This window comes from Sturnira hondurensis, unplaced genomic scaffold (assembly GCF_014824575.4).
Source record: "Sturnira hondurensis isolate 20B ecotype Veracruz unplaced genomic scaffold, ASM1482457v3 Scaffold0018097, whole genome shotgun sequence".
In the NCBI taxonomy this organism is placed as follows: domain Eukaryota; kingdom Metazoa; phylum Chordata; class Mammalia; order Chiroptera; family Phyllostomidae; genus Sturnira; species Sturnira hondurensis.
The window spans coordinates 4,165,642-4,237,730 of record NW_028090728.1 but is presented as its reverse complement, the minus strand read 5'-3'; the positions used below and the strand labels follow the sequence as shown (position 1 = coordinate 4,237,730).

The following is a 72,089-nucleotide window of genomic DNA, read 5'->3' as shown; positions in this document are numbered from 1 at the left end:
CCTGCTCTTGTAAGTGTTTCATATATGCTTGGAAAGGGCTATGAAGTTTTTTTCATGATTATTCTTTAAAATTGAAACTTTTAAAATCTTCCCTCATTGATTGTGGCATAGAGTGCTGTGCTAGTTACCTTTCAATATCCACTTCTTCCTTCTGCCCTAGTTACTCAGTTATAGGATTACATTTTTGAGCCTCTCTTGCAGCTTGGTGTGGCCATGTAACTAAGCTTTAATTCAGTAACATGTAAGCACTGTGCTATGTGCATCTTCGGAAAAATCTCTTTTTTCTTTTTCCATCTTACTGTCTGGAATAAAGATAAAACAGCTAAAGGTCAATAGCCATCTTGGGCGATGAGTTTGAGGTACGATGGGCAACACTGTCTGTTGACACTCCTACTAGAAAAAAATATCAAGAGAATAGACACCCTGCTTTTTTCTTGTTATTATGAATTTTCTTTGTCCTTATTAGGGGATTCACATGAAATGACTAGTTTGGCTTCAAAATTATGAAATGTAATATACTTTTGTGGATATGGATTTCTTTTTAAAATGTATTTTTTATTTTTTAAACTTTATTTTTATTGTTGACACTATCACAGATGTTCCCATTTCCATTTCCATTGCTCACCTACACCTAGCCCCTGCCTCCATTTTCCTCTGGATAGCACCACACAGTTGTCTATCTCTATGTGTTATGTATATGTTCTTTGGATAATCTCTTTTCATTCTTTCATCCAGTCCCTTCCTTTACTCTCCTCTCCAACAGCTGTTAGTGTGTTCCATGTATCCATGCCTCTGTTTATATTTTGTTCATCAATTTGTTTTTTTTCCATTAGATTCCACATATAAGTGAGATTATGTGATATTTCTCCTTTACTGACTGCCTTATTTCACTTAGCATGATTATCTTCAGATCCATCCATGCTGTTGCAAAATGTTAGATTTCCTCCTTTTTAAGTCTGTGTAGAGTTTCATTGTGTAAATGTACCAGAGATCTTTTATCCACTCATCTACTGATGGGCACTGAGGTTGTTTCTGGATCTTGTCTACTGTAAATAAAGCTACTATGAACATAGGGGTGCATGTAGTGTATTGAATTGGTGTTTGGGGGTTATTAGGATACATTCCCAGAAGGAGAATTATTGGGTCATAAGGTAGTTCCATTTTTAATTTTTTGAGGCATCTCTATACTGTTTTCCACAGTGGCTGCACCAGTCTGAATTCCCACCAATCATGAGGTAGGGTTCCCTTTCTCCTCACCTTCTCCAGCACTTTTTGTTGGTTTATTGATGGTAGTAGCCATTCTACCAGGTGTGAGATGATATCTCAATGTGGTTTTAATTTGCATCTCTCTGATGATTAGTGACATTGAGCACTTTTTCACATGTCTTGGCCATCTGTATGTCTCATTACAGAAGTATTTATTCAGGTTCTTTGCCCATTTTTTAAACATTGGATTGTTTGTCTTCCTGGTGTTGAGTTGTATAAATTTTTTATGTATTTTGAAAATTAACCCCTTATCAGATGTATCATTGGCAAAAATGGAACCCATACAGTGGGTTCCATTTTCATTTTGTGTTGGGTTCTTTTGCTGTGTAAAAGCTTTTTAATTTGATGTAGTCCCATTTTTTTCTTTTATTTCCTTGCCATAGGCAATATATCAGCAAAAATATTGATTTGTGGGATGTTTGAGATTTTACTGCCTATGTTTTCTTCTAAGATTTTTATTGTTTTGTGACTTATATTTAAGTCTTTCATTCATTTTGAGTTTATTCTTTTGTATGGTATAAATTGGTGGTCTAGTTTTATTTTTTTTGTGCATGTACCTACCTGTCCAATTTTCCCAACATCATTTACTGAGGAAACTGTGTTCATTGTATGCCCTTACATCCTTTGTTAAGTGTTAATTGACTGTAAAGGCATGGGTTTATTTCTGGGCTTCTTATCATGTTCATTTATCTATGAGGGGAGAGCCCAAAAAGAATTTATTTATAGATATTGTGTATTTAGTCTTACATGTTTAAATTTGGGTCACCTTCAAAGTATTCTCCATTTGATGTAATAAACTTATCAAAACATTTTTCCACTGCTGAAAACAGAATTTTGACTTCATTAATGTTGATGCTCTTTTAGTGCTTCTGCCAGTTTTTGTTTTACCTTTTCCACATCAGCAAAACATTTCCATTTGAGGCCTTTTTTCATCTGGGGAAACAAATGTAAGTTGTTTGGGGCAAGATAGGGTTAATAGAAAGGGTGGCACGTGGAGGTCAGGATGTTTCTGGTCTAAAACTCCTGAATATTCAGTGCAGTGTGGACAGGTGCACTCATGAATTACCCATCATGAAATGGGCAAATGTGCTGAAAGAGTCTTCAAAAAAATTCACAGAAGCCAAATGCAGCCTTGTACAACAATGCTAACTCATGCATTGATGTGGATGGGTTCCTAGAATACTCATCTAGAGGGAGAAACCTGTACTACAAGGGGCCTACCCTCCCGGAGATAATTCTGGTTTTTGGGAGGTTCCCCCTTATATATACCTGTTTTTATGCCAGTACCATGCTGTTTTGATTACAATGGCCTTATAGTCGTTTGATATCAGGTAGCGTGAATCCTCCAACTTTGTTCTTTTCTCAAGATTGCTGAGGCTATTTGGGGTCTGTTTTGGTTCGATATTAATTTTTGTAATATTTGTTCTGGATTTGTGAAATATGCCATTAGTAATTTGATAGGAATTGCACTGAATATATAGATTGCTTTGGGTAGTATGAGCATATTAATGTTAGTTATTCTAATCTGTTATTCTAATCGGTGTATGCTTCCACTTATATCTTCCTAAATTTCTTTCTTTAGTGCCCTATAGTTTTTCAAGTACAGGTCTTTTACGTCCTTGGTTATATTTATTCCTAGGTACCTTATTTATTTTATTGCAATAGTAAATGGGATTATTTTATTGGTTCATCTTTCTCATAGTTTATTATTGGTGAATAGAAAAGCCAGCAAATCATTTTAAAGATTTTATTTATCTATTTTTAGAGAGAGGGGAGAGGGGGAGGAGAGAGAGGGAGAAAAACATTGGTCAGTTGCCTCTCACATGCCTTCGCTGGGGACCTGACCCACAACCCAGGCATATGCCCTGGCCAGGAGTCAAACAGTGAGCTTCTGGTTAGTGAGATGAGGACCAACCCACCAAGCCACACCAGTCGAGGCGCCACCAATTTCTGAATATTAATTTTGTATCATGCTACTCTGCCAAATGCATTTACTCGATCTAGTAGGTTTTTGTTGAGTTTTTAAGGTTTTTCATGTATAACATCATACCACCTGTAAATAATGACAGCTTTGTTTCCTCCTCTGCAATTTGAATGCATTTTATTTCTTATCATCTGATCATTGTGGCTCAGATGTTTGGTAACATGTTGAATGAGAGTGGTGAAAGTGGACATCCCTGTCTTGTTGATCTTAAGGGAAACACTGTTAGTTTTTGCACACTGAGTGTGATGTTGCCTATATGGTCTTTATTACCTTGAGGTAATTTCTCTTTATTTCCACTTTACTGAGCATTTTTTTTTCATAAATGGGTGCTAGATTTTATTAAAGTTTTTCTGCATCTATTCATATGGTTATGTGATTTTTATCTTTAATTTTGTTTATGTGATGTACCACATTTATTGATTTGTGAATCTTGTACCAACCTTGCATTTAGGTATAAATTTCAGTTGATCGTGGTGTATAATCTTTTTCATGTATTGCTGGATTCAGTTTGCTAATATTGAGTTGAGGATTTTTAGCATCAAGATTCCCCAAGATATTGGCCTATAATTTTCTTCTTTGTAGTGTCTTCATCTGGTTTTGGAATTAAGATAATGCTGGAATTGTCAAGAAAGCTTGGAAATCTTTCCTTCTCTTAAATTATTTGCAACAGTTTGAGAAGGAGAGGTGTTAGTTCTCCTTTGAATAATTGGTAAAATTTGCCTGTGAAGCCTTTTGGTTCAGGACTTTTGTTTGCTGGAGAGTTTTTTGATTACTACTTCAATTTCATTAGTTGTAATTGTTTTATTCAGTTTCTGATTCTTTCTCAGTAAGTTTTGGAAGATTGTACATTTTTCTAGGAATTTACCCATTTATCCTAGGTTGTCCAATTTGTTTATATATTAATATAATTGTTCATAGTATTTTCTTGCAATCCTTTGTATTTCTGTGATGTCAGTTGTTACTTCTACTCTTTCATTTTCAGTGTATGTGCTGCCAAAGTGAGCACTCTCCTGTTTCATTTTTGATCTTATTTATTTGGGTCTTCTCTCTTTTTATCATGATGAATCTGGTTAAAGTTTTGTCTATCTTGGTTATCTTGTCAAAGAACCAGCTCTTGATTTAATAAATTGTGTGTGTGTGTGTTTTTTTAGTCTCTATGGCATTTATTTTCACTTAGATCTTCATTATTTCCCTCCTCCTACTCACTCTGGGCTTTTTTTTTCCTGGTTGTTTTAGTTGTAGGGTTAGATTGTTTATTTGAGATTTTTCTTTTTCCTTGTGTTGGTCTGTAATGCTATGAACTTGCCTCACAGAGCTGCTTTCAGTGTATCCAATAGGTTTTGGGTTCTTCTATGTTCGTTATCATTTGTTTCCAGGTAATTTTTATTTTCTTCCTTGATCTCATTGTTAACCCATTCATTGTTTAATAACATGCTATTTAATCTTAATGTGTTTGAATGTTTTTGAGTTTTTTCAAAAATTTTATTTATTTTTGGACAGAGGGAAAGGGAGGAAGAGAAACATTGCTGTGAGACACATTTATTGGTTGCCTCTTGCACAACCCCATCTGAGAACCTGGTTTACAACCCAAGCATGTGACCTGACTGAAAATTGAACTGGTGATCTTTGTATTTGCAGGACAGTACTCAATACACTGAGCCACACCAGCCAGGGTAACTTTTTTAAAAATTGTAGTTGATTTGTAGTTCATGCCATTGTGATCCAAGAAGATGCTTGATATGAGTTCAATATTCTTGAATTTGTTAAGACTTATTTTGTGTCCTAACATGTGGTCTGTCTTTCAGATGTTTCATGTGGAATGGAGAAGAATGTATATTTTGCTGCTTTTGGATGAAATATTCTATAAGTATCAATTAAGTCTGTCTGATCTAGTATGTTATTTAAAGTCACTGTTGTCTTGTTGAATTTTTGTCTGAAATGTCTATCCATTGATGACAATGGGTGGTAAAATCCCCGATTAAAACTGTATTGTGTTTAATCTCTCCCTTAAAGTCCATCAATAATTTTTAAAAACATATTTAGGTGCTTTTATATTGTGTGCTTATATGTTTACAAGGGTTATATACTCTTGTTGGATCTATCCCTTTAGTGTTATATAGTGATTTTCTTTGTCTCTTGTTATGGCTTTTGTTTTGAAGTCTGTTTTGTCAGATAGAAGTATTGGTACCTCAGCTATTATTTTGTTTCCATTTGCATGGAATATATTTTCCCATTTTATCACTTTCCATCTGTGTGGATCTCTTATTCTGAGGTGGGTCTCTTCTAGACAACATACATGTGGGTCATGTTTTTTTAAAAAATTCATACAGATACCCTATGTCATTTGATTGGAGCATTTAATCCATTTACATTTAAGGTTATTGTTGACAGGCATTTATTTATTGTCATTTTATCTTTTTATACATATGTTCTCTCCTTCTTCTCCTTCTTCTCCTTCTTCTCCTCCCCCTCCCCTCCCCTCCCCCCTCCTCCTCCTCTTCCTCTTCCTCCTCCTCCTCTTCCTCTTCCTCCTCCTCCTCTTCCTCTTCCTCCTCCTCCTCTTCCTCTTCCTCCTCTTCCTCTTCCTCCTCTTCCTCTTCCTCCTCTTCCTCCTCTTCCTCTTCCTCCTCCTCTTCTTCCTCCTCTTCCTCTTCCTCTTCTTCTTCTTCTTTCTTCTTTCTTCTTCTTTCTTCTTTCTTCTTCTTTCTTCTTTCTTCTTTCTTCTTCTCCCTTCAAAATTTCTCGCAATACTGGTTTGGCAGTAATGGTCTCATTTAGCCTTTTTATTTTTCATTTGGGAAGCTCTTAATTTCACCTTCAATTTTAAATGATAGTCGTGCTGTATACAGTAGTCTTGATTGTAGGTCCTTGCTTTTAATCAGTCTGAATAGTTAATGCCAATCTCTTTTGACATGTCATATTTCCATTGAGAAATCAGATAGTGGTCTTATGGGAACTTCATTGTAAGTAACTGCTTTCTTCCTGCCTCTAAGATTCTCTCTTTGTCTTTAACCTTTGCCATTTTAATTATGATGTGTCTTGGTGTGGGCTTTTTGGGATTCATCTAGATTGGGACTCTCTGAGCTTCCTGAAGTTGTGTGATTTTTCTTTCACCAGGTTAGGGGAGTTTTCTGCCATTATTTCTTCAAAGAGGTTCTTGATCCCTTGCCCACTCTCTTCTCCTTCTTGTGCTCCTAGAATGTAGATGTTGTTACACTTGATGTTCTTCCAGAGGTTTCTTAAACTTTATCGCTTTTTAAAATTCTCTTTTCCTTTAGATTCTCTGCTTAGGTGCTTAATGTTACCCTGTCCTCTAAGTTGCTGATTTGATCGTCTGCTTCATCTAACCTGCTGTTGATTTCTTCTTGTGTATTCTATGTTCTTTTTATTTATTTATTTATTTTTAAGATTTTATTTATTTATCTTTAGAGGGGAAGGGAAGGAGAGAAAGAGAAATATCAATGTATGGTTGCTTCTTGTGAGTCCCCTGCTGGGAACTGGCCTGCAACCCAGGCATGTGCCCTGACTGGGAATCAAACTGCGATCGTGTGGTTCGCAGGCCTGCGCTCAATCCAGTGAGCTACACTCTATGTTCTTTTTAATACTTACTCTCTTTTTGTTTATGTTCTCACTGAGATCATCCATTTTTCACCTAAGGTTCTTGAGTATGCTTATAACCATTGTTTTAAACTCTGCATCTGGTATTTTGGTTGCTTCCTTTTAATCTAGTTCTTTTTCTGGGGATTTCTCTTGTTTGTTTGTTTTTCATTTGGACCGTACTTTTCTATCTCCTCATTTTGTATCTGTGTATTATGTAGATCTGCTAGGACTCTCAAACTTGTTATGATGGTTTTATGGTGAATGTGTCTTGGGTCAGTGGCACAATCTTCCTGCTCACATGAGCTCCATACTGCAGGAATGTTTATTGTGGGTTATGTGCACTCCGTATTGTAACTGAGTCTTGAATGCTGTTGGCCATTTCATGGGTGGAGTTAATGTTCAGGCTGGGTGACCATACAGGTAAATTTTGACAACCATGTATGAGACGATGTGCAGAGACTGCCTTTGAAGGTGGGGTTGTTCCCAGCAGGGTATGGTGCTTGCCAGAATAGCTGGGATGAGCTCTGCTGTGGTCTGAAGCCATCCACTTGTTGTGTTGGTTCTGGGTTCACTTGGGTTAAGTTCAGGTACAAGCTCTTTCAGACATTTTGTGTAACTGGCCTTGGGCTACCTGTCTGGAGTTACAACACTGTTCACTGGTTGTGCCTGCACCTTCTGGACCTACTGGACCCTGTGCATGTGAGGGTCCAATCTGTGTAAAACAGGTTACTTCTCTTAGCTTAGAGGTGGGAGCAGTACTATAAAAGAATCAAGGCTTACTGGGGCCTGTCTGCACCTGTTGGCTACTCTGTCTTCCCCCGAGGTTGCCTGGTATTCCTCTAGAGGCTTTTGAAGAATATCTGTAAGATGAGTCCAGATTAGCTTTGCTCTACATCCCCTTCCACAGGTTGGGGGATTAGTGGGGAGGGGCAACCAAAGTTGAGAGGGTCTCTTACTTGAGAATCACACACTCAGGCACTCAATAAGGGAAAAATGGCCTCTGCTTCAAAGCCAAACCAGTCATTCTCTGCCAGAGTTTTCAACACTAGTTGCCCCTGGAGGTTGGTTGCAGCCAGCTGTCCCCTCTGCAGGAGCAATGTCAGCTCTCTGGGCTCAGATCAAAAGAGTGTTCTGTTGGGGATGATGCTGACCCAGCTTACAGGAGGATCCTAAGCACTTTGTCCCAGTACCAGACTATAGTTTGTGAAGGTCCCATTCCTTGAATGTTCTAGCTCTGGTTGACTCTCCCTTTCCCCCATGGAACTGTGCCCAGCAGGGCATGGTATTCAGGATACTGCAGGGCTAATCCAACCTATCATCCATTGAAGGTGGTACAAGCCTGTAGGAGGAGGTGGCCATTTTTTCCCTTTCCTAGGGTAGTGTGGCCTGAACTTGCAGGGAAGACTGTATTTGCCTCCCTACAATGTAGCCACACAGCCTAGAAGTCACCCTTCTGGTTCCTGGACCAAAGCTTCCCCAGGGTACACCATGTAAAAATCCCTGTCCTACTTGGCTTTATGGTGTCCCTCCCTCCCCACACACACACTGCTGAACTCTTCAGGATGGGGCCAAAACTCCCAATTCAGCATGGCTGTCTGGTCTCCCCATGCCATTGCCAAAGTCCATAGGATGGGGCTGAAATCCCTGCTCTGTGCCCCACACTCTAATTTCCCTGTGTGGTTGGACTCACTAGGACCAGGCAGCCAAATGATTTGACAGGGAGAGTCACCAGCTGTGAGCTCAAGTGGTGGAGATCAGACCTCTTTCCCAAGCCACACTCCATGCTTTAGCCACTTCCGGGTCTCTCATGCTTTAGCCACGTTCAGGGTTTCCACCAAAAGCCTCTCCCCTCAAAAGAGGGCCCCAACAGCAGTCACTGGGGAACATAGCTAGCAAACCTCTCTGCAGGAGCCAAGGATGGCAGTGTGGCCTCACCAGCAGCTCGACTCCAGACTGTGAGCTCCCTAGACTGGTGCTCATGAGGCTGCTGTCTGAGCCTCCCAGATGGACCAGATCCCCATCGATCTCCACCACCAGATGCTATACAGGCTCCTCTTCCCATCTCCATTACTCTGGCTTGAGGATCCCTGTATGGGGTTGGGACCCTACGCTCCCGGGGTGAGGGTTTTGCAGCTACTATATCCCTTTAACCTCTCAGCCACTGCTGCACCTGAATGTGGGATTATCCCTTTCCATGTCTCCATCTGTTTTGTTAGTCTCTATGTAGCTTCTTCTCTAATCCTTGGTCATGATATTTCATATCAACTAGCTTTCACTGGGTTGCTCTGTAATTTAGTTGCAAATCTGATTTGGCACTAGGAGCAGGTGGGAGTTGCTTTTACCTACTCTGCAGCCACCTTGGAATCTGCTGACCATTCTTAAGCATGTATTCAGTTGGATTCACAGTGCTTTTTGTTTTGAATTACCTGAGCTAACCTTCACAATTCCTCTCCTTTAATCTATAAATATGAAACACAAGGCCTAGAAAGTAAGTGATTTGCTCAGTCACCAAGCTCAAGGTCACTATAGCACCATCCATGACTTCCTCTCAGAAGTCTGGATATGGAAGCCATATCTGTATATATAATTCTTTCCTACTTCTCTAGGTACAAAGAGAATACATTTACTTACAACTTAACAAAGAAGGGAGTTGTTTAAGGTGACAGAGGTCTCACAGTGTGCATATGGACTAACCCCTCTATCTCAGCTGATCTGGAGCACACTGCTTTCACTTTTGAGAGCTGTGATTTAGAAACTCTTAGATAAGTGGCATGTGCTCATGGGAGAATATCATGAGCTTTTAGAATTATAACAAGAGAAAGGCAATAAAGAGGAAGTGGAGGTATTTAATCTGATTGGGAGAAGATAAACATGGTTTAAGTTCAGGAGGAATTAGATAACTTTTACAAGAGGAATTAAAATTGTTTTGTGTCACCATAGACCCCACTCATATATTAGACATGAGAAATTCAGGTTGTGAGCAAATTTAGGGATGTCTAATCTTAAGTTCTAAGCCTGTGTTTAGTGATGTTCCTGGTGTGCAGACCAGTGCAGGCAGGGGGTTCCTCCTCTAACAGACAGTTTCTGGAGCCAGGCACTAGGTATTGGGCTCAAGTGGTAAGCTGTTGAAATTTCACAAGACATAAGTATTTACTCATTTCCTTTGGTGATTCTTAGAGCCTGATTCCGTGACTATAGCACCTGCAACTCTCAGAATCACCACGAAAGAGTGCACTCTGGTGAAGGTTGTGGATTTGAAGCTGTCATAGACCTGCATTCAAACACTGGTGCTATGATGCACCATGTGGGACCCAGGGGGGAGAAATGGGCCTTCTATAAAGATTATATGGAATATCATGCATGGAGGTGCTAGCGTCTAATATGTATTCAGCAAATTCTTGCCCAAACCCCTTACTCCCCTATCACATAATGAGCCTGAGAGAAAGAAAGTGAAAACCTTTGGGGATGTGTTCTGTTCCCCATGTGTGGGGTTGGTCATTCTGGAGTTTTCATACCTCCATTCCGTGTTCCATGTCTTCTTTCCTAATTATGTGCCAGAAGGTTTATGAAGATAATAACAAATTATCTGCCAACTTCAAGATACTACAAAAGATCTTCAAGATGCTTGAAGGTCTGCCATCTTCAAGATGTCTTTTTTAAATATATATTTTATTGATTATACCATGACAGTTGTTCTATTCCCCCCCTTCATTCCCCTCCACCCTGCACACCCCCTCCCCCACCATTCTCTCCCCCTTAGTTTATAACCACGTGTCTCAAGTTCTTTAGATTCTATATTTCCCGTACTATTCTTGCCCTCCCCCCTATCTATTTTCTACCTACTGTCTATGCTATTTTCTGTACCTTCTCCCCCCTTCTCCTCCTCCCACCCCCCTGTTGCTAACCCTCCATGTGTTCTTCATTTCTATGGTTCCACTCCTGATCTAGCTGTCCTCTTGGTTTGCTTTTGTTTTAGGTGTGGTTGTTAATAACTGCGAGTTTGCTGTCCTTTCACTGTTCATATTTTTCATCTTCTTTTTCTTAGATAAGTCCCTTTAGCATTTCATATAATAAGGGCTTGGTGATGATGAACTCCTTGAACTTGACCTTATCTGAGAAGCACTTTATCTGTCCTTCCATTCTAAATGAAAGCTTTGCTGAATAAAGCAATCTTGGCTGTAGGTCTTTGGATTTCATGACTAGGAATACTTTCCAGCCCCTTCTTGCCTGGAAGGTCTCTTTGGAGAAATCCGCTGACAGTCTGATGGGTACTCCTTTGTAGGTGACTGTCCCTTTATCTCTTGCTGCTTCTAGGATTCTCTCCTTCATTTCAATCTTGGCTAATGTAATTATGATGTGCCTTGGTGTGTTCCTTCTTGGGTCCAACGTCTTTGGAACTCTCTGAGCTTCCTGGATTTCCTGGAAGTCTATTTCCTTTGCCAGACTGGGGAAGTTCTCCTTTATTATTTGTTCAAATATGTTTTCCACTCATGGCTGTTTCTTTCCCCCTTCTGGTACCCCTATAATCCGGATGTTGGAATGTTTAAAGATGTCCTGGAGGTTCCTAAGCCTCTCCTCATTTTTGGAATTCTCATTTCTTCATTCCTTTCTGGTTGGATGTTTTATTCTTCCTTCTGGTCCATTCCATTGATTTGAGTCCCAGTTTCCTTTCCATCGCTATTGGTTTCCTGGACATCTCCCTTCATTTCAATTAGTTTAGCTTTCATATGTTCCTCTAATTTGTGACTATAATCAACCAGTTCTGTGAGCATCCTGATAAACAGCGTCTTGAATTGTGCTTCTGAGAGGCTGGCAATTTCTTGGTCGCTGAGAGTTACCGGCTCTGGGACTTTGAGTTCTTCTTGCACCATCTTTTGGGCTGTTCGTGCCTGTTCCGTAGCAGGATCGGAGCCCTAAAGTGTTCACCAGAGCAGGGCAACTCAGTGGCTGGGTTGTGACGTTGTATGTGGGGGCGGGGTCAAAGAGGAGCAATGGCATTTTATCCACCGCCTCCCGCCGCTGCCACCGTCACCGAGGTCCACGTGTTTCGTCCCACTGCATGAGAATGTGCAACTGCAGTGAGCCCTCGCCACTGGGTTCACCCTCTGGGGCCTGCGTGGTCCGTCTCACTGTGCGTGAATGTGCGACCGCGGTCAGTCTGCCCCACACCCTGACTGTGTCGGGGCAACCTGCGCGCCTAAGTCGGGGAATCTTTCCTGCTGCTGGCTCCGCCCCTCTTACCATCCTGGTTGAACGGTTCGTTGTAGTCGGACTTCTGTATAATTCAATTTTCTGTTCTTTGCCTGTGTCTTTGTTCACCAAACCTTTGTTGTATTCAAACTTGGTTGTGGGAGAAGGCACAGTGTTTCCATCTATGCCTCCATCTTGGCGGAAGTCCCAAGATGTCTTGAAAAGAGTAGTTTGATTTCTAGATTGGTCACTTATCTTCTGTGGCTAGTCATCTCAATTACTTCATCAGCTTTATTCGGTTCCTTGATTGTAGAGAGGGGTTTCAAACTATAAACAACCATCTCACCCAAGTTTGCCCTTTGGCAGAAAGGAATTCTAAAAAAATACAGTATCATTCATCATAAAAGACATCACATTTGTTAATTTATTCCAGAACCTATACCACCCTCTTACTCTGTGCAGGCCCGGAGTGAAGTGACTTTAGAATAAAACTGTGAACAGGATATATTCTTCTCATTGAATCTGTTATATTAAAAGAAAAATTTCATGTAAATCACTCTTTACCTATAGCATTACTACACAAATGTCTTTTTTTTAAAAAGATTTTATTTATTTATCATTAGAGAGGAAAGGAAGGAGAGAAGGAGAGAAACATCAATGTATGATTGCCTCTCGTGAGTCCCCTGCTGGGAACTGTTCCGCAACCCAGGCATGCGCCCTGACTAGGAATTGAACCGCGATCATGTGGTTCGCAGGCCCAAGCTCAATCCACTGAGCTATACCAGCCAGGGCACAAATGTCTTTTTTGACATGTACGTGTGCTGATTAAAGTTCCTGTGCATGGGAAAGGGGCTGGCATTTCTCTGGTTGCCTCATCAATGTCTTAGAGGCCCTGGGCTCTCCCTTAGTGAGGAGGCTTCTCTGCTTCACGTGTGCTCTCTGAATTCCTTCCACAGAAGCACAGAGGTGCCTGGATGGCCTCAGCCAGCCAGAGGAATCTGAAGCTGTGTGAACAGAAGACGTTAGGCAACCTTAGCTCAATGAATCATCAACAGAGCCTCTGGGAAAAAGAAACAGTAAAAATCCAGAGCACAGCTGCTGAAATGAAAAGCAGCACAGATCCTTTTATTCTTTTTAAAGATTTTATTTATTTATTTATTTTTAGACAGAGGGGAAAGGAAGGAGAGAGGGGGAGAAGCATCAGTGTGTGGTTGCCTCTTGCGCTCCCCCTACTGGGGACCTGGCCCACAACCCAGGCACTGGGAAGTCCTTTAATTCCCCTGACTGGGAATTGAACCAGCATCCCTTTCGTTCACCGGTGGTGCTCAATCTGCTGAGTCACACCAGCCAGGCAGCACAGATCCTTTTAAAGACCAGAAGCAGGAAGGAAAGCCTGCATTATTGGCTGTTGCTTTTGAGGATTTTTTGAGGTTTGTGCTTGGCTGTTCTTCTGCACCCCCCTCCCCCCCCCAGCCGTGGAGTGGGCTGAGTTTGGGGCTAGGAGAGTGCAAATCCCTAAAGTAGGAGTGTCAAACTCCTTTTCACTAAGGGCCACACCAGCCTGGTGGTTGCCTTCAAAGGGCTAAATATAGAGCTCCTTGCCCCTAGTTAAGGAGTAGTTACATTTATACAGTCCTAAAAGTACATTCGGCCCTTTGAAGGCAACTGTGAGGCTGATGTGGCCCCCAGTGAAAATGAGTTTGACACCCCTGCTCTAAAGCTAAGATGGTGGTGAAAAGGACCCAGGCTAGGGAAGGAAGCATGGATGCCCCAGGGAGATGGTTTCAGGAGCCCAAAGCCACCGTGACAAAGACATTAGCAAGGGATAGCATGAGGTCAGGTCAGAGGATGGAGGACCCCATGTTGCCAGAGAAGGCAAAACACCAATGGAGAAGGGGATGGCATTAGGAGTGGGGGTAGGGTAGCTTAATGGACTGGAACTATGCACGCACTCAGTGAGTCAGGGTTGGGAGGGGCACCAAATGGGGTTGTACCAGCACAAATGCAGAGGTGTTTTATTCACTCCAAAAAAAAAATGATCATCAGAAAATACAAGTTTAAATTAGATTAACCATACTAAACAAGAAAGTGCCCTGGAGGCCCTTTACAGAGCATTGTAAGTAAGCGACATCAAGTTAATAACCTAGCCCACTGTTTGCCTGAAGACAGAACAGAGCCTTAGTGACTCTAGAACCAGTCAGGGAAGGCATGCCATCTGGCATTGGCTCTCCCCTCCCCTCCACTGTGTCCTCCTGAAGACCAGTGTGACTCTCCTCAGCAGAAGCCAGTCATCTCCTCTTATCTCGTAGACACCAGGCAATCTGCATTCACGTGAGCTGTACTATCAAGTTGTTCATACACTTGAACACATATCTTGCTTGGTTATATATCTACATAAAATACAAACAGGGTCTAGTATCTAGTACCCAGAGTCACAGTGATAAAAAGCCTGATCATATATATAAAATGCAGAAAAATATGGATCTCACATTTGAGATTGTATGATCACCTTTGAAGTTCTCTAATCCATTAGCTTCTAGGATGAAGTGTATCAATTCTGCACATTCCTCTATTCACCTATTTATTAACCTAGTATTTATTGGGTGTCCATATGTGCCAGCCATTCTTCAAGGTACTGTGGATACAGCATTGAATCAAATAGAAAAACATCCCTCTGTCCTCATGTAGCTTACGTTCTGTCTCACCAGTCTTCCACTCTCTTTGCCATGTTTCCTCTTTTTCTTTAATTAACTATGCTTACTGCATGCCAGGACTTGTGTCGGATATGTACTATCTATTAGCTCATTTGATCCTGAGTGGCTCTAGCACTGTCCTCACATGTTAGATGAAGTGGGGCCTGCAAAGTCGACATGGCTCCTCTAAAGCCCCCAGTGAGCAAGTCTTCAGCCGGGGTTTAGTGCACTTCTCTGTCCCGGAGGCTCTGCTTTGCTCATACTGTCCATGTCTGGTCTCAACAATCTATCCATTTTCATTATCCAGCTAGCGTTTCAGCAGATGGTCTCAAAGATTTTAGACTCTTCCTTCTGCCAAAGCTACAGGCCAAGCCCTGGTCCTTAGAATAAGGATGAGTGTCATGGGAGGGTGCCACAAGGACCTGAGTCACTTGGCCTGGCTCTCACTGGGGCCTCATCTGCTGCCACTCTTCCTCATCTGGCCCTGCACTGGCCTGGGGCTGGAGGGATGGGTGGATCCTGCTCCCTTTACCATGGCTCCTGTGGGCTCTGCCCTCTCACTGTTCTGCTTACCACAGCCCCTTCCCACCTGTGGTTTGCACTCACCCTTCAGATGTTAGCTTGGAGATCCCTGAGGGTCCCATGTGACCCCGTAGGCTGGGTTAGGGTCCTCTGTTATATTCTTGCAGCACTGGCAAGTTTCCTTGTCCCAGTTATTGGCTCCTTGAGAGCTGGGCCACATGTCTTTTGCTCACCTTGTGTCTGAGAGCCTGGCTACCTGACTGAGTAGATTGCTGAAGATATGCCTACCATCACTTCAAACTCAACAAAATGCAAATTACATTTTGCTCCGAAGGCAGACATGTCTATTTTCCTGTGACCTAATACCTCACCAAACTCATCCTCAGTCAGGATTACATACTTTCTGTCAAATCATCTTGCTCCTTCCCTGTCTTTCTCAGTCTCCCCACGACACAGGTGCAACATTGATGACCTCTGCTCATTGTCCTTCTGAGGAATGTCTTGGCCTACAGCATCATCACCTCTGAGATTTGCTTTGCAACAATCAGAACACCCTGCAGGCCCCTGTACCCAGGACCCTCTCTGAATGCAGCCAGATACTTATTCAAATGTTTTGAATGTTACTAGACTGTAGACCTATCCTCACACACACATCTGTTAGGGCATCTATCTTCCCTTCAGCTCATCTACTCATTTTTTAAAAAATCATGAATTAATTAACAGGAGGTAGAGAGATTAGGGTTTGGAAAAGATACATTAAGAAATCATTATGTGTGTAGGGATGAGGAGGCCAGAACACAGTGGTGGAAGGAGCTCAGCTTGTCTCCAAATTTACTGGTGGTAAAAACACAAGCAGACCTGACTGGTGTAGCTCAGTGGATTGAGTGTGGGCCTGCGAACCAAAGTATTGCGGTTTGATTCCCAGTCAGGGCACATGCCTGGGTTGCAGGCCAGTTCCCAGCAGGGAATGCACAAGAGGCAACCATTGATATTTTTCTCCCTCTCTCCTTCCCTTCTCCTCTAAAACAAAACAAAAAAAACCACAATCTTAAAAAAAAAAACCCAAAAACCAAAACCACAAGTAGACAAGGGCTCTAGTTAGAAACGAAAATGTCCAGTAAACTTGCAGTTGCCTACCCTGGTGGCCCAGGGCCTGTGCATTGTCTCGAGTGGTTCCTCCGGCCTCCTGACCCCAAGCCTGCCCCAAGCCTGAGAAATCCATGATGTGCACCGCGGTGTGCACACACGCCCTCCCCAGCGTGCAGACCTGAGATAGTGTGCACGCCTATCTTCAAGCAGGGCCCCTCCCGAGCGTGCAGACCCGACTGAGATAGTGCAGGCAGCAGGCATCAGAGCCCCTTCTGAGCAAGTGGACCAGAGGGAGGTAGCACGGACCGCGGGAGGCCGGCAGCATGGCCACGGCGTCGCCTAGGCAGCGGCTGTGCGAGGAGGCGCGGTGCCCGGTGTGCCTGGACTTCTTGCAGGACCCGGTCAGCGTGGACTGCGGCCACAGCTTCTGCGTGCGTTGCATCTCCGAGTTCTGTGACAGGTCTGACGGAGAGCAGGGAGGCCTCTTCGCCTGCCCGCAATGCCGCAGCCCCTTCACCCGGGAGGGCTTCCGGCCCAACCGGCAGCTGGCCAGCCTAGTGGACAGCGTGCGACGGCTGGGGCCGGACGAGGGGCCCTCGTGGGCACAGTGCGCACTGCATGGCCAGGAGCTCAGCCGCTTCTGCGAGGAGGACCAGGTCGCGCTGTGCTTGGCGTGCGACTCTGGCCCCGAGCACCGAGGCCACCACACAGCACCGCTGCAGGAGGCGGCCCAGCGCCACCAGGTGAGCTGTGCTTGCGGACGCACTGTCAGGCCGACTGGCCTGGAAGGTACCTCCGACCACAGCAGGCCCAGCAGAGGTGTCCGAGACCTTCCGGAGACACGGTCCGGTGCCACCACCTGATCCGAAGGACTTTGTGCCTGCCTCCGCACCCCCCGCGCCCTCGCCCCTCTCCCAGACCCTCCTCCTACCCACGTGACTCCGCCTGCTCCCAGCGCCCTGCCCTGCTCAACCCTCTCTCCCCAACTTCCACACGTCCCAGGCATTCCCCCTCTGAGCCGCCCCTCCCACAGTGCACTCCGGTGTGTTGGGGTATCCCTGCCTTAGCTCCAGGGTAACTCCATCTGGGACCGTTGTTAAGGAGCTCAGACGCACATTCCTTGCAGGGATGGCCAACCTTTTGGCGTCTCTGCGCCACACGGGAAGAAGAGCTGTCTTGGGCCCCACATTAAATATACAAACACTAGCGGAAACTGGTCAGCAAAAACCAAACAAACAAAAAACAAACAGGTTTTGAGTAAATTTACGATTTTGTGTTGGGCCGAATTCGTAGCCATCCTGTGTTGGATATCCCTGTGAAGGTCCCCTCTGCCAGGTAGCCTTCCTGTCAGGTACCTCTAGTCTCCTTTTCTCAGGCTGATGGTCTGGGCCCCACAGCTAGAGCCCTGGCCTCAGCGCTGTGTGCTTGGTTACAAGTGAGCCTCTTTTTGGTGAACACATTCTAACCGCTACCATTGGCATTGTGCCTTCCTTTTGCATAATGTTGATCTCTACCTTAATTAATACTGTTACCAAAACAACCATGAGGTCTGAGCCATCAGTTAAGAATAGCGCCTGGCTGGGCCCAGGGCTCTGAAGTAGGAATCCAGGAGCTAAGGGCACAGAGCAGGTCTTTGTTCAACTCATATTGGAGGCCTCAGGATGTGAGCACTTCAATGAAGAGGTGCTTCCTATCAGTATTTGGCCACCAAAAGGGACATCTGTGACACTCTGTAAATAGAGTTCTTTGTCCTGGGGCTCTTATAAAGTTCTTGGACATACTCTGAACACATTTAAATTTGTGACATCTGCAACAGCTTACTAGCACAAAGAAGGTCAGAGTCTCGTTTAAACTGACACATTTTCCTGAAAAAGCATCACAATGAAATAAATTTAAAATACTTTTATTTTTTAAGCTTGGTTTTATTGTTTTAAAACATGATTGGGGTATTTATCCCCACAACTTCCTTCTGGACTTGCCTAGAAATATGTCTGAGTTTTCTCTTTGGTTTTGGTTGCCACGTACAAAACTCAGATGCCGGCTATTTTCTAGATATTTTTTTGTAGAATGTTTCTGCCTTTTTTTAAAATTGAAAGCACCATACAGAGCATGGCTAGTGTAATATTTCTAGAGTCACTTTTGGTATTTTAGTTGTCTTTCAATTAAATACCAAATAAATATCTCCTGAACTTTGCCTTTGTCTTGATCTGCTGGGCTCTGTGTTCTATTTGTACTGTTGTCCTAACCCACTGAGAGCCGACAACACTGGGCTGGTAGCTGCTGTGCCCTGTCCTGCCAGGCCTTAGTCACCTCAGTAATTTTGCCCAGTTTCTCCTGTGGGAGGGAGCTTCCTCCATCTGTGTGATTCTACTCCTTGCAAACACTAAAACAAATGCCATTTTGGTCACATTAAATCCACCATGAATCTACTGTATTTTATCAGCATTATGGTATGTCATCATCATCATATATATGTGTATATATTTATTTATTTAGAAATAATTGACCCTGGCTGGTGTAGCTCAGTGGATTGAGCGCAGGCCTGCGAACCAGAGTATCGCAGTTTGATTCCCAGTCAGGGCACATGCCTGGGTTGCAGGCCAGTTCCCAGCAGGGGACACATGAGAGGCAACCATACATTGATATTTCTCTCCCTCTCTCCTTCCCTTCCCCTCTGAAGATAAATAAATAAAATCTAAAAAAAAAGAAATAATTGATGTGTAGGACTTGTGAATGACTTCACATTTTTTTCCTGAGACTTATTGAATGACTTTGAGTAGAGTTTTAAAATGTGTGTGTGTGTGTGTGTGTTCTCTGTAAGTAAAGTACGTGCCTACCTCTAGTGGGGGCCTAGGGTGGAAAGAAAATTTAGTTTTCATTAAATTATTTTCTACTCTTTTTAAGATTTACAAGATTCTGTATTTCTTTTTCATTGAAAAAAGTCTAACTTACATGATTTTTTGTTGCCTAATAATACTAAACACTTTTCTGATTATAAAGTAGAAAGTAATTTTCCGAAGTTGACATGTGCAGGTGTAGGAATAACATCATTTCTCACTCAGACACTGGTAGGTGTGGTTTTATGTATTGAATGTTTTTACTGACCTCTGCCTAGTTTGTATATATTCCTTAAAGCACATATTTTTCCAAAATTGGTATGATGTTACATAAAATATTCTTATTTTAGTTCACTTTAAAATTGTGAGCACTTCTTGTTATTAAACACTTTATTCTTGTTATTAAGCACCTTATTTTAATTTCATCCTATTAGGGTAAAATATATTTTTCTTACCCTCTACTTTAAAAATTATTGGATTATTATTTATTAATTAAAGTATTTTTTCTGTTACTTTTTTATTGGATTCTTCATTACCATTTATACCTCCCTCCTTCCAAGAATCACTACACTGTTGTGCATATTCATGAGTCCTTTTTCCTTTTTGCTCAAGCCCTCTGCCCCCTCCCCTCCCCCCATAGCTGTCATCCTACTCTCTATCCGTGAATCTGTCTCTATTTTGCTTGTTAGTTAAGTTTGTTCACTAGATCCCACACATGAGTGAAATCTCATGGTTTTTGTCTTTCTCTGACTGGCTTATTTCACTTAGCTTAATGCTCTCTAGACCCATCCATGCTGTTGCAAAAGATAAAATGTTCTTCTTTAACATTTTGGTTAGTTACATAAACCTGTATTTTAAATAATGCCACAGTGAACATACTTTTCCTAAATCTTTGGTTATATCTGGCATTAACATTTAAAGTGTACTTATGTTTAACTTAGCTGTAATGAGGTTGGACATCTTTGTGCGCTCACTGGGCCTGTGGTAGGTGACCTTTGTAGCTCCTGATGCACCTGGTTGGGACTGGTACTAAATGAGGGTGTCTGTAATGGTCTCAGCATATCTTCCCAAACAGGAAAATCTCCAGACAGCCCTGGAACTTGTGAGGAAAGAGATGGAGGAGGCCTTGAGTCTGGAGACCAACCTTGGGAAGAAAACTGTCATTTGGAAGGTATGAGAGTATTGTTACTTTAGGAGGCTTGCCTGCCTGGAGGAGACAAATTTGGGTCATTATATCATTCTTCCTTGCTCCAACATCTTTGTTGTATCTCTGTCCTTAGCTGCTACCCCAGCCTAAGTTACAAGTAGCTTTGCTGATGCGGCTCTCATCGAAACTCTCTGACTCACCCCTAGAGCCTTGAGTAGAGTCTTGTACTGCCACTGCAAGTGTGAAGACTGGCCTTTCTGAATGAATGAGTGCTAAACATCTCTTAGCACTGATGTGGATGAAGCAGAGCTAGACGTGATCCCTTGCATACAGAGAAGGATCATCTGAATGTTCAGCCTCTTTATCGTATATGTGTTCTCTGTTCTGTACATTGTTGGCTTGTTGTTTCTTTTAGTCACTTAAGAGAATGGTTCTCAGATGGGTGGTTTTGCCTTCTAAAGTGAATTTTGCAGTATTAGTAGATATTTTTTGTTGTCATAACTGGGGACTGGGGAGTGTTACTGGCATCTAATTGGTAGAGGTCAGAAATGCTGCTAAGCAGCCTACAAATGCACAGCACAGCACAACCCCCGAAACTCACAGTAAGGAATAATCTGGTTATGTATCAAATAGGGTCTATTTAGATTGAGAAATTATATATACAAACTATATGTGAAATATAGTATACCATATAGAAAATTTATAAAACATTACTTTTTTATAGGGTTTAGAGTTAAGGTTAATGTTAGGATTAGGGTTAGTTTTGGGATTAGGTGTAGGGTTGAGTTTTTGCTTCTTTGAGGATTTGACTTTTAAGGTTAGGGTAAGAAATAGCTTTGAGGTCAGAGTTTGGGTGTAAATTAGTTAAGATTAGAGTTAGGATAAAGGCTACAGTTAAAATTAGTTTTAAGGTAAGGGTTGGGGTGAGGGTTAGATTTTAAGTTAGTGTTACATGTAGAATTGGGGTTATGGTTAGAATTAAAGTTAGGTTTGAGTTTAGGATTAGAGTTAGGTTTACCTTTAGGGTTAGAGTGAGCTTTAGGGTTACAATTAGTATTTATTTTATGATTAGAATTAGGGTTAGTGTTAAGGTTAGGGTTAACTCTGAGATCGATGAAATGATTTAAATTAGGGTTAGTTTTAGAGTTAGGTTTAGGTTTGGGATTAAACAAGTTTAGGATTCACTTTATTTATTTAAAGATTTTTTCAAAGACTTCACTTATTTTTAGAGAGAGAGGAAGGGAGGGAGAAAGAGAGAAAGAAACATCAATGTGTGGTTGCCTCTCACGCACTACCAGCTGGGGACCTGGGAGACAGTGCCCTGACTGGGAACCAAACCGGAGACCCTTTTTGTTTGCAGGCCAGAGCTCAGTCCACTGAGCCACACCGGCCAGGGCAGGATTCACTGTATGTTTAGAGTTAAGGGTAAGTTTAGTGGTATAGTTATCTTGAGACTAGGGTTTGAGCTTAAATTAGAAATAAGGTTAAGGTTAGGGTTTGGTTAAGTTCTAGGGTTAGGTTTAATTTTAAAGTTAGAATTGTGGTTAGGGTTAGGTTTTGAGTACAGGTTTAAATTTATGTTTAAGGTTAAAGTTAGCTTTAGGGTTAGGGTTACCCTTATGGTTTATTTAATGATTAGCATTAGGGTTAGTAGTAAAGTTAGACTTAGCTTTGAGGTTAGAGTTTAGGTTAATTTATTTAAAAAATTTTATATTTGTTTCAGGTGTATACTGTAGTGGTTAAACAATTATATAATTTATGAAGTAAACCCTGATAACTTTAGTACCCACCTGACACCACACATAATCATTACAATATTACTGACTGTATTCTCTATTCTGTACTTTACATCCTGTGAATATTTTGTAACTTCTTACTCCCTCCAACTTTTTCACCCATCCCTCCCACCTCAGTTTCTTCACTGTATCTGTCTATGATCTGTTTGTTTGTTTGTGTATTTATTTTGTTCTTCAGATTCCACATATAAGTGAAATCATATGGTATTTGTCTTTCTCTGTCTGCCCTGTTTCACTTAGGATAATAATCACTAGGTCCATCCATGTTGTCACACATGGTAAGATTTTGTTCTTTTTTATAGGTAATATTCCATTGTATATAAGTACCACTTCTTTATTTAACCAACTGTTGATGTGCACTTGGGTTGCTTCCATTTCTCCATTATTATAAATAATACTGCAGTGAGCATAGGGGTGCATACATCTTTTCAAATTAGTGTTTTTGTATTATTTGGATATATTCTCAGAAGTAGAATTAATACTTCTACTTCTGGGTCATAAGGTATTTCTATTTTTAATTTTTTGAGGAACCTTCACAATGTTTTTCATACTGGTTGCACCATTTTACACCACCAACAGTGCATTAGTGTTTGCTTTTATCCACATTCTCGCCAACACTTGCTGCTTTTTGATTTATTGATGATAGCTATTCTGATAGGTGTGAGATAACATTGAGCAACTATTCATGTATCTCTTGGCCATCTATATCTCCTTTTTGGAGAATGTCTATTCAGGTCTTCTGCTCATTTTTAAATTGGGTTGTTTGTATTTTTGGTTTTGAGTTGTATGAGTTCATTATGAATTTTGGATATTAACCCCTTAATGGATATATTATTGGTGAATATCTGCTTTCGCTCAGTATGTTGTCTTTTTGTTTTGTTGATGTTTTCCTTTGCTGTGCAAACCCTATTTAGTGTGATGTAGTCTCATTTGTTTATTTGTCCTTTTGTTTCCCATGACCAAAGAGATATATCAGAAAACTTATAACTAAGAGTAACATCTAAGAGTTTACTGCCCGTATTTTCTTCAAGAACTTTTATGGTTTAGGGTCTTACATTTAAGTCTTTAATCTATTTTAAGTTGATTCTTGTATATAGTGTAGTAAGATGGTCTAGTTTCTTTTTTTGCATGTATCTGTCCAGTTTTCCTAACACTATTTATTGAATAGACTGTTTTTGCCCCATTGTATATTCTTGTCTCCTTTGTCATATGTTAATCGATCATACAACATGGGTTAATTTGCCTTTTTTTTTTTTTTGCCAGTGTCATGCTCTATGATTACAATGGCCTTGTATGTGATTCCTTCAACTTTGTTCTTTTTTCTCAAAATTGCTGTGGCTATTAGGAGTCTTTTGTGGTTCCATATAAGTTTTAGGATTATTTATTCTAGTTCTGTGGAAAATGCCATTGACATTTTGATAGGGATTGCACTGAATCTATAGATTGCTTTGAGTTGTGGGGACATTTTAACAATGTTACTTATTTCTTTCCATGAACATTGTATATACTTCTATTTATTTGTATCTTCTTCAATGTTTATAATTTTCTGGGTACAGGTCTTCTACCTCCTTCAGTAAATTTATTCATAGGTATTTTTAAATGCAATTGTAAATGGGATCATTCTCTGATAGCTCATTATTGGTATGTAAAAAAGAAACTGATTTTTAATTATTAATTTTATATCTTGTTACTTTAATGAATTTATTTCTCAGTCTAATAGGTTTTTGGTGGAATGATTAGGTTTCTCTGTATGTAGTATTATGTCATATGCAAATAATGACAGTTTTACTTCTTCCCTTTCCAATTTGGATGACTTTTATTTCTCTTTCTTGTCTGATTGTTTTTGCAAGTATTCCAATACTGTGGTCAATAAAAGTGGTGAAAGTTGACAACATTGTCTTTTTCCTGGTGTTAAGAGAAACACTTTTAGCTTTGTTCCATTGAGTATGATGTTAGCTGTGGGTTTACTATATGTGGAATTTATTATGTTGAGATATGTTCTCTTTATTCCCATTGTGCTGAGAGTTTTTCTCATAAATTGGTGCTGGATTTTGTCAAATGATTTTTCTGAATCTATTGATATGATTATAAGATTTTAATCTTTTACTTTGTTTGGGTAGTGCATCACATTAATTGATTTGTGGATACTTGGACAACATTTCATCCCAGGAATAAATCCCACTTGATCATGCTGTATGCTCTTTTTAATGCATTGCTGAATTCAGTTTGCTAATCTTTTATTGAGGATTTTTGCATGTATGTTCATCAGAATGTTGGGCTATATTTTACTTTTTTGGATAATGTCTTTCTTTCATTTTGGAATCAAAGTAATGTTGATAGTAATGTTATCAGAGTAGGTGTAAAATGAGCTTGGGAGGCTTACCTCCTCTTTAAAGTTTTGGAATAATTTGAGAAAGATAGGTATTAATTCTCCTTGAATGTTTTGTAAAATACATCTGTGAAGTCATCTGGTCCAGGTTTTTTTTTAACATTAATTTATCATCATTTTATTTTTAAATATATTTTATCGATTATAACATTACATTTGTTCTATTCCCCCCTTCATTCCCCTCCGCCCTGCACACCCCTCCCCCACCATTCCCCTCCATTAGTTTATGTCCACGTGTCTCAAGTTCTTTAGATTCTATATTTCCCATACTATTCTTGCCCCCCCCCCCGGCTATTTTCTACCTACTGTCTATGCTACTTATTTTCTGTATCTTCTCCCCCCTTCTCCTCCTCCCACTCCCCTGTTGCTAACCCTCCATGTGTTCTTCATTTCTATGGTTCCACTCCTGATCTAGCTGTCCTCTTGGTTTGCTTTTGTTTTAGGTGTGGTTGTTAATAACTGTGAGTTTGCTGTCCTTTCACTGTTCATATTGTTTATCTTCTTTTTCTAATGTAAGTCTCTTTAACATTTCATATAATAAGGGCTTGGGATGATGAACTCCTTGAATTTGATCTTATCTGAGAAGCATTTTATCTGCTTTTCCATTCTAAATGAAAGCTTTACTGGATAGACCAATCTTGGCTGTAGGTCTTTGGATTTCATGACTAGGAATACTTCTTTCCAGCCCCTTCTTGCCTGGAAGGTCTCTTTTGAGAAATCCACTGACAGTCTGATGGGTATTCCTTTGTAGGTGACTGTCCCCTTATCTCTTGCTGCTTCTAGGATTCTCTCCTTCATTTTAATCCTGGGTAATGTAATTATGATGTACCTTGATGTGTTCCTTCTTGGGTCCAACTTCTTTGGGACTCTCTGAGCTTCCTGGTTTTCCTGGAAGTCTATTTCCTTTGCCAGACTGGGGGAGTTCTCCTTTATTATTTGTTCAAATAAGTTTTCCACTTGTGGCTGTTTCTTTTCCCCTTCTGGTACCTGTATAATTCGGATGTTGGAGCATTTAAAGATGTCCTGGAGGTTCCTAAGCCTCTCCTCATTTTTTTGAATTGTTGTTTTTCCATTCTTTCCTGTTTGGTCATTTCTTCCTTCCTTCTGGTCCACTCCCTTGATTTTAGTCCCAGTTTCCTTTCCATCACTATTGGTTTCCTGTGCCTTTCCCTTCATTTCAATTAGTTTATCCTTCATATGTTCCCCTAATTTATGACTAAAATCAACCAGTTCTGTGAGCATCCTGATCACCATTATTTTGAACTGTGCATCTGAGAGGTTGGCTATTTCTTTTTCACTTAGAGTTATCGGCTCTGGGGCTTTCAGTTCTTCTTGAGTCATATTTTGGACTGTTTGTGCCTGTTACATGAGGAGCGGAGCCTTAGGTGTTCACCAGGGCAGGGCAACTCAGTCACTGGGTTGTGATGCAGTACGTGGGGGTGGGGTCTAAGAGGGGCAATGGCTGCCCCCTTCACTGCTTACCACCCCAGGGGCCTGCTCTGTCTGTCTCACTGCTCAATGCTCACTCCTTTGCTGGTTTATCGGAGCGCGAATGTGTGACTGTGGCCAGCCCGCCGCCCTGCACCCTCACTGGGTCTGCCCCACGCTACCCCGGCTGCCAGGGTGCTTGGGGTCAGGGGATCCTTCCAGTCTGACCCTGCTGGCTCCGCCCCTCTTACCGGTTCGGTTGAACAGTTTGTTGTCAGACTTCTGTATAGTTCAATTTTCTGTTCTTTGGCTGCGTCTTTGTTTACTAAACCTTTGTTGTATTCAAACTTGGTTGTGGGAGAAGGCACAGTGTTTCCACCTAGGCCTCCATCTTGGCAGAAGTCCTCGTCCAGGTTTTTTATTGGATGGGAGCTTTTGATTACTGATTTTATTTCATTGGTGGTAATTGGTAATCTTCAGATTTTCTGTTTTTTTTTTTTAATTCAGTCTTGAAATATTGTATGTTTCTAGGAATTTCTTCATTTCCTACAGATTGTCTAATCTGTTGGCACATAATTGTTTATAATATTTTCTTACAATTCCTCTTTCACTCCTTATTTTATTGATTTGGGTTCTCTCTATTTTTCCTGATGAGTCTGGTTAAGCCTTTATCAATTTTGTTTATTTTTCAAAGAACCCGCTCTTGGTTTCATTGATGTTTAATATTATTTTTTAGACTCCAGTTTATTAATTTCTGCTCTAATTTTCTTATTTTTTCTTCTACTCCCTTTGTGCCTTAGTTGTTGTTATTTTTTTTTAGTGTTTTTAGGTGTTAGTTCAATTTGTTTATTTGAGGTTTTTGTCTTTTCTTGAAATATGCCTTTATTGCTATGAATTTTGCTCGTAGGACTGTTTTGCTCTATCTCATAAATTTGGGGTCTTTGTATTTTTGTGTTCATTCATTTCAAAGTACCTTTTGGTTTCTTCCTTCAAATCTTCATTAACCCTTTCATTGTTTATTAACATGTTAGTTGTAATTTCCATGTGTTTTTGTGTTTTCTATAATTGAGTTCTAGAGTCACACTATTGTGTTTGGAGATGCTTGTATATTTATTTTGGAAAGAGAACTGGCTTTATGTATTTATTTATATTTATTTATTTTAAATAAATTTATTGGGGCAACATTCATTAATAGGATCATATAGGTTCCATGTGCACATTTCTATGATACGTGATCTGTATATTGCATTGTGTACCCATCATCCAAAATTATACCATCTTCTGTAAGCATATACAGAGTCTGGCACAAACAATGCCCCTTTTCAATTGCAAAATCTTCTATTACAAAATTATAAGCATGTAATTCTGTAACATAACAATATCACAGTAAAGCACACCATGTGACATTTTACATGAAATGCTCAAATTATAACTATAAATTATTATTACCCTACCAACCACACTCAAGTTGGCCTTACTCCTGCCAGGCCCTGTATTTGACTCTCTTCGTCATTCGCTAACCCCTCTTCCTTCTGGTAAACACCATAGTATTATCTGTGTCTATGAGTTTGAGTTTTATATTTCACAAATGAGTGAAATTAAATGATTCTTAGCTTTTTCTGATGGATTTATTTTGCTAACATATTATTCTCAAAGTCCATTCATGTTATCGTGAGTGGCAGTATTTCATCTTTTCTTAAGGCTGAGTAGTATTCCATAGTATATATGCACCACATCATCTATATCTAATCCTTTGTTGAAGGACAGACACTTTAGTTGTCCCCATGTGTTGGCCACTGTGAAAAATGTTGCAGTGAAAACAGGGGTTTGCAAATAAGTGTTTTTGAGTTTTTTTGATAGATACACAGGAGAGGGTTTCCTAGGTCATGTGGTAACCGTAGTTTTAAATTTATGAGAAACTGCAAGAGTGTTTTCATTAGTGGCTGTACCAGTTTGCATTCCCACCAGCAGTGAATGAGAGTTCTTGTTCTCCATAATCTCTTCAACACTTGTTATTGCTTGTTGTGTTGATAATAGCCGTTCTAACAGGTGTGAGGTAGTATCTCATTGTAGTTTTGATTTGCATTTCCCTAATAGCTAGTGAAGTTGACCATCTTTTCATAAATATGTTGGCTGTTTGTATGTCTTTTTAAGAGAGGTGTCTGTTCAGGTCCTCTTCCCATTCTTTAATTGAATTCTTTGGTTCTGTGTTGTATGACTTCTTTATATATTTTGGATATTAACCCCTTGTTGGAGCTGTCTGCCAATGTCATCCCCATTTGGTTGCTTGCTTTCTTTTGTTGTAGTCAGTTTCCTTTGCTGTGAGGAAACTTTTTAGTTTGATGTACTCCCATTCATTTATTTTCATCTTTACTTCCCTCCCCTTTGTAATCAAATTCATAAAATCTTCTTTACAACCAAGGTCCATAAGTTTAGTACCTATGTTTTGTTCTGTATAATATATTTTTTCAGATCTTATATTTAGCTCTTTGGTTCATTTTGTTTCTTTTCAAAATATATTTTATTGAATATATAAATATATAAATATATTTCTTTCCATCACTATTGGTTTCCTATGCCATGACAGTTGTCCTATTCCCCCCTTCATTCCCCTCCACCCTGCACACCCCTTCCCCCACCATTCCCCCCCATTAGTTTATAACCACGTGTCTCAAGTTCTTTAGATTCTATATTTCCCCTACTGTTCTTGTCCTCCCCCCATCTATTTTCTACCTACCATCTATGCTACTTATTCTCTGTACCTTCTCCCTCCTTCTCCTCCTCCCACTCCCCTGTTGCTAACCCTCCATGTGATCTTCATTTCTATGGTTCCACTCCTGATTTAGCTGTCCTCTTAGTTTGCTTTTGTTTTAGGTGTGGTTGTTAATAACTGTGAGTTTGCTGTCCTTTCACTGTTCATATTGTTTATCTTCTTTTTCTTAGATAAATCCCTTAACATTTCAGAAAATAAGGGCTTGGTGATGATGAACTCCTTGAATTTGATCTTATCTGAGAAGCACTTTATCTGCCTTTCCATTCTAAATGAAAGCTTTGCTGGATAGACCAATCTTGGATATAGGTCTTTGGATTTCATGACTTGGAATACTTCTTTCCAGCCCCTTCTTGCCTGTAAGGTGTCTTTTGAGAAATCAGCTGACAGTCTGATGGGTACTCCTTTGTAGGTGACTGTCCCCTTATCTCTTGCTCCTTCTAGGATTCTTTCCTTCATTTTAATCTTGGCTAATATAATTATGATGTGCCTTGGTGTGTTCCTTCTTGGGTCCAACTTCTTTGGGACTCTCTGAGCTTCCTGGATTTCCTGGAAGTCTATTTCCTTTGCCAGACTGGGGGAGTTCTCCTTTATTATTTGTTCAAATAAGTATTCCTCTTGTTGCTCTTTCTCTTCCCCTTCTGGTACCCGTATAATCCGGATGTTGGAATGTTTAAAGATGTCCTGGAGGTTCCTAAGCCTCTCCTCATTTTTGGGGGTTCTTGTTTCTTCATTGTTTTCTGTTTGATCATTTTTTCCTTCCTTTTCGTCCACTCCATTGATTTGAGTCCCAGTTTTCTTTCCATCACTATTGGTTTCCTCTTTGGTTCATTTTGAATTAATTTTTTTACATGGGAGTGAATTGTAATGTACTTTCATTCTTTTGCTTTGGCTTCCCTATTTTCTCAGAATCATATATTGAAGAGGTTTTCTTTTCCCCATTGTCTGTTTTTATCTTCTTTGTCAAAAATAATTTTTAAACAATTTTATTTACTTATTTTTACAGAGGGGGAAGGGAGGGAGAAAGAGAGAGAGAAACATCAATCTGTGGTTGCCACTCAGAGGCCCTCTACTGGGGACCTGGCCCACAACCAAGGCATATGCCCTGATTGGGAATTGAACCAATAGTCCTTTGCTTTGTAGTCTGGTGCTTAGTCCACTAAGCCACATCAGCCAGGGCCTTTGTCAAAAATTGTTTTCCAGTTTTATTTCCAGGCTCTCAATTGTTTTCCATTGATTTATATGTCTGTTTTTCTGTTAATGCCATACTGTTTTGATTATTGTAACTCTGTAGTATAATTTGAAATTAGGTTAGTGTGGTACCTCTGGCTTTGTTCTTTTTACTCAGGATTGCTTTGGCTATTTGGGGTCTTTGTCTCTGTGTTTCCATTCAAACATGATTTTTTTTTGTTCTGGTTATTTAAAAAATGACATTGATTTTGATGGGGATAGCATTAAACCTGTATGCTACTTTGGGTAATATGGACATTTTAATGATTCTTCCAATCCATGAACATGGAATATCTTTCCATTTCATTGTGTCCATTTCAATCTCTTTTAATAATACTTTGTAGTTTTCAGTATATAAGACCTTCACATTCTTTGTTAAGGCTATTCCTAGGTATTTTATTCCTTTGGTTGCAATTGCAAAAGGAATAGTTTTTTTTTTTCCATTTGTATTTATGAAATGTCAGTTTTTATACAGGAAAGCAGTGGATTTTTTGTACATTGATTTTGTAACTTGAAACTGTACCGTATTTTTAATTGGAAAAAGTGACACATTTATTTCTTTATTTCCAATTTGGATGCCTTTTTTTCTCTCTCGCCTGATTGTTCTGGCTAGGAATTCCAGAACTATGTTGCATAAGAAGCATGAGAGTGGACATCCTTATCATGTTCCTGATCTTAGAGGAAAAACTTTCAGTTTTCACCACTGAGTATGATATTGGGGGAGAGTTTGCCATGCATGGTCATTATGATGTTGAGGTACTTATATTCTGTACCCATTTTATAGAGAGTTTAATTATAAATGGATGTTATGGATTATCAAATGTTTTTTCTGCATCTATTGATAAAGTCATATGATTTTTATCTTTTGTTTTGCTAATTTGTGTACTACATTGATTGCTTAGCATACATTGAATCATCTTTGTACCCTTGGAATGAGTTCCACTTGATCATAATGTATTATTTTTTAAATGTGTTCTTGTATTCAGTTAGCTAGTATTTTCTTTAGGATTTTTACATCTATTAATTAGAGCTATTGGTCTCTAGTTTGTGAGGGTATGTGTTACACTTACCAGGTTTTTGTATCAGTGTTATGTTGGCTTCATAAAATATGTTAGGAGGTGTTTCCTCTTCTTTAATTTTTTGGAATAGTTTGAGAAGAATAGGTTTCAAATCTTTTTTTTATGATGCAATGCCCATCTCTTTTATTGTCTTGTGTATTGCCCCTTTCTTGCATTAAAAGAAGTTTTTTTTCAATTTAATTCTTGTTCAAGTACAGTTTTCTGTCTTATATTCCCAGCCCTGCCCCCCCAGTGCTCCCCACCTCCCTTCCATTTCTGCCCCCCATCTTAATTATTGTCCATGTGTCCTGTATACTTGTTCATGTGAGTCCTTCCCCTTTTCTCCTGTGATTCTTTCCACTCTCCCCTCTGGTCCCTGTCAGCCTGTTCCATATTTCAGTGTCTTTGGTCATATTTTGCTTGCTTGTTTGTTTTGTTGCTTAGATTCCTGTTAACAGTGATATCATATGGTATTTGTCTTTCACTGCCTGGCTTATTTCGCTCAGCATAATGCTTTCCAGTTCCATCCATGATGTTGCAAAGGGTAGGAGCTCCTTCTTTCTTTCTGCTGCATAGAAATCCATTGTGTAAATGTACCATAGTTTTTTGATCCAGTCATTTACCAATGGGCATCTAGGTTGCTTCCAACTCTTGGCTATTGTAAATTGTGCTGCTATGAAGATCGGAGTGGATAGGTTCTTTTGGATTGGTGCTTCAGGGTTCTTAGGATATACTCCTAACAGTGGAATTGCTGGGTCAAAAGGCACGTCCATTTTTAGTTTTCTTAGAAAATTCGATACTGTTTTCCATAGTGGTTTTACCAGTCTGCAATCCCACCAACAGTGAACTAGGCTCCCCTTTTCCCCACAACCTCTCCAGCACTTGTTGTTTGTTTCTTTGTTTATGATAGCCATTCTGACTGGTGTAAAGAGGTATCTCATTGTGGTTTTAATTTGCATCTCTCTGATAGCTAGTGATATTGAGCATCTTCTCATGTGTCTCTGGATCCTCTGTATGTCCTCCTTGCAGAAGTGTCTGTTCAAGTCCTTTGCCCATTTTTTAATTGGGTTGCTCATCTTCTTTGACTGGAGTCATGTGAGTTCTTTGTATATTTTGGAGATTAAACCTTTGTCTGAGGTGCCATTGGCAAATATGTTTTCCCAAACAGTTGCTTCTCTTTTTATCTTGATACTGTTTTCCTGGGCCATGCAGAAGCTTTTAAGTTTGATGAGATCCCATTTGTTTATTCTTTCCTTTATGTCCCTTGCTCTAGGGGACGTATCAGTAAAAATATTGCTGCATGGAATATCTGAATTTTTCCTGCCAATGCTCTCCTCTAGGGCTTTAATGGTTTCCCAGCTTATATTTAAGTCTTTTATACACCTTGAATTTATTTCGGTGTATGGTGTAAGTTGGTGCTCGAATTTCATTTTTTTGCATGTAGTTGTCCAGTTCTCCCAACACCATTTGTTGAAGAGGCTATCTTTACTCCATTTTATGTTATTGCCCCCTTTGTCGAATATTAATTGACTGTAGAGATTTGGGTTTATTTCTGGGCTCTCTGTTCTATTCCATTGGTCTATGTGCCTGTTTTTATGCCAGTACCATGCTTTTTTGATTACAGTGGCCAGTTAATACAGTTTAATATCAGGTATTGTGATCCCTCCTACTTTGTTCTTCTTTCTCAAAATTGCAGCTGCTATTTGGGGTCTTTTGTGGTTCCATATAAATTTTTGAAGTGTTTGTTCTATGTCTGTGAAATATGCCATTGGCATTTTAATAGGTACTGCATTAAATCTGTAAATTGCTTTGGGTAGTATGGACATTTTGATGATGTTAATTCTTCCAATCCATGAACATGGTATATGTTTCCATTTGTTTGTGTCTTCCTTGATTTCTGTCTTCCATGTGGTATAGTTTTCTGCATACAGGTCTTTTACCTCCTTGATTAGGTTTATTCCCAGATAGTTTATTTTTGTTCTTTCTATATTGAATGAGACTTTTTTTCTTGATTTCTGCTTCTGCGGTTTCATTGTTGTTATACAAAAATGCCTTTGATTTCTGGATATTGACTTTGCATCCCACTGTTTTGCCATATTGATTTATTAGGTTGAACAGTTTTGGGGTAGAGTCTATAGAATTTTCCATGTATACTATCATGTCATCTGCATACAGTGACAGTTTTGTTTCCTCTTTTCCTATTTGGATCCCTTTTATTTCCTTTTCTTGTCTGATCGCTGTGGCTGAAACTTCCAATAATATGTTGAATAGAAGTGGTGAAAGTGAACAACCTTGTCTTGTTCCTCATCTTAGTGGAAAAGCTTTTAGTTTTTGCTCATTGAGTATGATGTTGGCTGGAGGTCTTTCATATATGGCCTTTATTATATTGAGGAATGCTCCCTCAATATAATATTGAGGTATATTATTACAATATAATAATATATATCAAGGGAGCATTCCTCAATATAATAAAGGCCATTTATGAAACATGTATGAAACATATACCATAGATGAAACATATGGTATATGTTTTATACCATAGATGAAACATATACCACGTTCATTTTTCCGAGTGCCTTTATCATAAAAGGGTGTTGTACCATATCAAAAGCTTTTTCTGCGTCTATTGATATGATCATGTGGTTTTTGTCTTTGCTTTTGTTTATGTGATGTATTACATTTACTGATTTATGAATATTGAGTCATCCTTGCATCCCTGGGATGAATCCCACTTGGTCGTGGTGTATGATCTTTTGATGCATTCTCGGATGCGATTTACCAATATCTTATTGAGGATTTTAGCGTCTATGTTCATCAGCAATATTGGCTTGAAGTTTTCTTTCTCTGTTGTGTCTGTATCTGGCTTTGGAATTAGGTTGATGCTCGCTTCATAAAAAGAGTTGGAGAGTTTTCCCTCCTTTTGGATTTTTTTGGAATAATTTGTGAAGAATAGGGGTTAGCTCTTCCTTAAAAGCTTTGTAGAATTCTCCTGTGAAACCATCTGGTCCAGGGCTTTTGAGTGATGGGAGTTTTTTGATTACTGCTTCAATTTCATCTGCTGTTATTGGCCCGTTCAGGTTTCCTGCTTCTTTTTCATTGAGTTTTGGAAGATTATATTTTTCTAGAAATTTGTCCATTTTACCTAGATTTTCAAAATTCTTGGCATGCTGGTCTTCATAGTAATTTCTTACAATCCTTTGTATTTCTGTAGTGTCAGTTGTAATCTCTCCTCTTTTCTCTCTGATTGTGTTTATTTGGGTCCTCTCTCTTCTTTTCTTGATGAGCCTACATAAAGGCTTGTTGATTTTGTTTATCTTTTAAAAAACCAACTCCTGGATTTATTGATCCTTAGAATTGTGCTTTTAGTATCTATGTCATTTAATTCTGCTCTGATCTTGGTTATTTTCTTCCTTCTACTTGCTCTGGGCTGTCTTTGTTGTTGTTCCTCGAGTCCTTGCAGGCGTCAGGTTAGGTTGTTTGTTTGAAATGTTTCTATCTTCTTTAGGTAGGCCTGTATTGCTATGAACTTCCCTCTCAGGAGTGCCTTTGCTGTGTCCCATAAGTTTTGGGTATGTGTGAGTTCATTTCCATTTGTTTCCAGAAACTTTTTGATTTCTTCCCTAATTTTAATCTTGACCCATTCATTGTTTAATAGCATACCATTCAGTCTCCATGCTTTTGGGTATTTGGGGTTTTTTTTCCTGTGGAGTTGGTTTCCAATTTTAGTCCCTTGTGATCAGAGAAAATGCTTGGTATGATTTCTATTTTCCTGAATTTGTTGAGACTCGTTTTGTATCCTATCATGTGGTCTATCTTTGAAAATGTTCCATGTGCATTTGAAAAGAATGTGTATTTAGCTTCTTTGGGATGAAGGGCTCTATATATATCAGTCAAGTCCATTTCATCTAGGGTATTTTTCAATGGCACAATATGTTTGTTCACATTTTGTTTGGAAGATCTGTCCATTTTTGACAGTGGGGTGTTTAAATGCCCTACTATAATTGTGTTGCTGTCAATATCTTTCTTGAGTCCTCTAGGATTTTCTTTACATATTTGGGTGCTCCTATGTTGGGTGCATATGTATTTATGATGTCAATGTCTTCTTGGTGGATTCTTCCCTTGAGTATCATGAAGTGACCTTCTGGGTCTCTCTTATGGCCCTTTGTTTGAAGCCTGTGTTGTCTGATATGAGAATTGCTACCTCGGCTTTTTTTTCTTGTCCATTTGCTTGGAAAATTTGTTTCCATCCTTTCACTTTTAGTCTGTGTTGGTCTTTTGACCTGAGGTGGGTCTCTTGTAGGCAGCATATGTGTGTGTCATGGTTTCTTATCCATTCAGCTATTCTATATCTTTTAGGTGCATTTAATCCACATTTAAGGTTATTATTGAAAGGTACTTATTCATTGCCATTTATGTACCTGTGTTCCTCTCCATCTCTCTCTTTTCCTTCATTTCCTTAAAGCAGCCCTTTTAGTAATTCTTGTAGAGTTGGTTTGGTGGAGGCATATTCTTTTAGACTTCTTTTTTCTTGGAAGCTCTTTATTTGGCCTTCTATCTTGATTGAGAGCCTTGCTGGGTACAGTAGCCTTGGTTGCAGGCCTCTGTTTCTCATTACTTGGAATATTTCTTGCCATTCTCTTCTTGCTTGGAATGTTTCCATTGAGAAGTCAGTAGCCAACCTTATTGGGACTCCGTTTTATGTTACTTCCTGTTTCTCCCTTGCTGCCTTTTGGATTCTCTCTTTGTCTTGGAGTTTTGCCATTTTAATGATAATGTGTCTTGCAGTAGGCCTCTTTGGGTTCCACCTGATTGGGACTCTCTGCGATTCATGGATTTGTGTGACTCTTTCTCTCATCAAATTAGGAAAATTTTCCATTATTACTCTTTCAAATAGGTTTTCTATCCCTTGTTCTTTTTTTTCCCCTTCTGGTATTCCCATTATTCAGATATTATTACGTTTCATATTGTGTTGCATTTCTCTTAATCCCTCCTCATTCTTTCTGAGTCTCTTTTCCTTTACTTGCTCTGTCTGGGAGATTCTTTCTACTCTGTCCTCTAGCTCACTGATGTGGTCTTCTGCCTCATCGATCTTACTTTTCATACCTTGTACTGTGTTCTTCAGTTCAGAAATTGTATTCTTCATTTCCTCTTGGCCTTTACTGATGGTTTCTATTTCCTTTTTCATGTTGATATAGTTTGCGGAGAGTTCATTGTAGCTCCCCTGTAGTTTCTGGTAGCTCGTTGTAAGCTCTTTGAATTTCCTGATAACCAGTGCTTTGAATTCAATATCTGATAGTTGACTTGCCTGTTTTTCATCTAACATTCTTTCTGAGACTTACTCCTTTTCTTTCATTTGGGGATTGTTTCTTTGTCTTCCCATTGTTTGTGATACTCTTCATGTTGGCATCAGCTTCTTAAATTGATCTGTTCTGATTCCCTGGGTTTATGGTGCAAGCTTCTGTGGTAGGATACCTGTGAAATTCAGTGGTGCAGTCTCCTGCAGGTATCTTGGTGTTCTCTGCTTCCACCTACTCCACTTTTTGGTTTCCAGCTGGTCAAACCTTTTCTTCTGGTCTCACTAGCTGCAGTAGCCTGAGGCGCTGTTAGTGTGGCCTTCCTTGCTTCTTGGTGAACTCAACCAGTCTCACCAATGCCCTCCCAAGATCCAGACTGGTGCCATTTTCCAGCGCCCCACTAAGAGCAGATTTTTCCCCAGCCTTCCCAGCCCTGGCCTGGTGTGAGGGTGCACGCTCCCAGCCAGGCTTTCCTGGTCTCACAGGCATGGGCGAGGACCTTTCCCAGTGCTATGGCAGAACGCACAGACTGACTCTCAGTTCTCCCAAGCTGGCAACCACAGCCTGACTTCTGGCATTTTTCAGTCTGCGTCTGGCTGGGTAGGGAGGGAGCTGATGACAGGCTCTCTTCCAGGGGCCTTGCTGCCAGCTCAAGGTTCCCAGAGTCTGTGGCAGACCCAGCTCAGGCCCTGTGCTACAGGGAACACACGGGCAACTCTCAGTTCTCCCAAGCTGGCAACCACAGCCTGACTCCACGAGTTATCAGAGCTCTCTGGTTTGCTTCTTAATGCCCACTCCTCTTTCTGCCACTACAGGCAAACCAATCTCTCCTGGTGTTTTTCAATCTGCGCCCGACTGGGTAGGGAGGGTGCTGATGACTAGCTCTCTCCCAGGGTCCTTGCTGCCATCCCTGGGCTCCCAGAGACCAAGGCGGACCGGCAGGGAACCTGGTGCAGCCCAGCTGAGGGCCTGCAGCCTCTGGGCTGTTCCTTCAGACCTTGTTGGCCTGCAGTCATCTCCTCTCCTCAACCTCTGGTCATTCAGTGTCCGCTATACTTTCTGGAGTCCTACCTTCCTATATGCTGGGTCCCTGTTGGCTATCCGCTGTGCTCCTCTGGAGATCAGCCCGTTTTTTCTCCGGCGTGTGGGGGGAAGTGAAATCCTTTGTCCTACTTTGCCACCATCTTAAAAAGCATGTGTCCTTTATAGATGTTCCTGAAAACTCTTCCCTCTTTCCCCCCCATTATCCCCTTCCACTTCCCCTTTGGTTACTGTCAGTTTGTTCTTAATTTCAATGTCTCTGGTTATCTTTTGCTTGCTTGTTTGTTTTGTTGATTAGGTTCCACTTATAGGTGAGATCATACAGTATTTTTCTTTCACTGCCTGGCATAGTTCACTTAGCATAATGGTCTTCAGTTCCACCCACACTGTCGCAAAGGGTAGGACCTCCTTCTTTCTTTGTGCTGCATAGTATTCCATTGTGTAAATGTCAGATAGGTATCAAATCTTTGAATGCTTGGTAGAATTCACTAGTGAAGACTTCTGGTCCTAGACTTTTAGGAGGTTTTGAATGTTTGTTTCAATTTCCTCACTATTGATCATTGTATTTAAATATTCCAGTTCTTGATTCAGTTAGGAAGTTTGTATGTTTCTGCAAACTTACCCATTTCTTCTAGGTTATTGAACTTGCCATATAGTCTTTTATGGTATTGCATTTGATCCTCTGTAAATCTGTGATGTCTGTGGTAACTTCTACTGTTTTGTTTCTGATTTTATTTACATGAGTCTTTGTTCTTTTTTGTTCATATGCCTAGCTTGAGTTTTATCAATTTTATTAAACTTTTTCAAAGCACCAGTTCTTTGTTGTATTCATTTTTTGATAGATTTTTTGTTCTTTATTTCATTCAATTTTGCTTTAATTTTTATTATTTTCTTTCTTTGTATTATTTTTGTTCTTCTTTTCTAGTTTTTAAGACGTAATGTTAAATTGCTTATAATGGATTTCAATTATTTCTTGAGATAGGCCTGTACTGATATGAACTTTCCTCTTATTACTGCTTTTGGTGCATCCCAGACACTTTGATGTATCATATTTTCATTCTCACTTGTCTCTATGTATCTTTTGATTTCACCTTTTATTTCTTATTTTTGTCTGTGTTGCTTCACTACCTTGGTTATTTATGGTATTTGGTAGATTCTTTCTGTGTCTAGGCATCTATGTGTGAGGGGCACTTCTCTAGTAGATTAATACAAAGAAGTCTTTCAATTATTTTAGTAGGTGGCAATGAATCACAAGTTCTTTTTTTGTTCTGGGTTTTTTTGTTGTTGTTGTTGTTTTAGCTCTGTGAAATCCCAGTGCTGTCCTCTATGCAGCTGGATGATGCTGTCAGTATAGCCATGGTGCATGAGGGTGGGCTGGGCTGTGTGAGCCAGCCAGCTTCTTTGTTGTTTTGACCTCCTGCTAATGATGACCTCAGACCTCCAGGGAGTACCCACTTTGCTGCAACCCCAGGACCAGTGCACTCTTTGCTCAGAGAAAAATATTATTTGTAGTACTGTCATACCAGTATCGAGTTTGCAGATAATGTGCTGTGTGATCTGATATCAAGAGCCAAAGGAGGTGAGTTCTGGGAGCCTAAGAGCAGTGGGGATCTGTGGCTTTGTTCTTCTGTCTGAAATGCCCGCCATCCACCAACTGTGGTCACATCCCTCTGCTGTGTTTTTGCTCAGGTCTTGGGGCTCAGTCTCACTATTACTGCATGTTCCTGCAGGAATGCCCACTGAATCTCTGCTTCTCCCAGCTGAAGGGAGTGCCAACCACGACTGGATTTCTCCCCTCTCCACATGTGAGCTCCCAGCTGCAAGGCTGCTTCCATGGCTCTGTTCTTCTCCCTCCTCACCTCCCCTGTTTGTTCCCACTCACCCACCTTTAGATGCTTCAGTTTTCTCTGCCATGTGGGTACATTGAACAGATTATCCTTTATTGAGTTATAGCTGTTATAATTTTTGAAAATTCAAGGGGAGAGATTCAAGGGAATCTCTCACACCACCATTCCTCAGATATCTCTTGTTGATATTATTTTAAGCTTCTTAAATTCATTGAGACTTGTTTTATGGCCTAACATGTGGCCTAACCTGAAAAATGTTTCATGTGAGCTTGAAAAGACTATATATTCTGCTACATTGAGGTAAAATGCTCTAAAAATCTGTAAAAAAATTCCACTTATGTAATGTGTCATTTAAGGCTGCATCCTTGATTTTCTGTCTGGAAAGTTTATCTAATGATGTTCATGAAGAATTGATGTTCCCTGCTATGACCTTATTACTGTTTATATCTCCATTTATGTCTATAAATATTTGTTTTATATATTTAGATGCTGTTATACTGGGTACATTAATGCTTGCAAGGGTTATATTTTCTTTTTGAATTGATTTCCCCATCATTATATAATGTCTTTTGTCTTCTTTTAAAAATATTTTTAAAGTGTATTTTATTGATTATGCTATTACCGTTGTTCCAGTGTTTTTCTTCCCTTTATTGCCCTCCTCCCTGTACCACCACCCTCATCCCCCAGCAATCCAACCTCCCAAGAGTTCATGTCCATTGGTAGTACATTTCCCATACTATTCTAACCCCTACCTGTCTATTTTGTACCTACCTATTCTGCTTCTTATCCCTGCACCTTTCCCCCCATTTTCCCTTTTCTCCTCCCTACTAATAACCGTCCATGTGATCTCCATTTCAGTTAATCTGTTCCTGTTCTACTGTTTGCTTAGTTTTTGTTTTTTAGGTTCAGTTGTTGATAGCTGTGCATTTATTGTCATTTTATTGTTCATAGTTTTGGATCTTCTTTTCCTTTAACATTTCCTGAAATAAGGGCTTGGTAATGATTAACTCCTTTAATTTGACTTTATCTGGGAAGCACTTTATCTGCCCTTCCATTCTAAATGATAGCTTTGCTGGATAGAGTAATCTTGGATGTAGGTCCTTGCCGTTCATGATTTTGAATGCTTCTTTCCAGGCCCTTCTTGCCTGTAAAGTTTCTTTTGAGAAATCAGCTGATAGTCTAATGAGCACTCCTTTGTAGGTAACTGTCTCCTTTCCTCTTGCTGCTTTTAATATTCTCTCCTTCATTTTAATCTTGGATAATGTAATTATGATGTGTCTTGGTGTGCTCCTCCTTTGGTATAATTTTGGGGGGGACTCTCTGAGCTTCCTGGGCTTCCTGGAAGTCTATTTCCTTTGCCAGATTGGGGAAGTTCTCCTTCATTGTTTGTTCAAATAAGCTTTCAAATTCTTGCTGTTGTTATTCTCCTCTGACACTCTGATGATTTGGTTGTTGGAATGTTTAAAGTTGTCCTGGAGCTTCCCAGGCTTCTTCTCGTTCTTTTGAATTCTTCCTTCTTCATTCTGTTCCAGTGTTTCTTTTTCCTTTTGTTCCAAATCATTGATTTGAATCCTGGTTTCTTCCCTGTCACTTTTGGTTCCCTGTATATTTTCCTTTATTTCACTTTGTTTAGCCTTCATTTCTTCCTTTGTCTTGTGACCACGCTCAATCAATTCTGTGAACTGCCTGATTACCAGTATTTTGACATCTGTATGAGACAGGCTATCTTCTCATCACTTAGTTCTTTTTCTGGAGTTTTGATCTGTTCTTTCATTTAGGACGTGTTTCCTTGTCTTGGCGCACCTGTTACATGTAGGTATTTGCCAGGGGAGGGTAACCCTGCTTGCTGCTTTTGTGGTACTGTCTGTGAGGGAGAGGTCAGAGGGAACAAGGCTGCTTGCTCTGCTCTTGACCCCACTTCACCTCCCTTGCTTCCCACAAGCAGTTTGTGCCCTTTCAGGTGCTGATTCACAGGTGGGTATGTTTGTGTATGTTTTAGGACCCTGTGGGTCTCTCCAATGGACTCTCCTGTGAAGCTGGGAGTTTCTGCCACCACCATAATCCCCACAGATTTTTTTACAGCCTGGGGTTTTGAGTCTTTAGCTTCCTGCACTGAAACCCTGGGTTTTGCAGTCTGTCTCACTCTCCCACTGTTCTTCCAGGCTTGTCTGCATGAAGGTGGGATTGTCCACTCAGTCAGCTAGCTGATGCCTTGCCCACCCTGGTCCTCCAGCCATAGTGTTGCTGTGTGTCCTGCCTGGCTGCTCATTTCTGCCTCTCCTACCATCTGGTTCAATGTTTTTTTAACTCATTGGTTGTTGGACTTCCATGCAAATGTTCTTCTAGTAGTTCTGGTAGTTATTTGTTTTTAAATTGGTTGTTATCCTTCTTCTGGTTGTATGAGAAAGCAAAGCATTTCTGCCTATGCTTCCATCTTGGCCAGAACTCTTTTGTCACTTATTATAGCCTTTGTTTTAAAGTGTATTTTGTCTGATATTAGTACTGCTATCCCAGCTTTTTTGTTTCTATTTGTGTGAAATATCTTTTTTCCATCACTTCATTTTTAGTCTGTATGCGTCTTTTGTTCTGAGGTGGGTCTATTGTAGACAGCATACATATGGGTCTTGCTATCTTATCCATTCAGCAACCCTACATGTTCTGATTGGAATATTAATTCATTTACATTTAAAATGATTATTGAGTAGACTTTTGGCCTAGATGGAGGTGTAAGTAGACACATTTTGCCTCCTCACACAACAAAAGAAGGACAATAACAAATTTAAAAAGAAAAAATAACCAGAAATGCCATAAAATCCAACTGTATGGAAGTCCAACAACTAAGGAGTTAAGAAATATTCATCCAGACTGGTAGGAGACATGGAGACGAGCAACCAAAGTGGAGAAGACATGCAGCAAGGCAGTGGCAGGAGGACCAGGGTGAACGAGGTGGTGGCTGGTGTACTGGGCATGGCAGCAGTTGGCAGAGGGGCAGTCCCACATTTGGGTATGGATCAAGTGGGAGGAAGGCAGATTGGGTAGGGAGGGAGACCACGCCCCCCAGGGTTCCACTGTAGGGAAATAAAGCCTCAAAACCTCTGACTGAATAAACCTGTGGGGATTGAGGCATCAGGAGAAACTTCCAGCCTTACAGGGAGAGTTCACCGGGGAGACCACAGGGTTCTAAAATGTACACAAAACCACCCACCTAAGGATCAGCACCAGAAGACACTAATTTGCTTGTGGGTAGCAGGAGAAGTGACTGAAAGCCAGCCCATAGCCGAGTAAGCAGCATTGTTCCCTCTCAGAACCCTCCCCCACATATAGTGCCACAACACAGCAAAGAGGGTTGCCCCGCCCTGGCAAATACCTAAAGCTCTGCCCCTTACTGCCTAATAGGCACGCTGAGACAAAAACAAACAAACAAACAAACAAACAAAAAAAAACATGGCCAAGTGAAAGAACAGATCAAAGCAGCAGAAAAAATACAACTAAGCAATGTCTTCATAGCCAACCTATCTGATGCAGAGTTCAAAACACTGAAAATCAGGATGTTCACAGGGATGATTGATCTTGGTCGCAAAATGAAAGAAGAAATGAAGGCTGTACAAAATGAAATAAAGGAAAATATACAGGGAACCAAAAGTGAAGGGAGGGAAACTGGGCCTCAAATCAATGATTTTGGGAGCAGAAGGAAGAAATAAATATTCAATCAGAACACATTGAAGAAACAAGAATTAAAAAAAAATGAGGAGAAGCTGGGAACCTCTGGGACAACTTTAAACATTCTAACATCCAAATCATAGAGGTGCCAGCAAAAGAAGACCAATAGAAAGAAATTGAAAACTTATTTGGACAAATAATGAAAGAGAACTTCCCCTATCTGGCAAAGGAAATAGACTTCCAGGAAGTCCAGGAAGCTCAGAAACCCAAGGAAGCACACACCAAGGCACATCATCATTAAGTTACTCAAGATTAAAGATAAGGAGAGAATATTAAAAGCAGCAAGAGGAAAGGAGACAGTTACCTACAAAGGAGTGCTCATAAGACTATCAGCTGATTTCTCAAAAGAAACTACAGGCAAGAGGGGGCTGGAAATAAGTATTTGAAGACATGAAAGGCAAGGACCTACATCCAAGATTACTCTATCCAGCAAAGCTATCATTTAGAATGGAAAGAAAGATAAAGTGCTTCCCAAATAAGGTAAAATTAAAGGAGTTAATCATCACCAAGCTCTTATTATAGGAAATATTAAAGGGACTAAGAAAAAGAAGAAATATCTTCTAATATCTAAGAAAAAGAAGATGATAAAAATATGAACAGTAAAATGACAACAAACTCACAGCTATTAACAACTCAACCTAAAAACAAAAACAAACTAAGAAAACTAGTGGAACAGGAACAGATTCACTGAAATGGAGATCACATGGAGGGCTATCAGCAGGGAGGATGAGGGGGGAGAATGGGGGAAAAGATACAGCTATCTTGAAGTATAAATGGTAGGTACAAAATAGACAGGTGGAGGTTAAGAATAGTATGGGAAATGGAGAAGCCAAAGAAGTTATATATGTGACCCATGGACATGAACTAAGGTTGGGGAATGATGAAAGGAGGAGGATACAAGGTGTAGGGGAATAAAAGGGACAAAAAATGTGAGAATTATACTAGCATAATCAGTAACATATTTAAAGATAAAATTATTATTGTCACATATGTTATTGACATGTTATTATTCATAGTTATGTTCCTTTTTTCTCCTTGTTTTTCATGGAGTCCCTTTAACATTTCTTGTAATATTGATTTGGTCTTGATAAACTCCTTTAGCTTTTTTTTCTACAAGAAGCTTGTGATTTTGTGTTCAATTTTAAATGATAGTCTTTCTAGGTGGATTAGTAATGGTTGTAAATCCTTGCTTTACATCATGTTGAATATTTTGTACCAACTCTACTGGCCTGCAAAGTGCCTCTTGAGAAATCTGCTGACATTCTTATAGGAGCTCCCTTGTATATAACTAACTGCTTTTCTCTTGTTGCTTTTAAGATTCTTTCTTTGTCTTTAACATTTGGCATTTTAATCATGATGTGTCTTAGTGTGAGCCTTTTTGAGTTTATCTTGTTTGGGACTCTTTGTGCTTTCTTGATTTGAATGTATATTTCCTATGCCAGGTTAGGGAGGTTCTCAATCTCTTGCCCTCTCTCTTCTCCTTTGTTGCAGAGGTTATGTTTAATGTCCCAGAGGTCCCTTAAACTATCCTTATTTTTTTAAAAGTTACTATTTCTTTTTTGATTCTCTGAATGATTGTTTTCTGCTACCTTATCTTCTAAGACACTGATTCAATACTCTGCTTCATCTAATCTGCTGTTGATTACCTCTAATGTATTCTTTTTAATTTTTAAAATCATTACCAAGGATACATTTTTATTACTTCTAGAGAGACAGGAAGGGAGAGAGATAGAGATAGATAGATAGATAGATAGATAGATAGATAGATAGAGGCATTTATATAAGAGAGGAACATTGATTGGTTGCCTCCTGCCTTACCTCAATGGGTGATCAAACTTACAACCTATGCATGTGCCCAGACAGGGAATTTAACTTGCATCCTTTTGGTGTATTGTATGATGCTCCAGCCAACTGAGTTATCTGGCCAGGGTCCTCTAATGTATTCTTTTTTTCATTATATTTTATTGTATATGCTATTACAATTGTACCAATTTTCCTCCTTTGTCCCTCTGCACTGCTACCCCTCCTCTCCCTCAGCTAATCCCCACATTGTTGTCCATGTCCATGTGTCATACATGTATGTTCTTTGGCTACTCTATTTCCTATGCTCTAGTTTACTCCCCCATGACAATTTTGTAACTACCAATTTGTACTTAATTCCTTTACTTTTTTCACTCAAATCCCTCCCTTCTGGCAACTATCAAAATGTTCTCTGTGTCTATGGTTCTGTTTCTCTTCTGCTTGTTTGTTTATTTTGTTTTTTAGATTCAATTGTTGATAGATATGTCTTTATTGCCATTACGTTGTTTATGTTTTCTTCTTCTTCTTCTTTTTAAAGAAGACCCTTTAACATTTCATGTAATACTATACTGGTTTGGTGGTGGTAAACTTTTTTAGATTTTTCTGGTCTGGCAAGCTCTTTATCTGTCCATGAATTCTAAATGAGAGCTTTGCTGGATAGAGTACTTTGGTCTTTTCTTTTCATCACTTTGAATATATCTTGCAAATCCCTTTTAGCCTGCAGAATTTCTTTTGCGACATCAGCTGACAGTCTTATGGGAGCTCTCTTGTAGGTAACTAACTACTTTTCTCTTACTGCCTTTAAGATTCTCTCTTTGTCTCTAACCTTTGGCATTTTAATTGTGATGTGTTTTGGTGTGGGCCTTTTTGGGTTCATCTTGTTTGGAATTCTCTCTGCTTCCTAGATTTGTATGTCTATTTCCTTCACCAAGTTAGGAAAGTTTTCTGTCATTATTTCTTCAAGTAAGTTTCCAATATCTTGCTCTTTCTCTTCTCTCTCCAGCACTCCCATGATGCAAATGTTGTTTTGCTTAAAGTTGTCCCAAAGTTTTCTTACACTATCCTCAATTTTTGGACTGTTTTTTTTTCCTTCTTCCTGCTGTGATTGGTTGTTTTTTGCTTCCTTATGTTCCAAATTGCTGATTTGATTCTTGGCTTCATCCACTCTACTCTTGATGACCTATAAATTGTTCTTTATTTCCATTAGTGTATCCTTCATTTCTGACTAGATCTTTTTTGTGCTGTCAGATTTTCACTAAGTACCTTGAGCTTTTTTATAATCACTGTTTTGAACTCAGCATCTAGTAGATTGCTTGTCTCTGTTTTGTTTTATTATTTTTCTGGACTTTATTTCTTTCATCTGGGCTATGTTTCTTTGACTCCTCATTTTGGAAGCTCCCCTGTGTTTGTTTTTATGTATTAGGTAGAGCTTCTATGACTCCTTGTCTTGGTAGAGTTGCTTAATATAGTAGATGTCCTGTATGGTCCAGTGGAACAACCTTTCCTATTACCCAAGCTGGGTACTCAAGGTACATGCACTGTGTGTACACTTTCTTGTTGTAATTGAGACTTGATTGCTGCTGGTATGTCCCAGGTCAGTCACTGCGTGTATTCTGTTCAGGGCCACATAGCATAAGGTACAAAGAAATCTGCAGATGACTGCTACTTGTACTGGGCTTAAATGTGCCCCATTAAAGGCAAAGCTGTGAATCAAGGCTGGCTGCTACTAGTGCCAGGCCTGGGGCAACTTGACAAGAGGTAAAGGGCCTCTGAAACCAGATGCTGCTTGTTTGAGAGAATTTAGAAAAATCTGGGACTTCCGCCAAGATGGAGGCATAGGTGGAAACACTGTGCCTTCTCCCACAACCAAGTTTGAATACAACAAAGGTTTGGAGAACTAGGACACACCCAAAGACCAGAAACGGAATTATACGGAAGTCCGACAACTACGAACTGTTCCACGGGGACCGTAAGAGAGGCGGAGCCAGTAGCGGAGCTGGGTCGGGCAGGACAGATCCCCCGACCTAGGCGCGCAGGTAGCCCGGAACCAGTCGGGGTGTGGGGCAGACTGACCGCAGTCCCACTTTCTCGCACAGTGAGACAGACCACGCAGGCCCCGGGGGGCGAACCCAGTGATGGAGGGCTGATGGCGGTGGCACACTCGCGTGCAGTGGAACGAAACGCGTGGGCCTGGTGACGGTGGTGGCTGCGGTGCCGGTGGGGGGGGCCACGGCGGCAGGCGGCAGAGGGAAGCCATTGTCCCTCTTTAAGCCCGCCCCCACACACAACGTCACAACCCAGCGACTTAGTTGCCCTGCTCTAGTGAACACTTTGGGGCTCCGATCCTGCTACGGAACAGGCACGAACAGCCCAAAAGATGGCGCAAGAAGAACTCAAAGTCCCAGAGCCAATAACTCTAAGCGACCGAGAAATTGCCAGCCTCTCAGAAGCACAATTCAAGACACTGTTTATCAGGATGCTCACAGAACTGGTTGATTATAGTCACAAATTAGAGGAACATATGAAGGCTAAACTAATTGAAATGAAGGGAGATGCACAGGAAACCAATAGTGATGGAAAGGAAACTGGGACTCAAATCAATGGAATGGACCAGAAGGAAGAATGTAACATCCAACCAGAAAGGAATGAAGAAATGAGAATTCCAAAAATGAGGAGAGGCTTAGGAACCTCCAGGACATCTTTAAACATTCCAACATCCGGATTATAGGGGTACCAGAAGGGGGAAAGAAACAGCCACGAGTGGAAAACATATTTGAACAAATAATAAAGGAGAACTTCCCCAGTCTCGAAAAGGAAATAGACTTCCAGGAAATCCAGGAAGCTCAGAGAGTCCCAAAGAAGTTGGACCCAAGAAGGAACACACCAAGGCACATCATAATTACATTAGCCAAGAGTAAAATGAAGGAGAGAATCCTAGAAGCAGCAAGAGATAAGGGGACAGTCACCTACAAAGGAGTACCCATCAGACTGTCAGCAGATTTCTCAAAAGAGACCTTACAGGCAAGAAGGGGCTGGAAAGAAGTATTCCAAGTCATGAAATCCAAAGACCTATATCCAAGATTGGTCTATCCAGCAAAGCTTTCATTTAGAATGGAAGGACAGATAAATGCTTCTCAGATAAGGTCAAGTTCAAGGAGTTCATCGTCACCAAGCCCTTATTATATGAAATGCTAAAGGGGCTTATCTAAGAAAAAGAAGATGAAAAATATGAACAGTCAAAGGACAGCAAGCTCACAGTTATTAACAACCACACCTAAAACAAAAGCAAACCAAGAGGACAGCTAGATCAGGAGTGGAACCATAGAAATGAAGAACACATGGAGGGTTAGAAACAGGGGGGTGGGAGGAGGAGAAGGGGGGAGAAGGCACAGAAAATAGTATAGATGGTAGGTAGAAGATAGGGGGGAGGGCGAGAATAGTGGGGGAAATATAGAATCTAAAGAACTTGAGACACGTGGTTATAAACTAAGGGGGGGGGGAATTGTGGGGGAGGGAGTGTGCGGGTGCAGGGGAATGAAGGGGGGAATAGAACAACTGTAATGGTATAATCAATAAAATATATTTTTTAAAAAAGAAAAGAAAAATTTGAAGCATTGGACAAGATAAGCCATTTGTGTGGAGCTAGCTTGGGTGGGCCTGAAAGTTGAATGGGATAGGACCTCAGGGAGTTACCAGGGTGGGGCTTATAGTGTGAGCCAGGTTGATGGAGTCTCAGATATGGCATCTTCCTGCTGGCTGTTGGAGGAAGGCTTAGAAAAGGAACAGTGGCCTCTACCAGCACTTCCATCTGGGAAAAAGCTGCCCCCCAGCTCTCACCATGATGCTGGACAATTGTATTTCTCCCCATATGTCTCTGATGCTTTTTGGTCTGCTACCCCAGTGCTGAGGCTCAGAGGGAATAAGTCCAAGTAAATCTGTCTGTGGACCCTTTAAGAGGAACTGCCTAGAATCACAGCAGTTTCTGTCTTCCACAACCTCAATCCCAACTCCAAACTGGTTTTTACAGCCAGAAGTTATGGGGACTTATCTTCTTGGACCTGGAATCTGGGGCTGGGGGACATGGTGTGGAGCTGGGACACCTCACTCTTGAGATATCCCTCCCAATTTTTACCTAGCACACATGGTTGTAAGACCAGCCTGTTCCACATCTCTGCTCCTCCTACCAGTCTCACTGTGGTTTCTTCTTTAATTCAGTGGTTGTAAGACTTCCATCCAGCTCAGTTTCTGGTGGTTCTGAATGATGGTTGTTCTATAGTTTAGTTGTAATTTTTTAAATTTCTAGGACATTTATTTTAATAATAATAATATAGGCATACAAGTATAACATAGTTATTATTTATTTGATAATGTCTCTCATGTAATGTTAGCAACTCAAATAGACCTAATTAGCTTATTTTCCTCTTTTTTTTTAATAAAGAGAGAGGGGGAGTGGAGATCCTTTGGAATGTTTCAGAGATTCTTCCTAAAAATAAGTTATTTTTAGGTTAAGAAAAGGACTCACTGATTTTCACAGCCAGTTGTTCTGAGACCCCTCTTTTTTGGCACCTGTGCTATGGGTTGGGAAGCTTGGTGTGAGATTGAGACAACTTGCTCCTCAGGATGGACCTCTGCAGCTGAAGTATCCCTCCTGATTCTCAGCCACTGCACATGGGTATGGGACTAGCCCTTTTTGTATCTTCATTCTTTCTGCCAGTCTTGACGTGGCTTCTTCTGTTATAAGACTGCTTGCTATTCAGCCAGTCTTCAGATGGTTCTCCAGGTTAATTATTCTATAATTTAGTTGTAATTTGTGTACGTTCATGGGAGGAGTGAGCATTGTGTCCACTTACATTTTGGTCTTGACTGGAATTTGAGAATTCTTCTATTCTTTGTCCTTCTGCAAATAACTGTTCTCTGATCATTTTCTTGTTTTTTTTTTCCTTCTAGTTCTCTCCTTTTCTTGATAATGGGGTGTTATACTATGTCCTCAGACAGATATTTCTGTAAGAACCACGTTGGGCTCTTTTTTCTTCTGTGATATTTTATGTTTCCCATGGCTATATTTTTATATTGAAAGCCAAACATTTATTGATAATTTTTGTTCTTGTTAGGCTAATAATCGTGACCCAACAATCGATTTACTCAATAGAAACTCCATATCAAGATCTTAGTCCTGCATTTTTGAAAATCTACAGTGGTTATTCTAAAGTAGAGGTGATACTAGTTTCCTGTTCTAAGTCAAGTAAATCTGCATGATCTTTATTGTTGAGAATGTATCCATGTGAGCTAAATGAACAAGCATAGGTATAATAAGATGAACTCTAAATTCTACAAAACCCTTTTCCTGCCTATATCTGTAGATATAATTGTAGTGCTGAAAATGATAATGTGAGAGAAAAATGCATTGCAGCCAAACCCCTTCTCACCACACCATCCCTCATGCCCCATTTGTGACTGTTATCACCCCCCTCTACATAGCCTCCCGCATCTGGAGAAATTACCTGAGTTGTACTTCTAGATCAGATTATGGAATTGAGACTTTGCTCATTTAAAGAGGGGAGGTTTATATAAATCTAGTCATTTAGAAAGTGGTAGATAGATATAGAGATGGGAAATTAGAGGGAGGAGTTGAGTCCTATGGGATTTGAGCAAAATTATTATTAATGTTTAAAGGTGATCGCTTATGCTCTTTAATCAAACCAAGATGTCACATTTAAAAGTGAGCCAGGGAATTAAAATTGTGGAGAGACTGTGGTAGAATTGCTTGCCTATTACACTCAGTTTAGATATAATAATGCAGTACCATAGTGTGTTCCTTGAGTCTTTTAAAAAACCATAGAGGTGAGATTTGAATTGAGATCAAATTAATTCCCTGAGGTTAAATCTGCAGTCACTGGACTACTTAGCCTCGGGGCTCTGCAGAGGACCCTGGCCCTGGGGTTCCCAGATGCAGGAATGGGAAGGGACATTCACATTCTCTAAGTTCTGAGCCTTTCCTCATTCATATGTACAAACTGAGGTCCCTGATCTCTCTTTATGACCCCACTGTTCCTGGCAGTGCTCTTTCTGGTGACCTGTCCGATAGTAAATTTCAATTTCTGTGTTAGTGACTGCACTGGAGAATTTAGTGGCCATTTAATTTTAATACCCTTACTCCTCTTTTCCCATATTTCCTATATGGTGCTGAAACTTGAATGTAAAAGTGCATTGTCCCCAAGTCCAAATCCATGTCTTTCTCAAACTCTCAGCTTGAAATCTCTGTAGGGCTATTTGTCATGTAGCAGCCCCTGGTTCCTGCATGTTTTTAAAATGAGCCAGTGATTTAATCTTACCCCTCTCCGTTGTCTTTGTCCATGGGTCCTTTATACATCTTCCTTGATGACCCTTCCCTTTCTTTCCCCCATTACCCACCTCCCACCTCCCCTCTGGTCACTGTCAGTTTGTTCTTTATTGCCATGTCTCAGGTTCTATTTTGCTGGCTTGTTTATTTTGCTGATTATGCTTCACATATAGGGGAGATCATATTGAATATAGGAGGTGGGGATGGGTAGGGCTGAGGAGAGTAATGGGGGGATAATGGGACAACTATAATTGAACAACAATTTAAAGAAGGAAAAAAAGAAAGAAAAAAATGTGCTAGTGAGTCCCTAGACTGGGGGAGCTGAACTCACATAGGACCCAGCCTTTTCAGGCCTCACCACCCAGGGAGGCAGCAGCGGCTGTGCTTCGCCTTCCAGGAGAACGTGGAAACTCAGAGACAGCGCTTCAGGCTTGAGTTTGAGAAGTACCGAGGTTTCCTGGGCCAGGAGGAGCAGTTGCAGCTGCGGCAGCTGGAGCAGGAGGAGCGCGCCACCCTGCAGAGACTCCGCAACTGCCAGAGACAGCTGGTACAGCACCACCAGGTGCTGTCGGAGCTGGCGCAGGAACTGAAAGACCGCTGTCGGCGCCCGGCCCTGGACCTGATGGAGGTGAGGCCTCCGCAGCTGCTGCACTCGCAACTACGTGGAAAGGACACCTTTGACCTCAGTGGGACCGCATCAGTTTCAGGGTATCCTACAGAATCATATAATAGTTCACATTGAAGAGAAAAACCTAAATATTTTTGAAAATTAAAATGAACTAAATGATTTGCGTAGCATTAAACAGAAAAATGACAAACTACACTATGTTGGCTGAAAAACACTCTTTAAAAAGATTTTATCTTATTTTTAGAAAGAAGAGAAGGGAAAAAGAGAGAAAGGGAGAGAAACATCAATATGTGCTTGCCTTTCCCATACCCAGCCACTCCAGACCTGGCTTGCACACCAGGCACTTGCCCAGATTGGAAATCAAACCAGCGACCCTTTTATTCACTGGCTGGCACTCAATCCACTGACCTACACCAGCCAGGGCTGGGACAAAAAAAAAAAGCGCATGTCTTAAAACCTTACATTTTGTCAATGACTATATTGCTGTATTTAGCAATGACTAATTCAGAAAGTCTTTGGTAACCTGCCTCAGGCAAGAGACAAGCATGTAAATAAATTTTAAATTGTCCAGGTTGGAATTTTCACCTTAAAATTTAAGGCAAAAGCCAAATTGCAAGCCTGTTTCCAGCACAGCAGGAAGTACACGGGTGCCATGCAGTTTGCACACATTCTGTGTGGGATTATAGAATAGACCATTACAGGGGGGAGAAAACACTCTTTTTAATCCTCCATGAAAACATTAATCCCAGAGAATCGGGAAAGCCCTCACTGATGGATGCATGTCATTGTGATTGAACCACTGTAATATAAATTTCCTGGGCACACTTTATTCTGTCTCATCCCCAATGACTTATGCAGAGGTTTCTGAACTAAGGGGTTCATATCCTCATCCACAAGAATGATGACTAAGCACAATGGAAGTAATTAAATGAAGAATTTACAAAGCATTTATATTAAATTTTACCCATTTTGTCTTCAAAATACCTACAGATAAGTAAAAAATTATTGCTGTTATTGTTATTATTGCTATACCTATTTCCTTCTGAGCAAACTAAAGGTCAGAAAGGAATTTTAAAAAAATTTTATACAGGAGGTAAACACAAGAACTTGAGCATTTTTAACAATATTCATTTTCTTATATCTCAAGAGACAACTTATTTAAAATGAGCATTCATCAGCACCAAGTAAATGTTAAAATTGATTGATGATACAAATTTTAGAGAAGATACACTCAAATAATTTATTTTTATTTTCATCCTCATCTCTCTTTTTCACCCCCATTTCCAATAAGCTACATTTTACATCCCCTGACCAAGAACAAGGCCTGCCATAAAAAGTAAAATTTATCATTTCTGTACTTTATAAAAATTAATCTGATAGGTAAACTTTTTTATAGGGAGAGGAGAAATGTAATACAGTTGATTTATTTAATAATCTACTTTGAGATAAAATAATGCTAGATATTAATGACTTCTGTTTTTATCCACATAGGAAACTGCTCACATGCGAATCCATAGATAGGTGTGTTGGTTCAAAGAATGAGGCATTTGTGTGTTTTTTTTAAACAGAGACATTGAAAGTAACATTTTATGCCTATACCTTTCACTGTGTCTCAAATATATTCTGCAGATATTTAAGGTCTGTTTTTACCCCAATTCTGCATACATTTGTTACAGAATGTAACACTTTATTAAATATCCAAATATCAGAATTATCAATTTGCAAAATAATTAAAATTGGTAGATTTCATGAGAATTAACCTAAACTTTCTGTAGTCTGATTCTATTTCCATAGAAGCAAACTGATTCTATTATTTTAAATTCATGAGAAAATTCAACAGCAACATATTTTATGTTTTTTTAAGAAATTTGTGTCATACTTTATCTTCATAGTTTAGTGATTTTTAATAATTTCTAAACAGATGTTCATGGTTAGTTAGTCCCCAGTCTGTCAAAAGCAATTTTGACATCAAACTCACACATGCTTGTATTTTTCTTCTACTTCCAGGGTGTGAGAGGAGTCTTGAGCAGGTATGTGTACTTTCTGGAGCAGAGGATGGGTTGAAGAGGCTGAGGAGGTTGGAGGATGTTGAGAACTGTGGGTCGTGTGCTTTTCCCAGAAGTAAGAGTGTTACACAGCTGGAGCTGGAGACTATCCCCCTGGAGCTGAAGACAATGTGTCGCATCCCTGGGATGAGAGAAATGTTGAGAAAGTTCCAAGGTAGGTTTCATCTTAGGGCTTGGGGTGTGGTGTCTTGTGCCTGGCTGCTTATACACCAAGCAGGTGAAAGCAGAATCTGAAGTGTAGTGACTAAAGTCAGCCAAGTTTTTTCTGAGGTCATTTTATTGGTTTATTACTGCATAGTAGAGGGTTTGGTTTCACGCCTCTCATTCTGGGGCCCATGCATACAGACCATGTCCTTACAGTTGCTGGTAGCCATTTGGGAGGGCAAAGTTATGGTGAATGAGGCCCTGCTTCTGAAGGCATGCATGCAGGCATGGTGCTCATGGCTTCCCTGACAATGTTATTGGTGGAGGGAGCCCCATGGCAATGCTAGTCTGTAAGGGGATGGGAGAGAGCACCATGCCAAGAGGAAAGGGGATGGGGATGGTATGAACAGCCCTGATGCCATAGATGCAACATTTAGTTAGAAGAGCAGGCTCAGGAGCTGTGACAGGAGTAACAATAGCTCCAATAAATATGCACTTTTATTTATTAAAATGATAAAACAATATTATTTGAAGGACTAAATAAAACACATTTGAAAGCAGAATAAAGAGCATCAGTATAAAAGCATTGCAGAGTATCAAATATTAACTTTGGTTTGTTTTACTAACTGTCAATTTGATGAGTTGCTTAAATTAGAGAGTTCATAAAGCCAAAAAAATTCAGTCAATTGTTATTATGTAGGAATAATTATGGTGTCATAAATTAATTGCTTTTGTCTGATTATTTTTTTATTCTCACCTGAGGACATGCTTACTAATTTTGGAAAGAGGGGAAGGGAGGTAAAGAAACATCAATCTATTGCCTCTCACATGCCCCCAACCAGGGACTGGACCCACAACCCAGGCCTGTGTTCTGACCGTGAACCTGCGACCTTTCACTTATGAACGATGCTCCAACCAACTGAGCCATACTTGCCAGGACTGATTATGTTATTCTTTAAAACAGCACAGATTCAATTTTTAAATTTCTTTTTTAATCCAACTTATGCCAAGTAATGAAAATACAGGACTTCCGCCAAGATGGAGGCATAGGTGGAAACACTGTGCCTTCTCCCACAACCAAGTTTGACTACAACAAAAGTTTTGGAGAACTAGAACACACCCAGAGACCAGAACACGGAATTATACGGAAGTCCGACAGCTACGAACCGTTCAACGGGGACGGTAAGAGAGGCAGAACCAGCAACGGAGCTGGGTCGGGCAGGACAGATCCCCCAACCTAGGCACTAGGCGCGCAGGCAAGCGCAGTGAGACGGACCACGCAGGCCCCAGGGGACGAATCCAGTGGTGGAGGGCCGACAGCGGTGGCACACTCGAATGCAGTGGAATGAAACGCGTGGGCCTGGTGATGGTGGTGGCTGCGGTGCCAGTGGGGGCCGCGGCAGCAGGCGGCAGAGGGAAGCCATTGTCCCTCTTTGACCCCGCCCCCACATACAGCGTCACAACCCAGTGACTTAGTTGCCCTGCTCCGGTGAAAACCTAGGGCTCCGATCCTGCTATGAAACAGGCATGAACAGCCCAAAAGATGGCGCAAGAGGAACTCAAAGTCCCAGAGCCAATAACCCTAAGCGACCGGGAAATTGCCAGCCTCTCAGAAGCACAATTCAAGACACTATTTATCAGGATGTTCACAGAACTGGTAGATTATAGTCACAAATTAGAGAAACATATGAAGGCTAAACTAATTGAAATGAAGGGAGATGTCCAGGAAACCAATAGCGATGGAAAGGAAACTGGGACTCAAATCAATGGAATGGACCAGAAGGAAGAATGTAACATCCAACCAGAAAGGAATGAAGAAATGAGAATTCCAAAAATGAGGAGAGGCTTAGGAACCTCCAGGACATCTTTAAACATTCCAACATCCGGATTATAGGGGTACCAGAAGGGGAAAAGAAACAGCCACGAGTGGAAAACATATTTGAACAAATAATAAAGGAGAACTTCCCCAGTCTCGAAAAGGAAATAGACTTCCAGGAAATCCAGGAAGCTCAGAGAGTCCCAAAGAAGTTGGACCCAAGAAGGAACACACCAAGGCACATCATAATTACATTAGCCAAGACTAAAATGAAGGAGAGAATCCTAGAAGCAGCAAGGGATAAGGGGACAGTCACCTACAAAGGAGTACCCATCAGACTGTCAGCGGATTTCTCAAAAGAGACCTTACAGGCAAGAAGGGGCTGGAAAGAAGTATTCCAAGTCATGAAATCCAAAGACCTACAGCCAAGATTGCTTTATCCAGCAAAGCTTTCATTTAGAATGGAAGGACAGATAAAGTGCTTCTCAGATAAGGTCAAGTTCAAGGAGTTCATCATCACCAAGCCCTTATTATATGAAATGCTAAAGGGACTTATCTAAGAAAAAGAAGATGAAAAATATGAACAGTGAAAGGACAGCAAGCTCACAGTTGTTAACAACCACACCTAAAACAAAAGCAAACCAAGAGGACAGCTAGATCAGGAGTGGAACCATAGAAATGAAGAACACATGGAGGGTTAGAAACAGGGGGGTGGGAGGAGGGGAAGGGGGGAGAAGGCACAGAAAATAGCATAGATGGTAGGTAGAAAATAGATAGGGGGGAGGGCGAGAATAGTGGGGGAAATATAGAATCTAAAGAAATTGAGACACATGGTTATAAACTAAGAGGGGGAGAATAGTGGGGGAGGGAGTGTGTGGGTGGAGGGGAATGAAGGGGGGAATAGAACGACTGTAATGGTATAATCAATAAAATATATTTAAAAAAAATAAAAATAAATGGTACAACTCTCCCCCCCCCCCAAAAAAGAAAATACACTATGACTGTATAGGGGTTTCACTACTCAATGGGAAATAGCAGTTTTGTCTCATTGTGAGAAAACCCATCATTAGTAGTCTTGTTCAATGATTTAACCTATGTTCTGATAGGCAAATTCATATATAACAACTGTGTAAATTCTTTTAATTATTACACTCTCAGAATCTATGTCCTCATATTCCAAATGTCATTTACAGAATTAAATAATTAAATAATAAATTCAACAAATACGCAGTATTTAAAAGTATTTTGCCAGCTACTATTTTAAGCATTGGAATATATCATTGAAAACAACAAAAATGCTACAAACATAAGCTTCATGTTGCCAAAATTTACTTAAATCATTCAATATACCTTTGTATTGTTAGAAGATGATGCAGAATATTGAAAACAAAGAGAAAGGTAAGGGTGACCAGAAGTTCTGGAAGCAGGGCATCAACTTTTGATTTTGGCAATTGAGGAAGACCTCACCTAGCCGGGACAGTGCAGCAAACCCCTGATCTTGAGGAGGGCCTTCCAGAGAAGGAGGAATGGGAGTTGTCTTCCAGGACCTGTGAGGAGGCCCATGCTGTGGTGGCAGGATCCGGACTAGAGGACCCTATAAGTAGGCCACTGAGCAGGATGCTTTGCCTCTGAGTAAACTAGGCAATCAGTGAACAGTTGAAAGTGGAGGAATAGCAGGATTTGGTTCATTTTGTGGAGCTCACTCTGTGCGCTTTACTCAGAATCAGTTAGGAAGGGGCAAGGCTTGAGATGGGAAAAGCAGTTAGGACCTTTGTAATACTTCAGTCACAGTTGATTGTGGATTTGTCCTGGGGGTGCTGAGAAAAAGACAGGATCTTGGCATATTTTGAAGACAGAGCTGGGAAGATGGGAAGATGTGCTGCTCAATTACACTTGAGATGTCAGACAAAGGGAAGACTTACGAGTAGTTTCCAACTTTAATTCTCCAGAATTGACATAATGAAGTTGCTATTTCCATTGACAGTATTGCTACAGGTAAGACAGGAGGGAAGCTGGTTTTGGACATATAGGTGTAAAGAATGTTGACTATCCAAATGGATGTCAGGTTGTCAGTTGAATTTACTAAGATGGAGTTTCAGGGCAAAGGTCTAGGCTAGAGCTGTGTATTTGGAATCAGTAAGCAAATGATTGAAATTCAATTAAAGCACTGAGCCAGCCAGCCAGAACACATGGGAGCGAGCTGAGAAAGGGAGAAGAAGTTCCAGTCCTGGGACCATTGGCTTTTCCAGAGGTGATGGGGGAGAAGAGGAGAAAGCAGCAAAAGTGACGGAGAAGGGATGGTGGGTAGAGAGGGAGGGAAAGGTGATGATTGTTGTTCGGCAAAGAGAAGGGAAGTTCTCTGGGACAAAGTGTTTCTCAGCAGTGTTGAGTGCCACAGAAAAGCCATATAAGATGTCCATCTCACACTATTCTGGAAATCACTGGCGAGATGGACAGGAGTGGCTGGATTAGGGTATAGTTCTATCATGGTGAGCAGTTGAGTTTAAGAGAGGAGTTGGAGACAGACCGCATTAAAAACCAGTGCACAGACTCCTTTTTTTTATAAATGGAACAAAGAAGGCAGCTGGAGCAGGACTGATGTGTGAGATATAACATGTCAAGTTTAATGACCCCACGAAGACCCATGTTTAAGCCCTGCTATTTTCAGTTCCTAGAGTTTGGGAAAATCACATGAGTCTTGTTGTCTTGTTGGGAAAATCAACATATAGTCTTGTTGTCTATAATGTGGGGGTGATAATGGCCACCTTGAGGTGATTTCATGTGTGAGCATAAATGGTGAGCTACCTGCATGACTCACTTAGGTATGAATATTAGCAAACCATCATGAGACATGATTTAGAGACAAATAATAGCAATCACAGTAGTAATGTTTGCCATCGTAATATTAAAAATGAAACTATTAATTAAATGTACTACTTTTGAGTTTTATAAAGGGAAAGCATGGAATATTTTACATAATTCCTTCTTCATTGAGGGGATTCCATGTATGTCTTTACTTATTAATAATGTGTACAAGTAAAATTTCACATCAATCTCACTGGAACTTCCCGGTATCAGTATTTGTATCCTAATGCTGCCTAACAAATTGCCACAGACTTACCTGCTTGAAACCACACTGATTTATTAGTTCTGCAGATAAGGCTTCCAGCTGGGGTCAGCTGGCTTCTCTGCTTAGGGTTTCCCAAGATAAAAATGAAGTTGTTGGCCACACTAGACTTCTATGAAAGGTCTGGGGAAGAATAACTTCCAAGCTTACATCACTTGGTAGCATAAAGCACTTCCAGGCAGCTGTAGGACAGATCCCCAGTTCCTTAGGTCACTTGCCTTTCTTCTCATGGGATTTCCCCTTCATCTTTAAAGCCAGTGATGACAAATCAAATTTAAATCTGACTTCTCTTCTGCCATCAGCACAGTAACCAGAGAAATCTTTCTGATTAAAAAAAATTGGCCCTGACTGGTGTGTCTCAGTGGATTGAGCTCTAGCCTGCAAACCAAAGGGTTGCTGGTTCGATTCCCAACCCATGCCTGGGTTGCGGGCTAGGTCCCCAGTAGGGGGCATGTGAGAGACAACTACATATTGATGTTTCTCTCCTTTTCTTTTTCCCTCCCTTCTCCTCTCTCTAAAAATAAATAAATAAAAATTTTTAAAAAATGATGTTACTGTTCCCTGGCTGGCGTAGCTCAGTGGATTGAGCGCAAGCCTGCAAACCAAAGCATCGCCGGTTTGATTCCCAGTCAGAGTACATGCCTGGGTTGCAGGGCACATGCCTGGACTGCAGGCCATATCCCCAGTATGGAGTGTGCTAGAGGCAACCATACATTGGTGTTTCGTTCCCTCTCTTTCTCCCTCCCTTCCCCATCTCTCTAAAATAAATAAGATATTTAAAAAAAAGAATTTTTAAAAATGATGTAACTGTATTGGACTCACCCAGATAATCTTCCTCATGCCATAGAGTATAACAATCATGAAAGGACCACGAGGGTATGAAGTGATGGGTTCTATTTCAGAATTCTGCCTATCACAATAACACAGCTTTGAAAATGGTGGATTTTATATAAATGAAATTTTCTCATAGCTTTTGAAAATAAAGAAAAATACACCCTATATGGTTTTTAAGTTTTGTTTTAAATACAAAAAGATACTGCTCAGAGCCCATAGGTGCTTTGGGTGTGAATGGTCACGCACTTGTTCAGTCAGCAACGGTGGTTCTGCCTTCGTGCAGCAGGAGTAAGCCCTGGGTGTGGAGTAGCAGTGAAATACACCCAAAAGAATGAATAATGTTCTCTTTGACCTGCAAGGGGAAATACTTACTGTGTTTTCTCTAGAAGCTGTTAGAGAGGGAATGAGGGATGTTGTGATCATTCTCCTCAGTGTTATGGCTTCCTAAGTATTTACCAGTGTTTTCCATTCTTTTACATGTCCCATGAAATCCTTTCTGCAGTTGATGTGAAGCTGGACCCTGCCACAGCACACCCTAGCCTCCTTTTGACCGCTGACCTGCACAGTGTGCAAGATGCAGAGCTGTGGAGGGATGTCCCCAACAACCCTGAGCGATTTGACACATGGCCCTGTGTCCTGGGTTTGCAGAACTTCTCATCAGGAAGGCATTACTGGGAAGTCCTGGTGGGAGAAAAAGCAGAGTGGGGTCTAGGAGTCTGTCAAGACACAGTGCCAAGAAAGGGGGAACTCACACCATCTCCTGAGAATGGAGTCTGGGCCATGTGGCTGCTGAAAGGTAATGAGTACATGGTCCTTGCCTCCCCATCGGTACCTCTCATCCACCTAGAATGGCCTCGTTGCATTGGGATTTTCTTGGACTATGAAGCAGGAGAAATCTCCTTTTATAACATCACAAATGGATCTTACATCTACACATTCAGTCAACTGTTCACTGGGGTTCTCCGACCTTACTTTTTTATCTGTGACATGACTCCTCTTGTCTTGCCACACATGACAGAAGTAGAGTCAGGAACTTGTGCATCCAGCAGTCATCCTGACCCTGCTTCTAATGCTGCAGATAACCATTCCTAAAATTCTGCCCTGAGATACATTCCAAGCATAGCAGTTTGCTGGAGTGGAGTGGAGGATATACAAGTGTCCCCATTTAGGGCAGCACTTTAGTCATTGTTGCTATGGAACTTTTCCCATAGGGACAAAGAAAAATATGAAATATTTGCACTTGTGAAGGAGCATTGTGAAATATAGTAATATTAGAAATGGAATATTCTCAACAGTCTTTATCCAGATGGCTCCACATGCTTTCTTATTAAGTGTCTTCAAATGAATGGATCTTATATTAAACACATCTACACATTCATTATAATTTCTCATTCCTTTCAATATCCTTTCATTCTAAGTCTTCCACATATTAACAATTAGAAATGGCAGTTTTAAAATAGAGAACTGTCCAATATTATTCTAGCATCAGACTCATGATTGTGTTTCTCCTCTTTATTTTTCTTCTCTCTCATTCCCTCTCTCCTTTTTCTTTGCCTTTGTGTCTTTCTATTTGTCTCCCTCTCTTCCTCTGTTTCTTGCTTCTTACTTTTTTGTGATACTTGTGTTGTCTTACCTTCCATTTCATTCTAGATTAATTTATTGAGAACCATTCCTTTATAGATTTACAATTGCTATGACTGTTCAATTACTTTTAAGTTCTCCATTCTGGGACTAATTTTTGAGGGCTATGAAACCCATTCCTCTGAATCTAACATCATTAAAACCCACATCATACACCTCTGGGAATGCAATTTTTTCCCTTTATCTTTGCATACATGTTTTAGGGTAGGTATTTCTTAGAACTAAGATTCAACTAGTTTGATGTAGCTCTTTATTTGTTGTCAGAGCTCAAACATATAACTCCCTCACTATCAGCTATACCTGGAATAATGATATTGACCTCACAATGTTATGGTATGTTTTTAAGGTCATGATTTATATGATGGGTTAAAGTTCAACTTTGCTACTTAATTTGAGTATAAAGATGATGATGATGAAGAAACAATAATATCTGACTTAATTTAAAGTATATTCTGTATGTTCCCAACAAAATTGTCATTGAAAGCTAACTTTGCCACTCAGTTTTTGTGTATCTATATCTAATAAATAGTTGCTAACCAAGTGCTAAAATACTTAAATGCTAAATGTTTAAATGCTAAACAATAATTAACTAATGTAAATTTATTTACATTATGCTAATAATTTTGCTAAAACTTTAATTCTCCTCTAACTCCACCTGGAATTTTATAGTGTTTATCTCTTCCAGGAGATTTTTTTTTTAACTAAAATCTTTTTGCTTACTTTCCAATAACAGTATTAGTAGTTTTTTCCCTAGGTTTTAAAACATCGTTTTCTAGGTGTTTTACACTTGGAGGAACATTATGGAGACTAATAGCTTTAGAAATGGAGCAAGCTCATCAAACTCCATTTCCAGATGGATCTCTCTTAATTATTGATGAATACTGGATTAAACTAAGATTTCTACATTCATGTTTAATACACTTATATTTGATCTTAAGCAGACATTTCTACTCTCCATCTCTCATTTGCAAATGTAGATGATAGAACCATACCCTTTCATCTCTCTGGCTATTTTACAGATCATGCATGCCCTGAGGCCTGCCCATGCATGGTCTGGTTAGGAAAGAGACACATGATATGCGTCTAAGCCCATAGCTCTCCATCATCAGGGGTTAGCAGCTGAGTGCCCATGTCATGGCAAGGCCAGTCCTGAGTGACAGGAATCATGATGTAGAACATATACTCAGAGCAGTACAACACCTTCTTCATGGAAATTGGGCAGCACAGATCCTGCTTTCCTGGGGGCTCCATTCACCAGGGTGAAGAAGCCTAATGTGTGGGGAGGAATCCAGCAGCACAGGCCTCCTACCCACTCTAAGGGATGAACAGGGATCCCAGAAATGCCACCTCAACCTTGAAAGCTAATATCCTGGTTTCCACCATCTCCCTTGAATCCTTGCATCTAAATGTGCATTTTATCATAATATATTTGAGTCATTAAACTAAGTTCAGTCTTTCTTTTTCTTTTGGATTGGAAAAGGCACAAAGCTTTGTGCATCTCCTAATATGACCATTCTCCTTCCTATCCCAATCCTAAAAGGTCTCTAATGTTTTCTCTGGAACTCTGATTCACTACCAGTAAAATCCCCTAAATCCATATTAATTTCTTGGCCATGCTTTTACTTTCTTCTTCATTGTTTTTCCTGAATACCAGACTTCTATATTCAACTGTTCACTTGTCATCAAAATGCATGTTTAAGTCAGTATACCTAAAATTTGGCCCTAAACTGCCCCCCCCAAGTCTTCTCTAATGAACACACACACACATACACACAGCCTTCTCCATCTAAATGGATGACAACTATTCTTTCAACTGGTCAAGTCAAAAATCTAGCTGATTTTACTGTCCCACATTCGGTCCATAAGCAAATGCTGATGTCTCTCCCTTTACAACATCATCAGAGCCCTGGCAGCTCTCTCTACCTCTGCCTGCTGTACCCTTGGCCTGAACTCCCCTCCTCTCTCTTGGGGTTACTGCATGAGTTTCCTAACAGTGTAATCTTAGCTGTACCCTGGTCTCTTTTGCATCTTTTCTCAAAGCAGCAGCTGGGCTCATCCTTTTAGTGCCCAAGATAGTAGTGTCATCCCAATGACCTCTCATTCAACTCAAAAAGAAAGCCAAAATCTTACAGTGAGCCCTCAGGTGTGAATGCAGTTCTTTCTCTGATGCTGTCTCCCCCCTCTTCCCCTTTTCATCCCACTGCATCCAACCCTGAGTCCCTGCTGGCCACTTCCCATTATCAGGCCTTTCTCCCAGTTGTGCCCTCTACCTGCAGTGCCCTTTCCTCAGATGTCTCCTCTGCTCATTCCCTGAATCCTTCAACCCTGCTTAAACCCATCTTCTAAGTGAGGACTGTACAGCCATTCCCCACCCCAGGCCTACCCTCCCAGTACTATTTGCTAGTCCCAATGGAGGCTCTATTTTCCAATATATTGTTTGCCAACTTGTAATGTGTTCTGTTTCTGTCTTATTCACTAGTTAATTTCATTTGGTTGGTTTTTTCTTTTTTTGGTAGAATGTAAGAACTGCGGGGAGGGGTCTTTGCCTGTTGATAGCAGCATTGTGGGCATTGCTCAAGCACCTCAAACACTGGTTTGTCAGTCATATTACTCACTGCATACTTGCTGTATAAATAAATGATTGTATTGCTAGGGTTTCAGAATTAAATGGCTGAGCTGAAAGTGTTTTGTGAAATGTATCATGATTATTTATAAGTCATCACTAACCCATAAAGTTTAATGTCAGGTGCTAAATGAGTAAAATCAACTCTTAGGTACAGAGAAAATTTGAACAGAAGGCTGTGTTTGCAGAGGTGATGAAGTCTAGTGACAGAATGAGCTGCCATGTCCAGGCCTGGCCCCACAGAGCCACCTGTAGCTTTGATTCCCTACGACAACACAGTGACACCTCGAATCACACATTACCTCAAACACACAGCACACATCACCTCTCTTGTACTCACTAGACACATGGGGAATCATTTATAACATTCTTTGGACTAAAACCTTTTTTTAAAAAATTGACTCATGCTCCATGTATCCCTTTTCACCCGAACTTTACAGCACTGCCGCCTCCCCTCCTCGTCCTCACTCCCCTACGACCATGTGCTCCTCTGTGATCAGACATTAGACTTTTTCTAGCCCACATTATTATAAAGAATGACTATAAAGCCCTCCCTAGCATTAGAGTCTAGTTTCTATGTCTAAAGTTTATCAGAAACTGGATGATTTATTAAAATCTAATTAGATAGTTTCACTCACTGCCACCCCACAATGGAGCAACTATTTTGTTGATTGAATTAACTAAACAGCTAGTTATTCTAGCATGTTGGGAAGGCCCTGAATACAGGATACTGGGAGGATGGTGGTATGTGGAGCTGGTAGAGAGCAGGCAAGTAAAACAGCTTTATCAGCCAGCAGAAGGAAAGAAGCTAACTTCAAATGATAGTTGCAACTCTTAGCGTCTCATAGGGCAGATGAATTGGGACACTGAGATTTATTAAAACCACCTGCTCTCTAAGCACTGACCCCACTGTGCATGTTTCTGGAGAGCTGCTCAGCCACCGCACAAAGAAGAGGGCAGGGTGAGGTGCATGTGGTTCAGGATGCGCATTCTCACATCTACAGGTTCTGCATACCCACCTGCATGCAATATTCTCATGCCCTGATTCTGTGATTGTATCTACCCCAAAGTACCCAAATAATTATTTTGGCATATTCCTTACTCAATTGACTCAAAGTTAAGCATAGTTTTGCCCTGATGTTGCTTGGTTGATTGCAAAAACTCAATTTTATTTATTTATTTACTATATTAGTATTTAAATATCAGCCTTTTGATATCATATTTGCCTCTGCAACAACATTAAGACAAGTCATATATACACAATCAGACAAATCAGGGGTTCATGATACTTGTTCAATGTCCTCTTAGTTTTTGAAACTGAAGAGATTAAGCAAAATAAACTCATAGACACAGACAACAGTATGGTGATTACCAGAGGGAAGTGGATATGGGGAAATAAATGGTGACAGAAGAGACTTCACTTGGGATGGTGAACACAATACGATATACAGATGATGCATTATTTACAGAATTGTACACCTGAAACCTACATAACATTATTAACCAATGTCATCCCAATGAATTCAATTTAAACATTTTTATTTTTTTATAAAGATTTATTTATTTATCTTTAGAGAGGAAGGAGAGAGGGAGAGAAACATCAATGTATGGTTGCCTTTCGTGTGTCCCCTGCTGGGAGTTGGCCTGCAGGGAACCGGCCTGCAACCCAGGCATGTGCCCTGACTGGGAATCGAACCTCCATCCTCTGGTTCGCAGGCCCGCGCTCAATCCACTGAGCTACACCAGCCAGGGCCTCAATTTAAACATTTTTAAAAGAAAGTAAATCGATGTGAAAAGTATAAATTGACATATACTGACATTTTCCTTTAAAACCCCTAAATAAAACTAAATAATTGAAATAAAATACTTCACCCCGTTAACTCCTTAAATTAGTAATAATAATGTTAATCAATGCACCTATAAAATTTTTCCACTATCTAGGACAATGGGTTATTTATTTTTCATACATAAAATCCCTTAAAAAGTCAAAATACTACTCTATTCTCAGTAGATCCAAGGCAGAAAAAAAACCCACAATCCTGTCCCAGGTAGGATGGGATTAATTATGCCTCAATTGTTTTTTGGACACATAATAATTCTTGGTAGCAGGGAAAGGGGGCAAATGACCCAGCAGTATTTATGTTTATGAAACAACAATGGGGTGAGTCCCATTTGCTTCTACAAAGGAAAAGTCCTTACTATATCAGGGGACAAATTCTCATGGTCCTCATTTTCTGTCTGGACCTCATGGGATTGGAGGTGATGCATGCCCATGGCACACCTCAGTGTCTGTACTAATGACCCATGTGAGTTCCAAAGTTTCCTTGGAGTGCATGGCTGTGGATGACCTCAGATCACCATTGGGACTCCTCTCTATTCTTTCCTCAGGATAGAGGCATCACTGGTGGTCATTGCCTTACACCTGCACAAATACTGTGATCTGTTGCATTTATAGAGGCATGGGCCATGACCAGGAGAGGTGCCTGCATTTTCTCCATGTGTGCTGTCACAGCTGGTAGAGCACCTGCCTAACACAAGAGGGGAGAAGAAATTGCACATATGAAGGTCCTACAGCTAGACATGCACCTTCTGAATTCCAACTTTTAATGGTACCTGTTAGCACATGAGTAAAAATTGTGAGTGAATTTCTGGATTTAGGAGCTCAGTAAGTTTGTATTTCTGTATTGGTTTGTTAAGAAGCTATATGGAATGTCTCAAAGGAACAAAAAAATAGGAAATGAGAAACATATTATTTGCTTTTGGAAAGTTTATGGATTATCACAGATACAACAAGGTACAAATCTATACATAAACATATATTATAAATTATGTTATCGAATTATAACAAAACAAATTTACCAGTATAAAATGATTTTTAAAGGATGAGATGTAAAATTGCTGAAAAGACAGAAAGAATATATAAAAGTTATTATTTTTTATTGTTGACACTGTTACAGATGTCCCCCATTTTTCTCCACTTTCCCCCCTTTACCCAGCCCTGGCCTTCACCACATTATCTGTGTTCATGGGTTATGTGTATATGCATATATATTCTTTGGCGAATCTCCTTTGGCACCCCCACACCCCTCCCTTCTGATATCTGTCAGTCTGTCCCATGTATCCATGTCTCTGGTTTTATTTTGTTCATTACATTCCACATATGAGTGAGACTGTATGGCATTTTTCTCTGACTGGCTTATTTCACTTAGCATAATGTTCTCCAGTCCCATCCATGCTGCTGCAAAGGGTAAGTGTTCCTTCTGTTTTTTTTATTGCTGTGTAGTATTCTATTGTGTAAATGTACCACAACTTTTAAATCCACTAATCTACTGATGGGCAATTGGGCTGTTTCCAGAACTTGGCCATTGTAAATAATGCTACAGTGAACATAAAGGTGCATATATCCTTTCTGATTGATGTTTCGGGATTCTTAAGATATATTCCCAGAAGTGGGATTGCTGGGTCAATGGCAGTTCCATTTTAATTTTTTTTTGAGAAAACTCTATACTGCTTTCCACAGTGGCTGTGTCAATCTGCATTCCCACTAACAGTGCAGTAGGGTTACCTTTTCTCTGCATCTTTGCCGGTACTTGTTTGTTGATTTATTTTATTTACTTTTTAAACGTTTTATTTATTTATTTTTAGAGAAAGGGGAAAGGAGGGAGAAAGAGAGGAAAAGAAACATCAATGTGTGGTTGCCTCTTACATGGCCCCCTCAGGGGACCTGGCCCGCAACACAGGTGTGTTCCCTGACTAGGAATCAAACCAGCAACTTTTTGGTTTACAGCTTGTGCTCAATCCACTGAGCTACACCAGCCAGGGCTGTTTGTTGATTTATTGCTGGTAGTAACCATTCTGGCAAATGTGAGTTGATATCTCACTGTGGCTTAGTTTGCATTCCTCTGATGATTAATGATGATGAGCATTTTTTAAATGTCTATAGGCCAGCCATCTGTACGTCCTCCTTGGAGAAGTGTCTATTCAGGTCCTTTATCCATTTCTTAATTGTGTTGTTTGTCTTCCTTGTGTTGACACATACATATTTCATATCTATAACTTCACATATATATGAAATTAACCCCTGATCGGATGTATCACTGGCAAATATACTCTCCCATTCAGCAGGTTACCTTTTAATTTTGCTGACGGTTTCTTTTGCTGTGCAGGTTTTTAGTTTGATGTAGTCCCATTTGTTTGTTTCCCTTGCCCTAGGAGATATATTGGCAAAAATATTTTACATGAGGTATCTGAGATTTTATGTTGGGATAAGAAACATCAAGTTTTCTCGGGTGAACATGAGAAAATGAGATATAAGATTTGAATTTCATTTTGAAAAAAAACACATCAAAAAAGGTATTAGCAACCTCAGTGCATTGATGAGGAATTGTCACTCAGCTGAGAAGATGCAGCCCTACCCTCACTCTGAAAAACACGGGTTTCATTTCCTGCCGTTTGTCATTGTAGCCACATATTTTAGGAGTTTAAACCATTTCGTCTCCAAGATTAAAAAATCCTTTGGACATAAACTAAAGTCTTTAATTTTACCCTTCCTCCAAGTACTGAAAATAGTACAGCTATTTTAGCGATGGATTGAGTGTGGGCACTTCTGAGATGGGACGGTGCTGGCAATAACGTTCATACTGCGTGTCTCGCACCTACAGGGAGAAATCCTCTTACTTTTGCTGCATCACGAGCGCACACTCCCACGCAATGGAGCAAAACAAACGTCCACAAAGCAACAGTCCCCCTGGTGCAGGTGAGTCGCTCTGCCATCCGCAATTCCACCCGAAGTGAGGGAGAACCATGAGTCCTGCCACTAGACTTATTTCCTGCTCTTCTATGAGTCACCTGCGTGGGTGTGAGAGCTTGGGGCGCCCAAGCTCAGGGCTGGATGCTGCTCTCGGGTTTTCTTGAGTTGACCTGAGAACAGTAAACGCTTCTTTGCGGTAGGGAGGACTTAACTGCCACACTAAACAATTAATCATTCATTCTTTGATCTTCTACAGTGTGCCCATAAATAAATGATGAGTATTTCCCCATCTCTCCCCACACCAGGAGAGCAGTGACAAGCCCCATGGCACATCTGAAATGTGCTCTGTGCAAGCACAGAGGCGCAGTCAGGGGAGGTGCGCAGACACTCAGTGTGATTGTGAAGGTTCCCAGTCGGGTGGTAACTGGAGTGGGCAGGTGGGGAGGCGGGCAGGCTCTTGGCCCAGTTCGCTGAGGGGGAACTCTGCACAGAAAAAGTAAAACTGATTACAGTAGAATTGAAGGGGATAAAATACCTGCCCCTTCCCAGAACCATCCAGAAATTGAAGGTCTGAGATACAGCGTGTGAAAGACCCATGTCTGCCACGCGGACCGGAATGAGCGTGGGGCTGGGTCAGCCTGGCCCTCTGCTCTCAGGCTGTGCAAGGCCCCGTGGGGCCCCGTGTGCAAGGCTGATCTAGACTCAGAGCCGGCAAAATGTGAGCTGTTGGGGTGAACATTCCTTTCATTTGCCTGAACCTCTGCCTGAAGAAGTCGCTCTGAGTCACTTTCACATTAAAGTGCAGGAAACAGTTCTGGAGATCGGAAGACAGGTTTTATCTTGAAAATCAAACTCACACCCTGTCACTGCATTCCACTCATATTCAGCTCCGCAGTCTACTTTTCTCTAATTTCACAATTTTTGGATCTTGAAATTGTGCAGCAATTCGTTGTAAAACAATGATGTTATTACGGTGATTGAGAATTTGTCTAACTCCCTGTCTTTCTTCCTTTTCAGGTGGTTTTTTTTTTTTTTTTTTTTTTTTTTTTTTTTTTTTTAGTGATTCATTAAGGCCAATCTATAAAGGAACAATAACAAAGTTAAAATGATATATTAACATATTTGGAAACAAAATAGAAAATAACTCTCAAGAAAGCTTCCTATTTTATTATATGCTAACAAAATGCTTATTTATTTTTAAAAGATTTTATTTTATTTTTCGAGAGAGGGGAAGGGAAGGAGACAGAGTGGGAGAGAAACATCAGTGTATAGTTGCCTCTTCCGTGCTCCTTACTGGGGACCTGACCCACAACCCAAGCATGAGCCCTGACTGGGAATCAAACCAGTGACCCTCTGGTTTGCAGGCCAGAGCTCAGACCTCTAAGCTACACCAGCCAGGGCTTACATATTATTTTTAAATTTCATAATAATTAATGATTACTGATTAATATTTAATAAAGAAGGGATCATATAAAAATGAAATTCTCACACTCCATCTCACTCTCTAGAAATGTCTTTAACAATTTAGTGTCTATATTTAGGTATTGTAATTATTTTAATGTAAATATACATATCTAGAGAGTTTGTGGCCAAAAAGTGAGATGACACTACATATTATCTCCCTATACTTTATATTTTGTTTTCCATTTGTTTGAATTTAATATGACTTTTGGCAAAAATCACATACATATGCTTATTTCCACTTAGTAGTTGTTTTTAGTTCATAAATTTAGCATTATTTATTAATCATCCTTTTTTCCCCTTATCCCCCTCCTTCCTGCACTCCACCACCCTCCAGCATTCCTCCCTACCACTTAGTTCATGTCTGTTGGTTGTATATATAAGTTCTTTGACTTCTCCATTTCCTATATTATTCTTAATCTCTCCCTGTCTATTTTGTGCCTACCTAGTACGCTTATTCCCTGTACCTTTTCCCTTGATGGACTCTGGCCAGCACAGTCTGCCTGTTGTGACTGATGACAAGAATAAAATGCACGGGTGACAGCAACCCTGTGGAGAAAAAGGGAATGGCATGGCTATTCTCTCAAGGGGAGAGTGCCTTGATGCTTGCCTAGACAGGTTTTTATTGTTTTTCTTGGGGCTTACCTCAAATAAGAATTTATTATCCATTACATAGAATATTATTGTCTACATTTTAGGTACAATCAAGGAAATGAAAATAACATGCAGAGGGGAATGATTAGCTCTGTCCTTGGGAAAATTCACACAAGCTTTGGAAATTACCTTGAAGATAGACAATACACATTTTTTTTTAGATCTGGGTGATGGAGTTTTAGCAAGAGCAAGCTGTAACAGTCTGTATGCATTTTCTAGGCCTGGTTCCCATGGGAAAACTCGGTTTGAAGGTCTGGCTCTTGCCCACCACTTCGCTTCTCTAGGTTTTCCATACAGAGCTGAGTCACATTTGCCAGACTGAAACAAACTGGTCCCCTACCATCACCCTGAATTCTCCCTCTCCCTACTGATAATCCTCCATGTGATCTCCATTTCTGTGATTCTATTCCTGTTCTAGTTGTTTGCCTAGTTTTTATTATTTAGGTTCAGTTGTTGATAGTTGTGAGTTTGTTCTCATTTTACTATTTACATCTTTGATCATCTTGTATTTAAAGGGACTTACCTAAGTCCCTTTAACATTTCATATAATAAGGGCTTGGTGATGATGAACTCCTTTAACTTCCCCTTATCTGGGAAGCACTTTATCTGCCCTTCCATTCTAAATGATAGCTTTGCAGGATAGAATAATCTTGGATGTAGGTTCCTGCCTTTCATGACTTCGAATACTTCTTTCCAGTCTCTTCTTGACTGTAAGGTTTTGTTTGTTTGTTTTTGAGAAATCAGCTGATTGCCTTAGGGGAATTCCTTTGTAGGTAAGTGTCTCCTTTTCTCCTACTGCTTTTAAAATTCTCTCCTTATCTTTAATCCTGGGTACCTTAATTATGATGTGTCTTCGTGAGTTCCTGCTTAGGTCCAATTTGTTTGGGACTCTCTGGGCTTCCTGGACTTTCTGGAAGTCTATTTCCTTTGCCAGATTGGGGAAGTTTTTCTTCATTATTTGTTTAAATAAGTTTTTAATTTTTTGCCTTTCCTCTTCTCCTTCTGGCACCCATATGATTCAGAGGTTGGAGCATTTAAAGTTGTCCCAGAGCTTTCTCAGACTCTCCTCATTTTTTAAAATTATTTTTTCTTTATTCTGTTCTGGTGGGATGTTTATTTCTTCATTTTGTTTCAAATCCTTGGTTTGAGTCCCAGTTTCCTTCCCTTCACTTTTGGTTCCCTGTATATATTCCTTTATTTCACTTTGTTTAGCCTTCATTCCTACCTTCATTTTGCAACTGAGCCAAGTCATCTCTGTGAACGTCCTGGTTTCCAGTGTTTTGAACTCTGCATCAGACAGGTTG

The 72,089-nt window shown here is 40.3% G+C and overlaps 1 protein-coding gene across 1 annotated transcript; it reads left to right on the top strand.

The window, feature by feature from the left end:
* Positions 1-16,609: 16,609 nt before the first annotated feature.
* TRIM58 (tripartite motif containing 58) lies at positions 16,610-61,992 on the top strand. The gene is made up of 6 exons (XM_037068853.1): positions 16,610-17,087; positions 20,257-20,352; positions 51,439-51,669; positions 53,677-53,699; positions 53,789-53,889; positions 60,159-61,992. Exons 1-6 carry the CDS (start codon positions 16,668-16,670, stop codon positions 60,746-60,748), a joined length of 1,461 nt encoding a protein of 486 aa, XP_036924748.1. The 5' UTR covers positions 16,610-16,667; the 3' UTR covers positions 60,749-61,992.
* The last annotated feature ends 10,097 nt before the right edge of the window (positions 61,993-72,089 follow it).

What these genes read in the sequence shown, in the direction of transcription:
- TRIM58 (XM_037068853.1), top strand. Translation starts at nt 16,668, where the DNA reads ATGGCCACGGCGTCGCCTAGGCAGCGGCTGTGCGAGGAGGCGCGGTGC. An exon ending in AGAAAACTGTCATTTGGAAG is followed by an intron (nt 20,353 to 51,438) that starts GTATGAGAGTAT and finishes TTCGCCTTCCAG; the next exon opens with GAGAACGTGGAAACTCAGAG. An exon ending in AATGTTGAGAAAGTTCCAAG is followed by an intron (nt 53,890 to 60,158) that starts GTAGGTTTCATC and finishes TCCTTTCTGCAG; the next exon opens with TTGATGTGAAGCTGGACCCT.